This window comes from Rhipicephalus microplus, chromosome 4, assembly GCF_043290135.1.
Source record: "Rhipicephalus microplus isolate Deutch F79 chromosome 4, USDA_Rmic, whole genome shotgun sequence".
NCBI classification, from domain to species: domain Eukaryota; kingdom Metazoa; phylum Arthropoda; class Arachnida; order Ixodida; family Ixodidae; genus Rhipicephalus; species Rhipicephalus microplus.
The window spans coordinates 33,268,603-33,321,106 of record NC_134703.1 but is presented as its reverse complement, the minus strand read 5'-3'; the positions used below and the strand labels follow the sequence as shown (position 1 = coordinate 33,321,106).

Genomic DNA, 52,504 nt, shown 5'->3' with positions numbered 1-52,504 from the left:
GCGTTGGCTTGGCTATGGCCTGGCTACGTTAGCAAAATGAAAATGGAATGGTCATAAGTGAAGCGAAATTAGAGTGATATTCCAGGTCACTCTGGCGAAACTGCAGTCGCTACAATGTTCTGGAGAGTTTTAAAAGTAGCACTATAACTAGTGAAAATCTCTCGTCAACAAAGACGTGGCTTCCGCGACACTCAAGGGTTTTCTTTGGCGACAGCACGTCGTGGAGGCGACAACAAAAACTTAGCATTAATTGAAAGTGCAATAGAAGTCATTTGCGAGCTTACAAATTATAAAATTACTAGATGATCACACGATTAACACATGCTATTAGATCTGCCTTTTCAAATTCATGAAGCTCTCAAACTTTGAATCCAAATCTCAAGGCCGTGTTTTTTTGTGCCGTCGTTTTCAATGCAAACTCGTTTCGAGAGCCGACCAGGTTTTGTCGCAGTTGCGAGTAGTGGCGCTGACATAGCAATGAGATTAAAGCCCCTTGAGATCGATTCGATTCACTTGTACCATAAAGTTTCATACAATAGTACCTAAAAAATGTCTACGCATTGGAACCGGTTCACAGCGGCGCTGCACTTTGGCAGTTCAACATAGTGGCAGCGGCATCACCGTATTTGTCTGAAAAAAAGTGTAGATGTCATGCAAGGCTAGTTCACAAATTTTCTGCACCTTCTTGCTCGTGAGGTAGGTGTTCTGTGGTAGTCACGTCGCTGCTGCACTTGCTGAAGTGTCACCTGCATGAAGACAACACCCAAACGGAACCACCACGAACTAGTTGTGGAAGTACAGAGTGAATCGAATAGACCTTGTGCAACAAGCGTTCAGCAGGCAGCGCGCAACACCCAAAAAGAATGACAATGTACCGACAAAGTGCAGGGCTTATTTCTGTTCGCTTAATTTACACCATTAAACTAACACTGATCGATGGATAACCACACATGCGGACAGTTTATGAGGCGCAAACATTTTGGCAAAACACACCACGCTAGCAGAAGCGGGTACGGCGCCCACGCATAAATGCTGCGTCGTCTGCTCAGCTGCCCGCATGGTTGCACCAAGCCGGCACAGTAAGCGTAAGGGTGCACAAAAATTATGAACCAGTCCAACACCTCTTCTGCACCTTTTCACACGAATGACAAGGTTCAAATGTCGTCAATGCTGCACTGATATAACGAATGGCAAAGTGCAGCACTTCGTGAACTGGTTCACGTGGTGCAGGTGAACCGAACGAACCTTGTATTGAGATGCAAATCGAAGGGTGGCGCTTGCCTCAACAGCGCGATTTTACTGAAGGGAGGAAGGATGCATGTTTTACTGCTTTGTTGGCGCTCGTGCGTTCATCACGCACGTATTCTGAGAGCAAACGCGCGAGCTCTTTGTGATCGGGCAGCTGTTGTTCGGGGTATGCATTGGCAGTGCCAAGTTCCGTACCACGACACTTCTTCATGGCAGCTTCTCGGTATGTTTAGAAGCTTTGAAACCAAGTTTCAGTTGAGCCGCAGCAAAACCAATCAAGTCTGTTCGGACTTTGGGCACTTCTTGGCACCCTTGTGGAGTGTGATGAGACAGGCGTCGGTCGTCCCGTTCACAATGACACCACTGCTGCGAATAATACTTGCGGTTACACGACAAAACCACGATCCTTGTTATTATGAGGCATGTCGCTGTATTTACCCCCAGAAATTTAGACTGTCGGGTGTTTACCGTTCAGTGGCATCGCACAGTACACAGTCCTCTTTCTAGTGCATCCGTCGATCAAACCCGTCAGCGGCCGAGCACCATAGCGGCTGCAACGTTTCGAATGTGAAACAACCGTTCTTAAAACGAATGTAAACTTCCCGTCCTTGTATACATAACTTTATTTATTTGTTTATTTATCATACTCAAAGTATCAGAACAGGAAATTGCAAGAGAAGTAATTACAGAAAGGTCAGTTACAGAACAGATGATGTCAGAGGTTAATTACAGAACAGATGATGTCAGATAGAAAGGTACTCCTTTTTACTTCTCAGTAAAGGCACCCGACAGTGGAGCAGAGGGCGCGACGAAGCTCTTTGGGCCACCTCAGGATTGTTGGTACCGACAATCTTAGGCATACTAAGGCATACTTTCTTAGGCATGCTAAGAAAATGGAACACTCGCTGAACCCAGTGACATGCTGAAGCGTCATTGGCCTTTTAAGGCCAAACCTCATAAGCGCGAAAATGCACGCGACAGCGACAAGCGACGCGACGTAGATCGGCTTCGCGCGATCAGTCGCTAGCGCAGGCAAACCTCATTCACGCGACGGCTTCGGCGAGCGAATTCCACTGTTGCTGGCATGGGGCCGTCTATTTGCACCAAGAAAACCGCGTAGCGAGTGGTATGCAATTTAAAAATAAGATGTATTGTTGTGTAATGAAACGGAAAGTGTTTATTATTGCCTTGCAGCACTTTTTTATATGCACATGCATAATAAACATTGCGTTATTTCTTGTTGCGCATACGTGACTCGGGCAGGGTCACGTGCACCTATGTAGTCTTTGTCTTTTCCGGTATTTCGCTATTAGCTGCTTGAGCCCAGCACTTCCGGGCGATGAGCGACGGTTTCCAAATCTGGAGAACCGAGCGATCGCGCGAAAACGAGCACGCGACACGTCGCGCGAACGCCCTGTTTTGTCGCTCATAGCATCGCTCGTCGCTGTCGCGTGCATTTTCGCGCTTATGAGGTTTGGCCCTTAAAGACGATAGTCTTTCTTGGGGACCTTCGACGCAAAAATTTTGTTCTGTCTGTCTGTACATTTCCCTGTTTGTCCACTCTTAACGGCCCCGGGTACTTGAAACGACGATAGTTACAGCGCGAGAACAAAACGACGACACAGAGACAAGAAGGACACGAGTCGTGTCCTTCTTGTCTCTGTGTCGTCGTTTTGTTCTCGCGCTAAACTATCGTCATGTCATACGAACTAGCCCAAGCTGCCACACTTCTAAGTTACTTGAAACGGTCGACCCCATCCGCAGCGCCCACCAATGTTGCTCAAGATTCAACGTTCATACTTGTGCAATTGCCAATTGAAAAGCAACTATTGCTCATGTCCGGGGCACCAAAACAACACGTATATAATCTGCATGTGTGTTTTTTTTTACTAGAAAGGGCACGTATAAGTAATTTTAAGGACCGTTGCGCTTATCACGCTGCGCTGACCATGCAACGCTTGCACGTAAGGACGAGTGTTTCCAACGCTTTGCTAAGACGAGACAGTGGTGGCACCTACCCGTCGCCTTGCGTTCTACACCTTATCACCTCTGAGACGGGCACGCACACCCGTCTCAGAGCTGAAGAAAACTGCCGGATGGCGCTCATGTCTCACGTGTGACGTGATTGATGCGCTCGTTCGTCTCCGCTGCACGCTCGAGGCACTCTAATGCAGCGCCTCCAGAATACCATTCAGCAATTTTCTTGCGCAGAACATCAAATAAATGTTTTGTTCACTCTCTCAACACGCAAGACTATCGTCTTTCGACGACATTTGCAGATTAACATGCAGATAGGGGGCCGATTTCTGGCACGTTTTCAAAGAACGCTTCCTGGGCGCTTACATAATCAGCCGTGACGCCCTTGCTCACAACTAAAGGAGAAAATGATATGCGCGTGCATGTTCGGTTTTGTTGCGTCTACTCGCTAGGCTACGAATTGGAAGACTCGGTTTTGCTGCGCCTACTCGCTAGGCTGTGTGTTCTGGCGCTACCATCTAGGGAACCTTCATGTGCGCGCCTTAGGGCGGTGACAACTTCGATCATGGTTGCTTACAAATGGCTAAAACGGTCGCCATACTCGACGAGCCGCCACATTGGTTCTGAGCGGTCGCTCATTTACATTGAAGGCAGCATGGGTTTCAACAAAATGGGGGTAGTTTTTTTTTTTTAAATGCGAAGCATTTCTTAGCGAACTTATGCGACTTTGAGAGTATCTATCTATCTAGCCGCTTGCGACTTTCAGCTCTCCTGGCCGTTTCGATAATGCTATGAATACCAAACTTCATATGGCAAAACATGACCGTATGAGGAACATATTTGACTAGCCATAACATGAAAATCATGACATGTATGTCATAAATGTCATGATCTACAATCCATGATTCTGTAGCTCTTGCGGTGGTTTCGTTCACATGGCATGTTGCAAAACTGGTATGTTATGACATGACCGCATGGCAAACGCACAGTCAAGGCGCCAATGCATTTCGACGTGACACGGTGCGAGTGCTCGCCGGCGTTCATTTCGTGGCGTCACGCCGGCGCGATTGCCACGCCAGGCGCCGGTCCTGCCGTATACTCGCAGGCGCGCGCCGCGCTGCGTTGCTTTGACGCATGCGCGTTTCAGCACGTCCGGCGTCCCTCCGTCACGAGAAGAGGGAGACGCAGTGTTGTCTGGGTAACGCATTGGCGCGAAATGCAGCATGTCGCATTTCGCGCCGTTTGCCGTCGGGCCGCGCCAACGGACGCTGGTCGCGCCTGGCGTCAGACTATAGAGTGCTCGCGTTTTGCTAACCTAGCGTCGCTGTGCCCAGCGTAAGCGCGCGTCAATGCTACATTGGAGTATATTGTACCCTTCATAATGCGCTCGCGGCCGTGTTGCTAGCTCCACATATACCAGATTCGGTGTTACGTGACGTCAATTGATGATGAAATATATGACTGGTGCAAACATGATAATCCTGACACGCGTGTCATGTAAAAACATGACAACACACTATGCTCATTGCGTGCCCGCGGCCATTGCGCTAGCCCCACATATACTAAATTTGGCATCACGTGACGTGAACAGACGACGAAGGTAAAGGACACATCCAAACATGATAATCATGACACGGAAGTCATTTACGGCATCATTTACCTCCGCATCGTAACTTTGTGCTGATTTTAAAGTGGTATATCAACCTTTATCATTCGTGCTTTGCATATCAGCACTGTACGTGGGATCTGCCCTTTTTTTATATAGCAAGTTCTGAAGGCTGAAGGGTTGTTTTCTGAAGTTAGCCGCGGTTTTGTAGAACAGGAAAGACATGTTCGTGACTCGGGTTTGTATAAAATACTGTTAAAACAGTTCGTTTCTCTCACTTGGTAGATCCAACGCATTGGCGGAAGACATTTAGGGAGGATATATTTGCGAGGCGGAGAACCTCTATGTCAGCCATTTCACGAAATGTGCGGCGATATACTCAACCCACTCGCAAGACAACGGGTACTCACCGCACAAACACGGGGAGAAGTAGTCGGCTCCAAGCAGTCTCACTTCACTTGTGTAATCCAGCGTTTCCGTTGGCTAGAGCAAGTCGGGAAGCGGGAAAGTCTTCAGATGATTTTGCATCGCGACACGCAGCACCTTGGCTTTTGCACTTCAAAGCTCTTGTAGGTGCGCTGAGCGCGAGGATGGTGTCGTAGCGGAAGCTGCGTCTACGGTGTAGTCGAACGCTGCTCATACCGAAGCTTGCACACCCATGCCAACATGCAGCTGGTGCAGTGCGACGGAGCAGGAATGCCTGGCCGCAACAACCAACATGGCGCTTGTTGCCATGGAAACCGGGACTGGCAACATTGTGTTTTAGCGGGCGGTAGCAAGTGGTGGGTCAAAGGCTGACACCACCTTAAAACAAGGAGACGCGCGCACATGAAGGCTCCGTACTACCATCAGATCTCGTAAACTGCATTGCCAGGTGCCCATAATGCAGGTTCATCACAGCCCGTACATGAGTCGTTGCATGAATACATGAAAGTATTTCATTTCAGAAAAAAACTATGGTGAAAATTCAGTACAGTGAATGAGGTCGATGATAGCGTCAGTGGTATTGCAACACATGTGGGGTCTCGAATTGGATGGGTTATCGAATTGGCGAGCGAGCGCCACGCCACGCTCTTGGAGTGAACGGACACAGCAGACGCGGTCGGTACAAACCAAACAACAATATACATTTATTTAAATAGTTTAGAACGACGATATTGTCAGCCGAATAATTATAACATAAATCGTGATCAACACGCTAGGACATCCTTCACAATAGTAAACATGCATTCCAAAACATGACAAACACAATAACACACCTAAGGCGGCGTCGCAAACGCTTCATTTACCACGAGAACCCCCGACGCGCAGCCCGCGGTGCCACGCACCGGGGACCCACGCTAGAGACAACCGTTCGCGGCAACCGCCACGCGCTGAAAAGACCAGCTCGCGCACGACAGTCAGATTTTTCTCGAACGCCCTTGCGTCTGAACAGGCGGACAGTATTGTGGCGAAAGCACTTCAATGAACACCGGAAAGCAGCGAAGGAGGGTATTCAAGTTGCGTGGTTTCCAGCTCATCTACATGGTTCAGTTAACCCGCTCGGACGTAACCCTAACGAGCAGGCTCACTTGCTATAGCACACGATTTCACGTGCCGTGCTGTCGCGAATAACCATGCTCGTAACGAGGTCGACATTTATAAAAGATCCGTTGTGTACTTTTCATGCAATTGTTTAGCACTTCCATCTGGCCAGAAAAAAATTCCAGCCCCCCACCCCGATTTGACCAAGCCTCATGAGAGCACATTCAGACTAAATCAAACCCGTACGCATCCTACTCCTCGATCCCTTAACCGGATAGACCACGACCATTCGCAGTCGTGCCCCAAATGTGACCACCACTCATGTTCTTTTGATCACATGCTCTGGCTGTGCCCAGCCTAATGCCTCTCCGCCCATCACGAAGGAGCAATGGGATGCATCTCTGAAGAGCAGCAGTATTCATACACAACTCCAGGCCACCCCGAAGGCCCACGACATCGCGAAGGAACTTCGACTTCCGGTCCCATCGTGGGCGCAGCTACCGACTTGATATGGCGGGAGGTCTATGGCTCCCCTAAATATATGTCCCTCAGGACCGAATAAAGTTCTTGTCATGTCCTTCGGGATTACAAATGATTTTTACTTGGATGACACAATAGAAGAAGGCACTGTTCCACTTTAATATCAAAATTTTCGAATACTTGCACACAGACCCAGTAAATACGTTGCTTCAAATAATGTACGGTACCTGCTGCATTCTGTTTCAAGAAATCAAATGAAAATGACAAGTCTTTTTTTCTTCTGGATTTCTTGACGGTGTTTGATTTGGTAGGCTTTTCGGCAGCCCGCGTATTACGTGCTAAGGTAGGGCTGGAATAGGATTCATCATTACTGGATCCTAAGATGATTTGAGCATATGCTGGCGAAAATAAATTCCCGTTCTAACGCTAAACGAAATGAAGGTACATAAGCGCAGTTTTTGCCTTGTCTTTTATTTTACTTTTTTTCATGCCCTGCATGACGTGCTGTTTGTATGTTTTTACAGCTCAGATATATAACTAAAACTCGTGTTTCACTCAACCCAAGTCAAATGAGCTGGCGCCGTTATTGTATAATGAGGAAGTATTTCATATGAGGAGCTTGTATTATTTCTATTCTATAACTACCCTTATACTAAAGTTTCGTAACATTTTATGGGACGACTCAATTCTTCACCAATCCCCCACAGTGGGTGTACGCCACTGTTGCAGGTGCACCAGAAGAAGAACGAGAGCTCGTACCACGCGCTGCTGCGTGACGCGTGTTGGAAGCATTCGCTGGCAAGGACGAGATGGCTGGCACTCCAGCGTCGTCGGAAGACTGCGAATCGGACGCTGGCTCCCCGGAGAGTCCAAGCCCGAATACGTCGCGCGAATTGTCACATCTGAAGAAGCTCATTGACCGTAAGTGTCTGCTCTGTCTGCCCAGCCTCTGCTTAACCAACCTGCACGTTTTGGTTAAAGAAGTTCGAACACTACTGTCGAGAACACTGCTGCGTTGAATATATTAAATAGCGCTGCTACCTTAAAGGGGTAGTGACACGACATTTAACGACCAAGTCCTGCTCCAGGCCCACATATCGCAGTATGCCACGTATAAAGCTTTGCAGCTGGTTGTGGACCCACGTCAGCGCTACGATGCGACTCTTCTGCTGTTAATGTCGCGCACAAATTTTTATCGCTAATGGAGCTATAACATAGCGCGAATTTTTCGTCAGACTTTCCGGGGGAGCAATACCTGGTTGCATATCCGTCACAGTTTGCTTGCAGTCGCTTTTGGCAAGTGCACCGTGGGCATAAGCCCTTTAATGATTCTTTTTTCTTGTCACCGAAGGGGACGATTCACTGAACGCAAAGATGGACAGCGACTTCTTGATGGCGTTCCTTCGTTTCTGCCACTCGAAGCACAAGCGCGCATTCGAGGTGCTGAAGCGTTACTACGACTCCAAGAGGAAGGAGACCGACCTGTTCCGCAACCTGTTGCCCTCGGAGTTGGGCCACGTCTTCTCCCGGAACCTGGTCGGCCTGCTGCCAGAGAAGGACAAGAAGGGTCGCTTCGTCCTCATTCTCAGGGCGGGCGCCTGGAACCCCAATCAGGTACGCGTGAGATAAACGGCTTGAGTGGGCGTGTACAGAGAGCTCGAAGGAACATCAGTGCCGGCTGAGGCATTATTTGAGCTGTTATTAAGCCGAAAGCCTCGAGCGAAACGTCATGCAGCCGAACGAGGCGTCCAAAAGCCCACGATATAGGGTTCTATAATGACGTCGTAGTGTGATGTCATAATGACATCGCTAATGTTAAAAATCTCTAATGTCATCACTTGGTTATTTGATGTCGTCATCTGATGTAATCACTGTCACTTGGTCTTAAGGAAGCGCAACATCAAGCGAGGTGAATAAAGCCTTGGGGGGGGGGGGGGTAAGCGTATTTTCACAGTGCCTGCTTGTACGACTTTCCCCGATCGCATACATTAATGAAATATCAAGTTTACAGTAGCCTTTGTCAAATGTTTTGTTATTCAAATAGATGACGGCGAGGCAACCGAAAGCGTGATGCCCTAAGAGCCATCATGAATATGTACTATTCTGCTGTTCTGCAAAGTTACAACACTTCTCCGCTTTCACAGTGCAGCGAGGCAGTGTCTGAATTCTAACCATCTCGTCCAGAACTCCAAAAAGTATCCCAAAGAAAGCAATATCAGCGGGGCGTCAGCAGAAATTTTCTTTCAGGGAAAAGGGCACCCCCTAGAAATCAGGACATTTTTCGCTGTGTTTGCCATGACGAAAAAAAAAAGGGGGGGGGCATGGATCTGGTGTGGACACCCCCCCCCCGGCTACGCCACTAAACAGCAGTTACCAAGATACAGCATTTCGCCGTACCTTGCCTGCCATTTCAATAGATGATTTTATGAAAAAGCACAGCGTTCACAAGCTGCAATACGGCATGGCGGAGTGCAGGTGTCTTTCATCGACGCGGTGCGTGCCATTCTGCTGTGCTTCGAGTATATCATGACGAAAAAGGCGGCGCAGGAGAACGGCCTCAGCATGCTCTGCGACTTCGACGGCTGGGGATACAGCAGCATCCTAGCAGTCCCCAGTTCGAAGATCGGTGGCATCATGGGAGTCTTTGTGAGTCTTTCCATTCACTATTATTGGGATAACTATTATAAGGACATTCCATATACAAAGTTAAGGTCGAAAAAAATCAAACGGCACATCGTATGTTCCATGTTCTAGCGAAAGGAGGTGCTGTCGCGGGCGCCCAATATTGCCAAGGATCAGCACACGGCTCTTATATACATTTAGGCCACGTTCACACTGAGCATTCCGGCCGCCGAAAGTGCTCCGAATCCGGTTCGGCGGCGGCGAGATCCGCCGAAAGGGCCCTCTCCGCGCCGATCGCTATCAGACCGATTTTTGCGGCGTCTGCCGCCGAATCGGTCACCGCGGACCAATAGGAGCGCAGGTCAAGGAATTTTGAAAAATGGCGGCCAAGCCCTACTCACTTGTTATGCCGCAGTGCACGTAACTGAATGTTGAAACCAACGGGAGTTTAACCTTCTCTGCGCCTACTTCGCCTCCGTATTTTGTGAAAGAGGTGACCGAGCTTGCATACCTGCTATGTTTTCGCAGCTCAGTTTGCGTTTAAGCGATAAATAGTGAAGGTAGTTTCGCTCATCGCAGTGGCAGCAATTGCTTAGGCCAGCATTTTGTTGATTCACGCCGGGTCGGAAGCTAAAGGCTATACCTGCTAGGCATATACTTCATATATATTACATTCATTGCTTCGCCATTGCAGCGAAACAGCTTTTATGCAACCTAATCAGATGCTAACTGATGCTCTGCGCGTCTGAAATGTCCAATTTCGCGCACTATTTAAAGAAGAAAGCTTTATAAATTTGAATCAGTGGCCTTTGATGTACACAGCAAAGGTTATAAAATCCCGCGAAAGGAAAATCTAGGAGGCAGATTGTGAGCTCATATTAGCTTCTTCATAAACCTCCATGTCATCCTTGACTGTAATATTGAAACGAAATCCTTTTATATTGTCAATAATTTTATCTTCATAGATAGACATCATTACTGTACAAGTGAACGATGAGAAGTAGCGAAAATTTTAGATATATCAGAGACGAAAAAAAAATCACAAGATGCTGGTTTTATATAAGTGGTGCATACACGACTACCGTGTTACGAAAAATCGCTTTACGTTTCGATTGACTGCGGGTCTAGTACTTCTCGAGTTATCAATAGACTAATTCTTGAATGCGTGAACTGAAGCTTTTGACATGAAGTATAAAATTATCAGTGCGTAATATTTTCATATATACATATAGAAGCGCAAAACTAGCAAGTAGATTTGCAGGAAGAAATAGGAAGGGCAGTTTCTTACTTTTCATGTTTGTATTTTCCCCTATAATGTCTTTTTCTTTAGTAAATACAAACTCACCCAATAATAACTAATTATGAAACGAAATCACGATAAAAAGCAAGCGCACTCAAATGATTACATGGCATCATATTGATTGTTTTGTTTACGATCATTTACGCAAGTCTGATTTAATAAATCAAACAGACGAAGGATATAGCTTATTTTTTTATTCGAGACTGCCTTTCTGAAAACACATTACCATTAGGCATTGTCCCCGTTTGGTTACAGCTGTGGCAAACTTTAACGGTACTAGGCGCTCTTTAAGCTCCCATGAAAGTCAGTCGGTTTCTATAGATTTGGCTCTTTCAAAAATCCACACATTTACAGTTAGTCCTTACAAGACGCGAGAAATTTATGTATGAGCATTTTTTGCAGCCCGGCTACCCGATCAAGAAGAAACGCGTTGACATCGTGAAGCAACCTTACAGCTTCAACGTATTCTTCAAGATGTTCACGCCGTTCTTAGACGCAGCGTCAATCGCAAAGGCAAGTGAACTAGCCCGCAGCACCTGTGTCACACAAGGCTATTAGCCAGAGTCATACTTCTTATGGCTACGAAACTGCCGCGGCTTCGTATTATAGCGACCACCGCCAGATGCGCTGCAGCTGCGCATGAGAGGGCATGCGAACACTGCTCACCGTGGTTGTGTGCAACGTTACTAGATTATTTTAACGTTGGTTGTGTGAACCTCGGTGTTCCAGCTTTTAAATGCGAATGCATTTCTCAATCAGGCTATGTCAGGCATCCGGCGTTGTCCGCGGTGGTGTCCGCGCGCCAGCAGGTGTACTCTCCGCTCTCACTCCTCCCATAGCAACAGCAGCGGACGCACGCGCTTATTCTCGCCCATAGCAACCGGAGCATGTGGTGCGAGAGAGTGTAGTAGAGGGTAGGTGCAGTGCTTCGCCACTCTTTCTCTCGCCGTTTGCTTTCTCTCCTCCCTGCGCCCCACTTTCCCGTCCGCTCACGCCTCACTCTCGACTGTTCGCTGGCTGGCGCCTCTCAAGAACTTCCGGAAATGTGTGCTCGAGACGCCGCTGTGAAACGCCTACGCACAGCGGAGAATGCTGTTTGTTTTGTTCACTTCATAGTATTTTTTTTAACCATGCACACTAGCTACTAGAGCTGAAAACGCATACCGCGTTTCTCGTGACAGAAAAACTCCACGTGCGGCGAACGACACTACTGTACGGTGTTAAAAAAAAAACCTAATTCTTCTATAACGCTGGGTGGGTTCTCACGTGTGAAACGCCGTTATGAACGTGATGCAACGCATTCGCATTTCCTCACGAGTCTCTTTGTGGAGGTGGGGCCATTTTTTTAAAACTTCCGTAACAGTTGCTTCACTTTCACGTAGACACTTTTAACCACAAGTGTAAACGAGTGCCTAAATGCGTCGTAGGGCCTGAAACTAGCCGCCAAGTGAAAGGAGTGACCGCTAAAAACGCGTACTTCACGGTGGTTTCAGCTTAAAAGGCATAACAATTCTAGATTTCAAGCGTCATAATCACCACACGATTGAAAGGTCCCCAAGCTCCATTTCGGATCATCTAAAGCCTTAAACCAGATGAAAGCGCGCGCTCATACTTTTGTCTTTGTTTTTTAAATGAGAAGCATTCTTTAACGAACTTCGGCGACTTTGAGCGTATCTATCTATCTATCTATCTATCTATCTATCTATCTATCTATCTATCTATCTATCTATCTATCTATCTATCTATCTATCTATCTATCTATCTATCTATCTATCTATCTATCTATCTATCTATCTATGTATCTATCTATCTATCTATCTATCTATCTATCTATCTATCTATCTATCTATCTATCTATCTATCTATCTATCTATGTAGCCACCTATACGAGGCCGTTTCGATAATAGTATCGATAGCAAACTTGGTATGGCATAACATGACTGTATGAAGAACATATTTGACTAGTCATAACATGAAAATCACGACATGTATGTCATGAATGTCATGATTTACCAATCATGGTCCTGCTGCTCTTGCGGTGGTTTCGTTCACATGGCAAGTTGCAAAACTGGTATGGTATGATATGATTGCATGGCGAACACAAGCAACAGACCCTAACTTGAAAATCATGACATGCGTGTCATGCGACAACATGACTACATGCCACGATCATGATGCGCTCGTGGCCGTTTCGCTAGCGTCACATGTACCAAATTGCGCATTACAGTACGTGAATGGATGACGAAGGTATGTGCCTGGTGCAAGCATAATAATCATGAGATGCGTGTCATGTAACAACATGACTACATGCCACGCTCATAATGTGCTGGTGGCCGTTTCGCTAGCTTCACTTATACCAAATTTGGTATTACGGGACGTGAATGGATGACGAAGGTACGATACTAATGCAAACATAATAAACATGCGATGCGTGTCATGTAACATGTCTACATGCTACGCTAATGATGCCCTAACGGCCGTTTCGCTAGCTTCACATATGCCAAACTCGGTATTACGTGACGCGAACGAACGACATAGGTAAATAACACATCCAAACATGATAATCACGACATGCGTGCTATGTAACAACATGACTACATGCCACACTGATGATGCGCTCGCGGCCGCTTCGCTAGCTCCGCATTTACTAAATTTGGTATCACGTGACGTGAATAGATGGCGAAGGTAAACGACAGATCCAAACATGATAATCATGACACGGAAGTCAAGTACGGCATCATTTACCTCCACCTCGTAACATTGTGCTGATTTTAAAGTGACTTATCAAAATTTCTCATTCGTGCTTCGCATATCATCGATTCCCACTGTACATAGGATCTGCCTTTTTTCTTCACCCGACCGCAATGTGGCTGGCGTAGTCCGATGGTTTAAAATTAAACGCTGTACACTCGCAACAACACCCCAGTGGTGCCACTTGTAGAAAGAGGCAAACGTGTGCGCCTTTTCACTCTCCTTCACCCGCCAGAAGTCGCCATTTGCACAGAGGCAATTGTTCAATGAGAACGGCTGTTCAATTTTCTGTTCTCCTAAATCACTCACGTTCGTCGGGTCAACTCTGCCGATGTCAGGTTTTCTTAGCGCTCTCGCATTCAAAATACCCAGTGTCTGTTTTTGTAGTTCTTGAGCAGATATAAACCCCAACCGTATACCGCGGCCCACAGTATCAGGATGTATGCCATATATACGTGTATGGAGGAAACGGTTTCACGACGTTTTCGATAGGATTTTTACGTTATTCATGTCATGATCAGTCATATTTGTGAAACCATCTTACCACGCCATAACACTTTTGGTCAACATCAAGTTAAGGAGGCCATCATGTGAGCCCCTAGACGTACGGGCGACTATATAGACAGATGCGTAGATAAAAGCTCAAAGTGTCTTTGGTTCGCTAAAAAGTACTTGACATTGAAAGATACCCACAAAATACAACAAACATAAATATCTTCAGATTTCTAGAAAAAGTGACGCTTTCTTACTAGCTCCTATCGTCAGTTAGAGTCAGGATACGCTTTGCGGTAAAGCAATACGACAACCACGTGACCACTTTGACAGTCTTTTAAGTTGTGCAAAGTCTATAAAAACAATGTATTTATAACGTGGTGCAGGTGCACTTACACGGCACAAACACCAAGGCGCTGCACAAGCGGTTCCCGGCCAAGATCCTTCCTAAAGAGTTCGGCGGAACCCGGGGACCCTTCGACGCCTCCGTGTGCTACGAGTGGCTCAAGGCCAAGGAGGCCGCGTTCGCCGAAGACTTCGAGTACGGCTACGTCGACGACTAGCCGTACTCGCCCACGACGCCGATCACTGTGGCGCATATGCACTGCGCTTTTATTTTAATTCAATGCGTAATAGACAACAATACATTTATCCTACCGTTACACCATGCGTGATATGTACCTGATCATCGAGTATAGTCTTATTTGGGCAGTTGTATTGGTATTGACCGATAGAAATATTTGTGCCAACTACGCGCGCACAGACGCCTACACGCGAACTGACTAGACCGGAAAGACACTGGTCCCAGGCTCGATACCCGGACTGGAACGAATTTTTCAATGTTGGAAGACGAAAAAAGTGCTTAACAGCACAAACGACACGAGGAGATAGAAGAGACCATGCAGCACCAACCAGCCCAATCAAGCATTTTGTCAACAGTGGAAGTTTTTGTATTTATTTCCATGTTGCTTGGTGCTACAATGGGCGCTCCCACTGAAGTCATTTTCAACCAACTCGCATCGCTGCGTACTATATGAAGCCCCACAAAAATTTCTAATTGAGTGCTACACTTAAGGGTCACGTGACTGGGACAGAAAAGTCATGTGTGATGTAATTTAGTGCTGTGGAATAAAGAACGTCATGTGTGCCGTCATTTTAGTGCTTTGGAGTAAAGACGGTGGTTCTTCCATGACAACGTGCAAATATGCGAATAAAGTGATACGTGTAACCGTATTCCAAGAATTACATAAGTCCTGCATGGTGGTGGTTCCCAGTCGTTTCAAGCACGGCTTTATGTTTTTGGCAGAATTGCAGTTCCATTTTTTTTTTCACGTTTCGACAATGGCACACGCATTGCGACGTTATGAGGCAGGGTAATTTTACGTATTAAAATTGTGTTATGAAATGCCAGCCGGTCTGAGAACTGGCTAACCTCCCTGTCCTTCCTCTTTCAATCCTCCTCCTCCTGTGTTATGAAACAAACACGCGCTTGAGCGTGTGTTCTATAAACAGCCTTTAATATTTTTGTTTTAAATGTGAACGCATTTCTCAGTCGGGCTATGTCAGGCATCCGTCGGGATCCATCCGCGCGACAGCTTCGCCCTTGCCAAGCCCGACGGAAGAGCGGAGCTGGAAAGCCTCATTTCTCACTTCGGATTCCATTTTTCTTTGCTCCTCCCATTCTTCGTTCTTTTTGTTTTTTTCTCTTTACTTCAATATTGTTTTTTTTCATTTCCTTCTATTTCTCGCATGCTTCCTCTCAATTTTCTTAAGTGGTTTGTGTTGTTTCCCTCGCCATCGTAGTACTTGGTATCACCACCAAGAAACTCGAAAAACAGAGGAAAAAGGCCACTTTGGCACGAGAAAGCACTAAATTGCTACAGTTGGCTACATGTAGTTTAACCTGCGTTAATATCATCATCGTAAAGGCGCTCAAAGAGCAGGAGGAAGAGGACTTCTCTTTGAAGAGAGTGGGCACTCAGTATGCCACAGCTGGCTAAATGTCATTTTGCTTGCGTCACGTGGAGCGATCACTACATTATATCAAGGGCTACGTCCCTGCACCGTTACGATCACAGCACACAAAAGCACTCCCCCCGCCCTTCCCCTTGACCGCCCTTAAAATTCAAGTAGGTCAGTTTAGGTTAGGTAAGCTTCCAGCGAGCACATCGTTCCACTTGCGTTAAATTTCTCAAGACAGCTACATCGAAACGGGCTTTATTTTGATGTTTCTGATCTATTGGTTTGTGCAATATGGGCTCGCTTACAGCGAGACGAGCTAAGATATTGGGCGTTTACGTCTTCTTCCCCTTTTCCACGGTTGCCACTTTAGCATTCGCGGTCGTTGTCCTCTTCTCTTTCTCCACTTCGGCATTCGCTTTAGTGGATGATGTCTTCCCTTTATGCTCGCTTTCCACTTTCGCATTCGTGGTCGCAGGCTTCTTTTCGGGTGGTTTGGCACCTGTCAGTAAATGGGTCGAGAAGAGAAAGAGGGAAGAGGCAGGGTCAGCGCAATATGTTTTGTTCTACACGGTGCACTGCTGATTGCGATTGAGCCCCCTAATTCAGCAGTTTGCTCAAATGAGCCAGTTACGATTAAGACATTCGATCCCAAAAAGGCCCAATTACGATCGAATGCGATCGTGTGACTGTTTGATCTAACTTGCAAACACACTGCCGGAGGTCATTAATGACAATTGATGACATGGTCGTGCAGACATTATGGCGCACTCTTGACGCTTCCCACTGTTATCGGAACCTTGCTCTAGAAATTAAAGTGTTTCTTTTTATTTTTACATATGCTTAGAAATGAACATTTTACAGAATAACTTATTGATATAGTCAAGTAATTGAAGAAATAAACCGAGGTGAGCGCAGTCGCCAACGAACTTCCGTGGTTACTACTCGAATCTTTAGACGATCCCGGGGTATCAGCCACTGACACCATACTTGATCTCTGGTGTAAACCAAAAAAAAATAATACGCGAAATTTCTTTCTGGAGTTGTCTAAACGATGCGTAAGCGTAGAGTTCTATTGTAGCTTGCAGCATTTGCTATTCAACGTTGTCTGTCGGCGGCATCGGCAAGGCGTCTTTCATGATCTTTCTAGCGCTGGTCGGCGTCATGAGCGGTTTTATGCAAGGCAAACAAACTTTGCCTCACTTCGTGTCCTCCGGTGTTCTTTGCATAACAGAATAAAAAAAATTAAAAAAATTCGTTTCTCGAACAATAAATCTTTGAGCGAGAGTAAAACGATGCAGAACCAAGATAAGTGCACACGCCACAAGCGTTTCATGAAGCACTTAATCATTCTCTTCCTGGTCCTGCGTCGTTTACTTATGCTCGAAGTATTACTTCGTGACGCGATACCAACTATCCCACCCAGTCATCCAGTCTCATAACAGCATTCACTGTAAAATGCTTAGATTGTGAAGGTCGATAAACACCTTTCATGGACGAGGCATGTTGCGTCACTGTAGATGTCGAGTCGTCTGCAGAGTCTTCGAAGCCGGACAAAAAAAGCGCGCTTCTCAGTGGACGAAGTGATGAACTCGGTGCTGCAAGGTCAAAGGGTTATAAGTCGTTCGTGTTACTGCGAGATCAATGATAACTCCGCAAGCAGAGCACTGAGGCCAGAATCGAAGTATCGCGTGAACTTTTACCAACAAATATTCATCGATTTACGAACAAATACTTACCAACTAGGCAAAACCCACATTTACACCTTGAAAGGAGTGGTAGGAAAAGCACTTACCTCAAGCTACATTAATAATCAAGGGTCCCAGACTCTCCTAATTTAGAGGTCCATAGTCATAAAATTGGTAGTCGCACTATTTCTTTTTTTCTTTTTCGAGTGAGCTCTTCTTTGTCGGGACTATTTTAGGAAGGCTGCAGCGGAGCGTGAGGGAGGAGGGGGTAATAGTGCAGTAAAACGTTACCGTTACCGGTGCCATTTGACGGAAAGCTCTCTCTGTATGATATATATATATATATATATATATATATATATATATATATATATATATATATATATATATATATATATATATATATATATATATATATATATATATATATATATATATATATATATATATATATATATAAGGATCATTTTTGAAGGGGATCGCTCGTAGGGGCTCTAGAAACATGTCGATACTGATCTCCAGGAAGGCTAAACTGTGAACACCGATCATGAAATAGAGATCTTTTTTTTCACTCCATGGTTATCTCTACGAGAGAAAAAAAGCTTGAAACCAGTCACGTTTCCGTAGCTTACACGAACTGCAACAGGCGTGAAGATAATCCGAGTGCTATTTAGCAAAGTCGCAAAACTTTATTCCTTTGAAGCACAAAATAACTGCTAAAGTTATAAATACAATGTTTATATACCTAAAAACAAGTGACGTATACTAGGGAGGAGGGGTGGCATCTGTATTCGGGGTAGTGTCCTAAATATCACGCATCAGCATTGAAAATGATGGGAACGTAATTACGCGAAGCACATCTACGTGTATCGTTCTCCGTGCACTGTAGTAGCCCCTGTGATATTTTTCGTGGATGAGGTTCAGTTAACTAGTCCTAAATATGTTTCTAATTCGACAAATAGAATTTGAAACAGAATTAGAAATAATTTACTAAAATTCATTGACGACAAAAATGTCACAGTCTACACTGGGAACAAAATGCTAGGTGTGCTTCGCGTAACGACTGTCGTCTCTTTTTCAAAATCATGCAAGCTGCGTGATATTTGGGACAACCTGTATATACACATGAAAAATTCGTTATGTTTGCATGTGTATATAAACACACAAATATACAAACGCACGCGCAAACATATATTGTATAAAGCATAGTTAAGCAGATCGCTTAGATCACGCTTACCCACCGCACATCAGTATCGTCTACGAGTGCTAACGCCAGCCAATATCACTCACATCACACCTCTTTCTACTCTGATTATGTATTCACCGTTTCCTTTTTTTTCTTTTTTGCAAGTGACTTAGCGTTTAAATTTGCAATGATATAAAAAAAAAGTAACCATTTCGCCGCAAAGACGAAGGAATGAATGCGATGCAACAAAGTGCGACGTTATGCAAAGTAGGGCTACCAGCAAGATTTCTTATGATTTAGCGTAACTCAGCAAGGTGTTGGCGGAAGGAAACGCGGCCGCTGCTGCAACGTTCTTGCTGTATCACGCTTCAACGCAAACTTATCGCTAAGAACACAGGACCTATAGAGGCATGATCTGTCTGTTGATCCCTGTCAAGGCGCCCCGCCGCGGTGGTATAGTAGCAAGAAACTCGGCTGCCGACCCGCACGTCGCGGGATCGAATCTCGGCATCGGCGGCTGCATTTCCGATGGAGGCGGAAATGTTGTAGGCCCGTGTGCTCAGATTTGGGTGCACGTTAAAGAACCCCAGGTGGCCTAAATCTCCGGAGCCCTCCACTATAAGGCGTCTCTCATAATCATGTGGTGGTTTTGGGACGTTAAACCCCACTTATCAATCAATCAATCAATCAATCAATCAACCAATCAATCAATCCCTGTTAAGGCACAGGGCGCGCGATCGCGCCTGGCCGCACGAAATGTGCAGTCAGCCCCCAGTTCCTCCTCATGCCGACCCAATGAACATTCTGCGCGACGGCAGACGTCTGGTGTGTTTCTCCTCCGCCTATGACGTCATTGTCAGTATACTCCCGCGCGTTCACTCACATAGAACAAAGGACACGCGCGGCAACGTATGCGCCCTTCAACTTTACACGGAACCTCACAGAGACGCCAACAGCGACAGCACAAATGCGCCACGAGTCCCCATATAACTTGTATCACATTTTCTGTCACATTAAAGGGCACGTGCATTCGCCATTTTTATTCCGATGAGATTTACAGATGTACCTGCTGGCTTGGGCACCACCATCTGGCGGAATGGAGACACCTTCCCCGTGGGCAGCTTGGGGTCGTCTACGCCAATCCGACGCACTACAGAGGTGGGAATTATGCGCGCCAGGTCGCGACTCCCACTGTCAGCCGACACTGCGGGCAAGGCAGGCGGCGCTTCGAGCGTGTCGAAGCTCATCACCAGACAGCGAGCCTCGCGGCTCTGCTGCAGGATGTGCTCCCTGCAAGTCAGTGGCTACTCACAGCATCCCAAGAACACGGACATCGTGACACGAAAAAGAAAGATGACACAATGCTGAACTATAACTAATACAATTGATAATTGATTTGAAGCAACAGATTACAAGTAGCTAATGGGAGGCTTATAAAGCAAACAGCAATGAAAACAATCACATGGCATCCGTTTTACATTCGTCTAAGGCGACTGGTAGGCGAGAAACTGTTTTTGCCAATTGGCTGATAGTTTAAATGAATTGTTTTCTGACGCGCCCAGTTATTTGACGTGCCTAGTTTCAAGAACTTTCTTTTAGCTATTGTGGCCAAAATATGAAAGAACACTTTGAAATTCATAAGAAGTGTGGAAATGTGGGTGCGAAATTAAAAAAAATTAAACTGACCTTATCTTTCACCAACCTATCGTGAGAAGTACAATGCACCCTTTTTAAATTGAATATTGCTTCACTTTGGCGTCTCAATGAGTTCCCGTATAGATTACAAAAAAAAACGGGACGCCATAAAGCCATTTATATTGAAGAATCGAGCGCATTTGGCCGCAGATAACATGCAACTGTGAAAACTGAGCATCGTGCATGACCAATTGCTGGTGTTAAGAATGTTCGGGGACGTATTGTCTTGCGTAGGCGTTATTTCGTGCTCTAAAAAAGTGAAAAGCGACCCCTACAAACGGATCACTTTTTCCTTACCTGACTTCTTTGATTCTCCTGGGGAACGACAAATAAACAAAATACTCTTTTTACAAAACGTGACCAAACAAACTTTTCGACGTTGCTCGGTAAACTGAAGTGCTCAAACCATTGCTCGAAACCACAGAAGGCCCCGTTTACCAAGCCCGAAAAACAATACTGGCGTTTCTGACGTTGGCACATCTAAGCTTGTCTGAATTTCATGAAGCTACGAATGTATGGCAAGCACAGTTGAAATGAAAGTGTGAACTGAAGCGGGCATTCTCCCTATAATCATTTCCAATGCGATGATTGATTATTTTTTTGGGGGGGGGGGGCAATAGGTGAACAATACCTTCACACTACTTGCGTATACATAGCGCTGTTTATTGTTATCTTTTGGGCCACAAAAGAATGACGGGCTGGGCAAGGTTGTTTCTCCTCACAATTAGTTTTTGTGGGGAAAAGCCCGCTTTAGTGGTGAGAAGCGAGTCTACCAAACCTACAAATATGACTAGACATGCCGCGTGGCTTGCCCTGTCATAAGGCTCGTAGTACGCGCCATGCAAAAAACCACCACACTCCTTAAAAGCAGCTTTAAGCGATCGCCTGCGGTACACGCTTCCTACGCACGACTAGACCACAATACATCAGTCAGGCTTAAAACCAGGCAATGGCTTAAACTGTAAGCAGTTGTTCTCCAGCGTATGTTGTCGACGGCACACAGCCGTTGCTGCAAACTACGCGCAATCCATAAAATTGACCGTGTTTTTACGAACACATTTATTACCCCGTGGCATATGTATGCTTCGCAGTTCGAAGCATAACATGACATGCGCTCGTTTTTATTATTTTTTACGGGGCAGTTGTAGGTACCAATAGCCTCACCGCGTCAAAGGTAGACGCCAATGTTCCTAACAATATTTTTACGTGAATTAGTTATGACTAAAGATGTCCTAGCTTCTGCGGTAATACAGAAACGCCTCCTCCACTTCTATCAATGCCAGCCGGATGCATTCGATCCAGCCGTTCACCACCCTCTCCTCTGGCCATTTCCTGCTCTCGCCCGTCGCACAGCTTTCGCGCTTGCTTCGCAGGCATGAGGGAGAGAACCTCTCAAACAGTGTCTCGTGACATAAATTTTGTGTTCAGTTTTGTACACTGTGGGGCGGCGTAATGCATTCCTCGTGTTCACAATATTGGTGGTCACACTGGCTCTGTAAAACGTGCGGTGTTCTGAGATAGCGTGTCGCCGTTCGCGGCGCTATATGCGGGCAGCCAATGGGGAAGCGTCACTGTAACGCTACAGCACGCGCTTTGCTGTGATGCGGTGACGGCATTGCTTCGAGCCACAAAGAAGGAGCACGAAGGAACAAATCTGTCAGGCATATGATATTTAGGTACGTGTCACTCGGAAGCACGTGTGACGCAAGCAGCGCTACCCCTCATGCAGCGCCGCATCACGATTACTCCCTGAACTAAGGCGGACTGACTGACGGCTCCCGTTAAAAAGCGCGCGTTTGCACTGGCATTAACATAAATAAATGATGTGTTGAATACAGAAAATCACTAAGTACTCACTTGAGATGCTTTTCCTGCTTTATCCTAGTGGAAATAGATGAAAAAAACTATGAAAAAATGAACACGGAGGCATAAATGTTGCGAGGGTACGAGTCTTACAATAAAATACTTGTGGGCGATATCCTGAGTGCCGGTGCATAGAACTACTGAAACGTCCCACCAGAACCGAACAAGCTGTTTGGGTCATGTCGCCATATTTCATATTTGTCGGCTCACCTATGACGTTGCACACCTTTTTGGACGACCACGAAATCCACTAGGCCATGGCTCAGCGTCTTCTACAGCGTGCCCTTTTCGCGTTACCCGTAGCCTTCACAACTTAAGTCAAGACATGTTAACGCAAACTTTTTGTACTCTGCATATGGCCGACGCCACTATGCGGAAGCCTTCCATGATGTGTATTGCTGTTGGTTGAATGGTAGTTCTTCAGCAACGTGGCGAGACTTGCTGTGAGGACGACCATGAAACGGGTAGAACCTTGCTTTAGAAATTGAAGTATTCCTTTTTTCTCTACATATGCTTAGAAACAGACATTTTACAGAATAACTTATTGATATAATCAAGTAATTGTAGAGATAAGCTGAAGTTGAAACACTTATCAATCTATTTGCTTTGTTTCTCATGGAAAATCGCATACGACACTGCAAGCGTTACTCTGGCTAAAACCCAGTACGGTAGCACCAGAGGAAAGAAGCACAGGAAGAGACAAATTTAAGCCGACTCTTGTGACAGATTCTTCCAGCAATATTTTTATTTCATTTGTAAACCTTCTGTGTGTTATAAAGAAATGATCTAGAGATTCACTATTGAAACAAAGACATAAAAGTGAATGCGCCAGACCAAACACGTGTAGATAAAGTTCATTGGGGGGGGACTCGGCGTTGCAGTCTAGTAATCAATATCTCTGCTGTTCTAGCAGAGCACAACCGATAATATCAAAGATGATTAAGATGGGCAAACTGAGTTGCTGGCAAAGAAAATTTGTTGTGTGGACAAGAAGTGCTACACCACATCAGGACATGGCCTTCTTTACCATCTTTATCGCATCTGTATCACGCTTCCGCAAAGACAAAGGGAACGTGGAATTGACGAGCTAGCCCCGTTTTTCTTTTTTTTTTCTTTTTTGTGCGAGTTCAAGTTTATTATGACTTTTCACTCAGGGCCACCTTCGCATAAGAGGTATAAGTCTTTCACAATAAATAAATGAATAAATAAATAAATAAATAAGCAAATGTAGAAAATAAGGCAGCTTTCAACAGACCTGGCTTCCTGCTCGCCTCGACCCCTACAAGAGGAAGAAAAACGTCGAAGTAAGATACAAGGCTGAAAAAGCATATGTAACCATCAAGCACATGCGCGCCAGCAGCCTACATCCTCCCGCCTTCATAGCCCAAACTGACACTGGTCCCCCAACAAAAGCTACCCCAGTGATCCCGGCGAATCGCGGGTTTGGACTCCTAAAGACAAAATCTTGCCGTCGCCCATGATCAAATATAAAGAATTATGAATGTAATGGTTCCAAGCACACTTCAGAGAGTTTGCCGAAGAAATGTTGCTCCCGAAAATGTCTAGAAATTTAACCATCTTTAATAATGAGCTTAACCTCGAGTGGACGACTCCCAATTACACAAAAAAGGGGGTGGGGGTGGGATTAAGATAAAAATGAACAGCGATGGCTGACAAAGCAAAAATATTTAGATATTGGGGACCCAGAACACTAACGCTGTTTCAAGAAGCTTTCAATGACGAAACAAGGATCTTGCCGCATATCTTCTAGTGTCTAAAATACTACCCCCCCCCCCAGCTTATTTTAAAATACCAGACAGGATCACTGAAAGCGAGCGAGCCAACCTTCGTAAGCTGCACCTATCCTATATTTGCGCTCAAAGCAGCCTCGCAAAGCAGTATACATTCATTAAACGTGAATCATGTCAAACTACACAGTAAATTTCCCCATCACTATTGAATCAATCTTTCCCTTAAATAGGGAATCAATTTATAAATGAAGACAAGCTACTGGGAACACATTTTCAAATATTCGTACGTCAAGCCCACTTCAGCAGAAGTACGCGTTTAGTTCAAATTCGTTCTCAACGCGACGTGCCGTTCTCCCATATAGAGACTGCCGCTATACAAGACAGGCGCGCAGCACGCACTCATCGTCGGGTGTTTGGCCATTCACCAGGTAGCGGTGCATGCGCAGGAAGTACCGGGAGATCATCAGCGTCACCGGAATCGCGGCTAGCATGCTCAGCAGGCAGCACACCAGCGACAGCCATAGGCCGTTCTGCGAACGCTCACAGCACGCAAGCAAGCACGTACAAGATTACTGAGCTTTCTACGAAGCATTTCGTTGTACGAGAGAGCAAAAGCAGGCCACCAGGTGGCGACTAGCTTCTGCGCACTGTCAAAGTCATGTGTTTCTGCCTACACGAGAGAGTCTATTTGCACCTCGAAGACTAAGGGTCACGTGATGCGAGAAGCCACCATACCTGCGACGTCACGCCACTGTTTTAATTTGAACGTCGGTGATCGCCATTGATAGATAGACGCACATCCAATTTGACGGAACAGTGTCATCCCACTGTATAGTTCGGTATTTCCGCCACTGTTCTAGCTCAGATACCTCAAAGGAAGAAAATAAAATGAAACAAAATAAAAGTCATCCGACCAAGAGTGATCTACACGCTCACAGTGCAGCCGCCATTATCGCCATCTCACCGAACAAAAGCCAAAATCTGGCAATACAGGAAGATCGCAGCTGTGCTGCCACTCCCTAAATGTGCACCGGTCAATGGTGATGACGAAGGCGCGCACAAATACTATGCATTGCTAATGCCTGCCGCTGTTCGCATTTCATTTGATGCCGATAGAACACGGCGAGGGTCCACCCCTGCAATAGCACAAAATATCAGTCTCCATCTCTTTCCATTGCGAAGTACGTCGCGGGGTTTAATTCAAAGCCAACCCGCCGTGGTGCACGGTCTAGTGGATATATAAGGCACTAGCCCTAGCCACTAGACCGTTCACCGCGGCCGCATTTTAGATGGAGGTGAAAATGCCTGAGGCCGGTGTGCTTATATTTAAGTATAACACGGTAAAAAAAACACCAGGTGGTCGAAATTTCCGAGCCTTCCCCTACAGCGTCTCTCATAATCATATAAGGTGGTTTTGGGACGTTAAACCCCAACAATTATTATTATCATATTAATTCAAAGCTGTACTGTCAGAAACGAAACATTGACCGCTTCCTTCTGAAGCGAGTGATACAATGTGATACAGGTCAGTTACTACTGCAGTGAGGTATCCGAGTGAAAAAGAAGGGAACGACCTCTCCGTTATTTCCTATTAAGCTCGGTCGAATATAACGAGGTGACTTCATCTTATTAACTCATTTATTAAGTACGAGCAGCAAATCATGTTCACTTGCAGTACTAACAATATATACGTGCACATGAACGAACGTCAGTGGTGAGACGGCTAATAAGAAATATTCCGCGTCGTAATATATAGACACATTTCTAGCCGTAAATTGCCCCATATGTAAGTACGTGTTTCATGCAGAGATATCCAATACCATATTGACGTATGTAGTAGTGCGAAATGTCTTTCCTAAATTACCACAAAATCAAGTACTATAAATGTCTTGCTTTATTAAAATTATATGCCGATAGTAACACATTCCCAATCATTCTCTCGTGTGAGGATTTCTTGCTCTTAGAAGCGCGCATTTTTAACTGCGTAACGGAGATATTCGCACCAATCCTCTACTTCACCTATAGTGAATTCACAAATGGGCGAACAGTTTTTCAGTATGTTTCCAGCCGCAATATGCTGCATAATGTTTGCCGTGTTTTACGTTACTAATCTCGCTTCGTTGACAATTGAGCTCCAAGCAAACAATTCCTGCGTGCGTGCCTTCGTAATCACTAATCACATATACAACCACACTTCGCATAATGGCACACGGGGCTGCCCGGGCTCTCACCATATTGTCGGACACTATTCGGCACGCAACAAGAAACCCGATGGAGGCCACTCTCCGAGCGACCTCGCAGTCTCCCACGTGTGTATTAAGCTGCGAGAGAAAACATAAGTGGAGAAACGATAAGCTACTGAGCATTAGGCCACAAAAACACCACGGTTCATCATCTCTGCAAGTAAGGATGGCTAATTTTTCTGTCATAAGAATCGGTAGCACACGAAAGCAAGACGCATCTGCACAGAAGTAGTGGATTGTTTATTGCGCACTGATACATCGGAGCTTGCACTACGTCTGTCTGGCAACTATAGCGCCGTTTCACGCAAATGCGTTGATAGGAGTGCGCATGGTTCTCCTTCAAAGGGGAGGGGCGACGATTGCAGCGCCCCTCCCTATTAGGTCAATGTATGCGGCTGGCCTTGAGCCAAGACATGCATTCAGCCCCTCGACGACGTTGCCTTCCTGCGGCGCTTCATTCTTACAGCAGTTTTATTAATCGGTGCTATCACACTCGAAGCAGCTGACGGTGTAGAAACACAATGGGTGCGCAAGGAAGCTTAAGTCAGCGAGCCGCCACACGCTAACGCGACGCGAATGGCAAAAAAAAACGTATCTACGTAAAGGGTGCCATCCCAAAGCCAGCGCGCACAGCATCGGGCTTCAAGGCACTTTAACTGCGTCGTGACTAAGCCTCTCTCTATCGGCGCTCATCAGTCACATGACGCACCACTTCAATTCACCGCCCGCAGACGGCAACACCACCTCACCAGTTAAGAGTTCCGTGCGAGAGAAAGAACGAGGCGCATTTGTGGAGCCTCGTACACGTGCGCCTGCGGCGAAATAACTAGAACGGCCGGCACCTATCGTCGCGGACAGAGAAGTTGTGGTTAGGATCTATGCATGTGCCTTAATCAGTTCTTCTAATGATTATTTAATGAGTAACTTGAAAACGCACCATTTAAGACTTGATTGCAGTAAGTGTTGCACGTATCAACGCAACTGTACAGGCACTTCTCTGTCACTAGCTGTTCCAGCTGTCCCCGAACAGTGGTGCCACAGCAGACACGTAGAAGACTACAGGCCGGAGACGCCGTTGCGGCTACACGCTACAGGCTGTGCGCTTTTTTAAATACAAAAGTGTTTTATGGCGGGGTCCACTACGGCTCCGCTGACGTATTTCCGTCATGGATACGACATGATAAAATACACACTAACACAATGGAAATAAAAAAAACGAGAAGGAAACGTTCCGCAGTGGGGCGTCGAACTAGAAGCATCTCACTGCAACACGCTACACAAGCCACTATGCTACGGAGCGTACGTTGTCAGGCAGGCTAACGGCAGTCTATTTATGTACTGTACACCATACACCATTGGCGGTCCTCATATTCCTCAACTTTCCCGCGTTTTCGTAATCAGTAGCAAGATGGCGCAATGGTCTCGCGTTGCGCCATGTCGCGTTGCACCAAACGATTGGCGGGGAGACGGCTTCAATGCTGTGTCGTGCCAGTGGAAGTGCGGACGAAACAATTGCGCATCTCGTGATTGAGTGCGGACAGATAGGACTCCCGCGCACGGAGTCATTGCGTTCCGCGCTGGGCTTTGCGGAGGAAGATGGAGAGACTGATCTGCAGGCAGCGAGTGTGTCGATGCGGCGCCTTGAACGCTGGAGGGCAGTGGTTGTGGCCCAGCGGTCGAGAACACAAGGTGGCACAGTGTAATGACTAGATAGAGGCAGTGCAGTGTCAAAGCGAGGTTGTGTTAGCAAACACAAACTGAGCTCGGCCTTGTGCTTGTGCTTTCTTCTAATGTCCCCACCTCTTTCTGTTTTTTCGGTTTTCTTCCCTCTTGCTGGGCACGTCCATCAGGTTTTTTTGGGGGGTTTTCTGTTTCTATTTTTCACTCTGTTTTCGAATTTTATTTTCATTTTTCACATCTGTGTGCTAGGCTGTCTTTACATATTGTAAGTACACCCGCCCGTTAAAAAAGGAACAGCCGCAAATAATCAACATCATCAGAATCATCATCATCATCATCATGGGCGCTTCTCGCATTTCTTGGAGCGCACGCCTCCACGGGGCATGGTCTCTCGAACTGCGCGCGGGCTTATCAGATCAGACTCGCGATTTAGGAGAGCGTGAAAGTCACTTCGCTCGCTACCGTGGCCGCGTTAACGAAAGGAGCACGCTGCTCCCATACGGTGAAGTAAGAATTGTAACAGTTGTTCGCGCTCGTCCTGTGTATATATACTTGTGCGTTCGTTTCATGAGTCTTTCCTTGTTTGAGCAGCGTGCTTGAAGTGCCGAGCTGAGACATTTGTTTGCCCGCGCTCGTTCTGTGTATGCTCATCTCGCGCTTGCTTGCTACATGAGGTGCGCACTTTAAGTTTTGAGCTGCTTGCCGTTCTTGCCATGAAATTTAAATTTGTTGCTGTTTAGCATTCATTCCTTCATCCCTTGTGAAGAAACAAAGTAAAATAAACGCTCATCTATTTCGGGTGAAGACACGTTTCACTTTTGTGTTATACCGATTCCTAAAAAGAGGAATCAGCAATGTTTTTTTTAATGCGATGAGCGCTTCGGAGGCTCAACTTGTCGTCCGTCCATATTATCTGGCATGATCACGCTCATAATAAAGAGCTCAACACTGACCATAACATTATGTAGTGATGCTCAAAATTGGGTTAGAATGGACGAACAAGGTATAAAGCAATGTAATTAACAGAAATAGCCATGCAAGAACTTGAAATCGCTAAAACGTTCGGGAAACACGGGGCTGACATAAGCGAGGCGCAAGAGAAGGCGCACCGACTCATTGAGCGAGCGAATGCTCCTCCCCCACGCCACACTACGTCTCTACGCGACATCTGGTGAAAAAAACAACCTGACAGAACTCGCTGCAGACGGCGCGTATCTCGACTGCCGTAACAAGCAGAAAGTCGATGAAGACCAGCAATAAGTATACGAACATGTCACACGCCAAGCTTGTGAATCTAACAAAATTCTGTTTGTGCCGGGGAAATCATAAATGCTCACCTTGACGTCATCGACGGTTCGGTAAACGGAGCACTGGGAACTCTATGAACGGGAATCGCTGGGCGTCCGTGTGACGCATTTCTTCAGCCTTCGCAGTATAGCATAGCTTGACATACTCACTCATATACTCTATTGAACGTGGCGAGTGTGAGTATGAATGAGTATACTGATGAGAGTGAGTAGAAGTCAGTATGAACGTGAGCGAGTACCCATCAGTGTGAGTGCACGTAAGTGTGAGTGCACGTGTGAACGTGAGTGAGTGCCTACGAGTGTGGGTAGGCTTGAGTATGAACGTGAGTGGCTGCTTGCGAGTGTATAGTATAATGCAGGCGCCATACGCTTTATTTTCTCGTTTTTTTATGCAGTGGCAGTGGATCTATGACAGAATTACCACTCTTCTCGTGATCATTCGAAGCGCCTGAGCACTTACCGTTTCGATCGCTTGACTCTTTAGCTCATCCGCTTTCCATAGAGAGTCGTTTAGAAAGAGAATGACTTCCTGCAAGTAAACATGTGAAATGCGCCTGCATGTAGTTGAAACTGGTGCGTCATGCACTATAAAAACCAATAAAGTAAATAGAACGTCTTTTTGCCCCACGGTCATAATCAAAATCTTGCTTGGTTCCGCTTCCTTTTTTGAGAACTCGGCGCCGGTCACAATGCGAACAACAATGTTATGACACGCTTATAACGCGCTTGTCGTTCATGACCTGAAACTGCCGGGCAAGTGGCGATAATGCAGGGAAAGAAACGAAAGATATATAACGATTATCGTGGTGGAACAAAAAGGCACCCTATTGTTACTCGATTAGTTCTTAGAGCGTAACCACTAACTAAAGAGTGAGTTGAAATGGCAAAAAGCAGAATACGACCAGTAGCTTCTCTAGCGCACAGGAAAACTGTGCATTGCAAGTCTACAAAGGCGGATAAGCGAACTACATTGCCGCGTAAGGTAATGCGTCAACAGCCTATACTGATTAAATGCTTGACAAATAACGAAATCCCATTAAGATGTCAATGTTTATTGCTGTCGACGAAAGCTGCTGTGACGTAAAACAACATTTACTCGCGAATCCGTCGTTGTGATACGCCAGCCTTGACTCAAGTTAATGAGAAGACATAATATTATAAAAACTGCGCAAAACGGAGACGCAAACACACAGGGTAAGGACTTGATCACGCAATTCTGGCAGCTTTCCTGCCTTATTTCTTGTTACTGGTAGTCTGCGTTGAATTCCAGATGTTTATCAACGGTATAAAATTAAATCTCGCGTGCGCCTTGCTACCTTCATTACGGGAGCTTCTGTAAGAGTCTGTCTCACCTGGGCGATGGCGACGTCTATATTAGTCGTTGGGTCCTTCGACGCCAGAAGTCTGTCCGTGGAGGTACTTAAAGTTTTCACAGATTCCTATACGCAAAAATGAATGTCGTAGACAATGAAAACACCAATGAAAGTTCGCATTATTGCCATGAGAAATAAAACCTAATAATTCACTAAATTACAGTATAGATGATTTACCTTTATACTTATTACATTATGGTACACATTTTATTACACAATATACAACCAGTTGTCATCCAGCTGAGACGTGATTCTGAACATATTTTCGAGATATACGCTTAAAAATATTTGCAAGGAAGTGCAAATATTGTGCCTCAGCTATTTTTGAGCAAGAATGCAGAAATTCGAATTTGGTTACTCAGGTAAACTGCAGTAGCAAATGGGCATATTTATCGCAAGTAAGACAATTATCTCAAAACCGCTGTTAGCATGCATCGCTCATTGATTTCATAGATTGAATTATATGCGCCAAACTTATTTCGTTAAACAGTTTATAGACGAAATTTTCTTAGTCATTCATGTATTTGAATTTACAGAGTAAATAACGTGACACTCTTCAAGCATAATCCAGCTTAGTGACAAAACATCTGCTATACGCCCCAAAGTCCCGACACCATTAAAATCCGTTAACGATTAAATGAAGGATTCAGAATTCCAGATGACGTGCCAACGACCACGCTAGCGGCTGCTCATTAGTATAAAACTGTGCCACACGCATGCAACCGCTGTGGCATATTTCGCATGGCACAAGTATATGCACTTGCAAACCTTCCGGATACGCTATCACTTTTCAAACACTTTCGCCTATATTCTAGCGTGTACGAACGACAGCGCTATCAAAACGGAATTAAATATTTGAAGTTAACACAGTCATAATTTATCGCAACGTACGTTTCAACGGCTTTCAAGAACTTTCTGATGGCACGCCTATACTTCTAAGCGCAGCGTGCTTTCACAATAAATTACTCGCTAACACGGGAAGTCTTTCCACACTATATCACACCTAAACCGCTCTGAGTTCATAGAGGAGAGAATGACTTCTTTCCGACTTCACTTCAGTTCCTATAACAGCTGGCGCTACCTACTCTTCGAAACTTACACCCGTATACTATATATAGAACGCGCCTTCACTCAACGCTTCACCTTCACTTGAGAAAGCCGATGAGAGCGCCATCTATAAAAACGGCGAGTCACTGCATATCAGGGATAATCTGCTGCGATTCTTGAGTAGTGCAGCGTCATTTTCAGTTGAGCAGTGGCGCGCTGCTCAATTTTGTCGAGTGAAGGGTGAAAGTCGAGTCGGGGAGCGTTTGTGAATGCGGGGGTTTTTCCTTCATTAAAGATGTGGATACGTGCACGACAAAGCTAATTAATGGAGCCTATCTGGAAATAGAGGAGGTGGCGATCTGGATTTTGCATGCACACGCTCGCTTGCTCGCTCAGCCGAAAACGCACAACACGAAGCGAATTCACTTGATCGCACATGATAGTCATGCGAGGCAAGGCAGAACGGGCGTGTGACTACACGGAAAAACACGGTTGGGTGACATTTATAACTGATATCATAAGTGTATGGTAAATTTGAAAGCATATATTCCTCATGACGTCCCCTGAACAGGCTGCTTGCGTAACGACATGTGCCTAAAAGATGGCAAACGCCAGGAAGGAATGACACTCTTGTTTTTTATGTTTTCAGAGGTGGTTTAAGTACCCTTGGACCTCGAATGAATATTGTGCGATGAAAACTTGAGCAACCAGTTACAGCTCCGAAAAATATAAAATCTCTGTATAGCAAGTCGATTCGGCGAAAGCCCTCCCAACGGGTACAGGTTAATGAAAAGAACTGTCATGCACTCGTACTCATGTATGGAACATGTGGATCGCAATGTTTTACCGTGAAATGACACACTATTAACACTTCGAATATTACAGAATAAACTTCTTGTTTTTTTTTCTATGTATACCTCACGATTACTTTTTTGGTCAATTTCGTGCACTTGCGAATCATCGGGAGTGCGTACAGGGGAAAGGAGCAACCACCTTGCGGAATTAATTAAAAAAAAAAGGCGTAAGGTCTGCTCCATAGCTTTACTCAGACGTAATTTCCTTGTCACTGCTTAATGCGCAGAGCTATGGCAACACAGGTTTTTCGTTATCACAACAGCCTATACGGCACCTTATTTTGCGTTTCAAGAACTGTTTTACATTAGAGGTAGGATCCTTTGCTCCCTTCCGGGAGTAATGGTTCCCGCATTTACTCCCTAAAAGCCGGAGACGAATGGCAGGCCGTCGTGAGAAGCAAGTCGTCTGCTCTTCTTTCTATTTTTGCATTCATTACGAAGCTTGTGTTATTTCGTAATCGACCACAAGCGGGGGGGGGGGGGATCTACGCACAACACGCGATTTATCACTACGCGACCCTGATGGTCAACCCTGCGCGCGCGCGTATAAGAATGTGCCAGCGTTAGTATCACCTCTGAATTCACTGTGAGCTTGAAAGTAGCGATTTTAAAGCTGGACAAAAAAGTCACTTATTCGAGGCTGTCGTGTTCGGGCGCTGTTGTATATAAGGAACGGGTAGATGCTACTTCTAACGACTCCCATTCCTCCCCCACCGTCACTACTACACCCACAACTACCACAACCACTCCTCCAACTTCATTCACACACTTCATTCATCCAGTTTAATCGGTCATTTAGAATAACTGGCGAAGGGAAGGCTTCTTGTAAGCCATGATGTTCGCCGTTTCATTAGTCTTGGTTGCGTGCAGACGGATGAAAATTTTTAAACAAAAGGTACACTTACGAAAAACTTGTTGAATTCTTTCGTTGCGGAGCTCACCGTCAACTGCAAAGAAACGTATGCGCCATTCCACTGCCGGTAAGTCGGAGTGAGATCTTCTTTCGCAAGAAAACGAATTCAAATTGCACCTCATCAGTCGACACAAATATATATAAAGTGCTTGGGTTTACCTGTAGATTCGTTTTGAGCCCTTACGTGGTATTTAGCGCACGCTAATTACCTGCGCGCCCCAGTACTCCGCCCTCCATCTTTCGGCGTCTGACCCGAAGGTTACGGGTTCGATCCCGTCTGTGGCGGTTGCATTTCGGTGTATAGGCAGAATGGTAGAGGTCCGTGTATTGTGCGATGTAAGTGCACGTTAAAGAGCACCAGATGGTCATTGTGCGATGTAGGTGCACGTTAAAAAGCACCAGATGGTCATTGTGCATTGTAAGTGCACGTTAAAGAGCACCAGATGGTCATTGTGCGATGTAAGTGCACGTTAAAGAGCACCAGATGGTCATTGTGCATTGTAAGTGCACGTTAAAGAGCACCAGATGGTCATTGTGCGATGTAAGTGCACGTTAAAGAACACCAGGTGGTCAAAGTTTTCGGAGCCCTCCACTACGGCGTCTCTCATAATCATATGGTGGTTTTGTGACTTGAAACCCCAGACATTACTGTTATCAACCCACCGCATTCATTGTAGCTTAGCTGATTTGTCAGAACACACTGTTCGGCTACAGTGCGGTAGAAGTCACCATGATTAGAAAGATAAGCGTCTCCTATGCGCATATACGCCGCACATTGAGATTGTATATACTCTCGGAGGGTGTGACGAAAAATAAACTTGCCAATAGCGCCAGTCCTTTATCTACTTTCTTTTTCTGTGTGCTCGTCTATTTTTTAGCGCTTATTCTTTCAGTGGTTTGGCAATAAATGCAAAGTACCACCCGAGAAGAGGAAGCGGCAAGAGCTTCCTCAGCCACTTTGCGCCGATTACTGTTTTATATTCATTATATGCCTCACTTTAAAAAAAATGGCGCGATTCGAACACTGCTCATAAATTATACTTTAATTTTGCAATAAGTTTTCAGCGGCGAGTATAGCTTTCAGTTTGTTGCACCGCTGCCTTTGCCGTGGGCCTTGCCCCTAACCTCGTGTCTTCAACACTGCCTGCCCAATTTGATGTATACTTCCAAAGAAGCCTGTAACAACCAGAGTCAAAAGATATAAGCAACTTAAAGGTACAGGCACCTGGTAAATCATAACTGAACCAGGCTATAGGCTGCACCAAAACTGGGTCCGCTGAGTGTCACAGGAACAGTTGAGAGCAGCCGCAAGCATGTTTCGAAGTCTATAACATTAAAATGCATGTTATAATCCACATAAGACAAGAATATTCCGAAAGCGTATAGGTCACCACAATATTAATTAGCGATAACTCAACGTAACCACTCAAAACCACAAAATATGCCTTCACAAAACACTCTCATTCACTGCACGTTTTCTTTAATGAATACTAAGCTTTCGGCGACAAAAGCACGGACCCCGAAACTACACTGGTTACATCTTCAGAATTTGTTCTTTACCTGTGGTGTCGTGCAAGCGGTTCAATTCAGAACACTATTCAGCCAAATTTAAGTTTTGCCAAAATAGGATGGACCTATAGATATTATTTGGGCCTGCTTACGGGTAACCAAAATTAACGCTATTTCTCCCTCTCCGTCCACAGACCCTCGGCACTCCTGCCTTTCACCTGTGAGAAACAGTCGTGCCAGGTAGTTGTCGCTCACACAGCACGCACTTTTCCTCGGCTGATGTAAATACTAAGCATACATAGAGTTAAAGGTTCGTAGTTACTGGTTAAACATTACGTCAGCAACCTCAGAATCTGACGAAATCCCTGACAAAACTAGTGATACAAACGTGTGTTTGTATGACAAGGTAAGCGATATAAATTCTCGAAAAGTGCTTGATGTCAAAAAATAAACAAGCTGCGCATGGTTGAAGGGAGCGTTTAGCGAATTTCCTCTCTGCCATGGCAGCGAGCGATGGCTGCGGGCGGAGCTGAACTTTTAATTCGGTTGTAATCAACTATACAAAGCTTTTAGTTTAAAAGCAATCGAAAGGGCTTAATAGACCAATTCGCTTGCTTGAAGGAGATGGACTTGAAGGCGTGTATGTATGGAGCACTTTTTGTAGTTGAGCACGTATTTACTTTGGGGAGCAGATTTGCAGCGTGCTTCCTGTCGACGTGCATCCTAATTGACGTATAACTGGTTTTTGCGAAAAACTGCGGCTGTGGCAGAACCGGAAATACGGGACGTTCACTGCGGCGAACGTTTCTGCGCGTAATACCTCGTTCATGAGATTATCCTTGTTCAGGTTGCTCATTATGGTTTTGGCGTCCTTGCTCACAGCCTCTATCGTGGAACTCTTGACGTATTCTGTCGAGCTATGCGTTCCATCTTTGTCGAAAAGCTCTTGCCGCAAACGTTGAGCGTTCTGAAAGAGACATACAAAAAAGAAAGAGAATTTTCGAATATTTATTGTCACTAGCTGGAAGAGAAAAGTAAGCGATTTAGAGATAAGGTAGCGGCACATGCCGAGAAGTAGCCGGAGGCCGCAACATAAAGCATTAACAAACATAATCCCTGAAGCCCAGCGCATAATATCGGCTCGCACACTCTTGCTTGTCCTACGTTAGTATTCCGCGTTTGCCTGTTACAGTGCAATTATTATTAAATCTCAGGATACCTAACTAACAGTAACGCAATTGATGTGTAGATCCACGTTTTCAGTTGCAGTATAAAGTTAATCACAGCAAATGCCGGCACGTTAATCAACAGCTGTATTTTTTACCTGGATAGTATTCCATTATTTTTGTTCTGCGGCAGGGAACAATGCGTGGGCTCCGTGGCGTTGAAATGATGGCTAATGAATTCCCAAGAGCAATATAAAAAAGTAATCTTTAAAGCGTTCCACTGAGGTGTTCAACTCAAGTGATCGTTAGAGTGAATTCAGATCTAATAGCCCCTGTCGCCGAGTGATTGTTTTAAGAAATATATCATGTCATTAAAGCTTGATTGATTAACAACATGACATTTCGCACAAGGGCTACGGCATGCCGTATTGAAGCCAAGTATGGTTAACATTTAAATGGAGTTAATTTTCAGCCGTCCAGAACTCACTATACAAAACTATAGCTACCGTTTTCGCTTTCGCTTGATACTGAAAGGCTGCCACCACGTCAAAAGCTCGAATACTCGACCAGGACTCGAAAATGAGAATTGTTTTATTTGTAGCAGCTTCGCATAGTTAGGCACTTTCATGGGCCACGGCTGCACTGAAAACAAACACCGAAGCTGTGAAAAACTTCGCGGAAGCTCGAGCTTCGTCTTCAAGAGTTGAACGCAGTGGACGCTTGAGCCTTCAAGAGTGGAATGCGATAGCACTTATTGGGGCCTTCAAGAGTAGAATGCGATAGCACTTATAGGGGTCCGTGCCCGTCGCGTTCTCAACCGCTAGCTTGGCTTCGATTCTGGGTGCACATCTCAACCGTGTCCTCGAGAAAAGAACAAAACCGCACGTAAATGGCCGTTTCAAACAATCGTAGAATGCCTATACTGCATTTATACAGTATATACAGTGCCCACAATGTCACAATTGTCCCTATTGCGAATTAGCGAAGGGCCCACAACGCGTCCGTAAGGCAACACGCGAACCCGCGCAGCTGCCAACTTCGTTGATGCTTTTGTAGCTTATGACAATTAAAAATGTGTTGCAAATGGGTTGTGCGGAATTCATCAAGGTGTTTTAGCTCTTTGTGGTGCAGGTTGGCCTTTAACACACCCACTCGTTGCACCATTCGCATGTTTCGACGCCTCGTGCAATTCTATACACTTCTGCCATCGTGAAATTACACGCGAGACTCCTTCCACGGCATGGCATTCATACTCTGTTGCAAAGCACTTTCAAACAATAGCGTGGTTTTGCGTATAGAACACCTGCTTGCCACGCACATGGCCTGGTTCGATTCTCAAGCGAACAAGAAATCCTTGCGATTTATTTGATTTTCACCTTTCTCGAATTTTTTTTTGTCACCGACATGATTTTTTCGCTCTCAACCAACGACACTGACACCAGAAAGATCTGCAAAACGAGTTGTTTGGCAATATCGCGTTAAAACGTGATTCCACGAAACATGATTCAAAGCTAATCAAACGTTTGAGAGTAACCCGCAATGTCACTTTCACATAGCTTAGACATAATATTTTTTTTCTTCTTCTTGCTTCCTTAGTGGAACGCGCTCAGCTAAATCCAACTTAGACTGTTCGATCAAATTTTGCCGTAGGAATAAAGATCAACATATCAGAGCAGTGCTTACGAGTTCTTCCAGCGGAGAAAGAGTTAGGTGCGAAATGCTTGCGTAGGCTCTTCTGTCAGTACATTTCCTGAAATTAAAGAAAAAAATCGTCGATACGCTGGGGTATCTTGTCACTTTGGACTTTGTATGCGACACGATGCTAACGGCGACGGCAAAAACTTCGAGACTGTCCATATAACTGCTATCGCAATAAAAGGGGTGTGAAGGACCGTCAGTAAATTACAGGGGCTGATAGGATCGAGAATTTTTGAAGTTTGCGACAGCCATCAATCCTTCAATCCTTTTGACACGACATCTTATAACATCCGATTGGCTTGTTCTGAGCAAAGCATACGGTGAGATAGGAGAAACCTATACTTTTGAATTAATAGTAACAAACTGCAACACAAAGAGCGTTTTTAGGACGTTCACACTAAAGTAAACGTCACCTTGTCATTTAAAAGATCGCGGTTGGCATCCCTTCTTTTGAAGCTGTTTATCGTTGTCCGAAACATGGTGAGCCAGTGACCTATGAAATAATGGAGCCTGATAATATACAACAGCTGAGTGACCTTTGTATCAGCGTGCCGTCTATTTCCCCACTCAAACGCGAGATTCAGTGCCTCGCTGTTATGCAATAGGGTGAGTACGTGTGGCGTCATGCACGAGTTTGTGGCCGTGCCGGGTTGACATGTCGCGTATATTTTTTTTTTTTTGCGGTTTCGCTAATCAAGCTGAGTTGAAGGCAGCACCTATCCATTGCCCTGGCTCCAATGGCACTGTGCATTCATGTCGTTATGGGGGGTGACCGATTCGTCCAAGCTACCACTTTATCAAAAAGTGCCGACATGGATAGAAGCAAATAAAACGCGCCGCCACACGCATTTGACAGCCCAACTGGGTGTATAATGTTGATAATTATGATATACGGGATTTTACGCACAAAACAAGGATATGATTGTGAAGGATGCCGTAGTGGAGGGCTCCGGAAATTTCGAACATCCGGTGTTCATTAACGAGCACTGACATCGTAAAGTGCGCGAACCTTTATCATTTAGCATCCATAGAAATGCGACCGCCATGTCCGGGACCGAACCCGCGACCTTCAGCGCAGCAGCCGAGCACCTTAACCGCTACACTACCGCAGCCGACTGGATTGGATTGGATAAACTTTTATTTGGTCCTCCAAAACACAGATCACTGTGTTGCGGGCAGCTCCCACGTGGGGACTGAGATGCTAAGCTCCTCAGCCGCCTCGCGGGCTTGGTGGACAGCCCAGAGCTGATCTGCCAAGGACGAGCTGCGGATTGCCGCCTCCCATCTGGCAGAAGTGATGTTCGCTATATGAGCGAATTTGGTGCACTGCCAGAGCATGTGTTCTAATGAAGCTATTTCCCCACAATGTGGACAAAGATTACTTGGGTATAGGTCAGGATACATAATGTGTAACATTTTCAAAGTAGGGTACATACGCGTTTGCAAAAGCCTTAATGTAAGTGCTTGGGGCCGGGTTAGGTTTTTGTGAGGTGGAGGGAAAATTCTTCTAGACTGTTCCTCTTGGCACTAAATATAGCGCAATAAAGTTACCCAAACTATAGATCTTTTTTACTCAAGGCGTTCTGGGCACCGCCATTGTCCTGTCTGGGCTGTTGTTATAGCGCGCATGGCGTTGGGTTTCGTACTCTCGTGCAACAGTCCATAAAGGAGAGGAAATCCTCCTCTCCGTAAAAAAAAAGTCCACAGGCGGTTACAAACTAAGAATCAAAATCAAAATACATATGCAAATAAAAGTACAAGCGCGACCCCGCATAACTACGGCTCGCAAGCCATATTCGCCTGTACCAGATAGTGATGCGTGGTTTCCGTTGCAACCATGAATACTTTTTCGCGGCTTTCACTGATTGATTGATTGGTTTGTGGGGTTTAACGTCCCAAAACCACCATATGATTATGAGAGACGCCGTAGTGGAGGGCTCCGGAAATTTCGACCACCTGGGGTTCTCTAACGTGTATCCAAATCTGAGCACACGGGCCTACAACATCTCCGCCTTCATCGGAAATACAGCCGCCGCAGCCGGGATTCGAACCCGCGACCTGCGGGTCAGCAGCCGAGTACCTTAGCCACTAGACCACCGCGGCGGGGCGCTGCTTTCACTAATACTACACATAAGGATAAATAAAATTTCTACGTCCTTACTTAAAACATTACGTTTGACAGAGTGATGTCGAAATTTGAGCGCAAATTGCACAAAAAGTCGGCGTTTTTTGACGGAAAAACCAGCGGCCCCACCATGCTGCTTTAAGAACAAACCACCAATCTAAAATGCTCCATCGGCACCGAGTGTCACAGAAGTGATCGAATGGAATTTGATGGCAACGGGACGGCTTTTAAGCTCTCCCATAGTAAAGTACCAAGTGCTCTAAATCGTTACCACTTTTTCTATTCTAACTCCCCGCTCCGTTAACTTGTATTCGCAATGTTGCCGATTCTTTGTCTCTGGCGCAACCGCGGTGGGCCGCCGCAAAGTTTCATGTTGGTCTGTGACGGACGAGTGAAACGTCCTTCGGCCGGCCAGCTATAGATAGTCTGATGCATCGATGCATCGGCAGAAATGACATGCCAACATCTAAATACGCGAAATGTACATGTTCATGTCTTATTTGTGCCTCTTGTTTACCTTGCAATATGCATATGTGCATCTGTCTTTTCGTGACACATTTGTATGTGGCTGTGTGTGTGTGTGAAACATGGAATGTACATGTTCTTTCCACGTCATCTCATGATCATGTTCACGTGAATGAGGTCTGTTGTTTCATTATCGTTAATGCATGTCTAAGAAGAAAATGTTCTGCTGAAATGTTATTTACGTCTGTGACAATAATTTTTTCTTAACACGCCCTTGAGTCAGCTGCTTTTGTAAAAATAGTCAATTGCTCTCCCATAGTTGAGTACAAAGTACTCGAAGCCGTTAAACACTCTTTGAAAACACACTTTTTTCACGGTGGGAGAGGTACGATTGTTGGAGGAATTTACATTTATTAGTTCGGGAACGAGTTTACAACCTCATAAATGGTGTTAAACGTGTTTTTTTCTTTTTTTTTGCCAAGCCATTAGTCAGTTTAGTTGTTTGAATGCTCTCAGACTGGTTCTATAGTAGATGACATGCTATAGATGAAATAAATCTCACACGATCAGTGCGAGATTATCTCATCACTATCTTTACGCACACTAGCCTACAGTGAATGCAATTAGTGAAAACAAAGCTTGTGAAATTGGGAGCATACACAACGCACTCGCGCTTTACAAGCAGACTCACTTTTTGTTCGCTTACTTACCCGAGTATGTTGCTCGGAGTGAAGTGCTGAAACAATTTCCCCTTTGGCATATTAAATAAGTACTGCGCTGCCTGAAAATAGAACGAAAACGGGTTGCATGGTTAAGTGCAGGAGCACCGGTCATGAAAGTCACCCTAAAATACACTTCTCACCGGAATTACATCAATTGCTGCAAAACCAAACATCATGTGCTGCAATGTCTGAGATGTATTGAAGGAAGATGCCTCACAAACTTCTAAAATGTCTGAGGAACCTTCATCAAATTTATTGCAGGCAAAATACATTTGATTAAGAATGAAAGATTGTCCAGTATAGAAAAGTTCATTGTAAAGATACTTTACAGAGAGTAAACATGGGAAAACAAAGGGATACATAAATAACAAAGGTGTGTTTGTATGAAATTTATTCAACGCAATAAATCCACTTAGAAGTCAGCACTCAAAGTTATTTCCTGATATTCATATACTCAGTAACGTGGCTTTTGTACGAATCACTACCAAGTCTAAAAGAGTTAATTGCAAGGCTATAGTTGCTGGTATTTCTTCTGGTCGTCAGTTTTATTTTGCGCTATGTCTCAGCCAGTTATGGCCTTACCAAGTCATCTGCGCTTCAACGCTTCAAAGACAAGACTACCCTAAAGCGAAGCATGATCTGTGTACGCCATGTTAACATGTACATGTAAAAAAAACATGACATCTATAGCGTCGAACAAAAAGTGCTTGTTCCGAACAAGCTCTTGTGACGTCAACAGCGAAATAGCACAGGAGAGTAGTTTCTCGGGGAAGTTGGCAGACGAAAGACAGAAGAAGCAGTGAAAACTACAGTTTGAGTTCGTAGGTTTCGCTTTGCATGTAGTGCGTACGCTACTTTCGAAAATTCTTTCAGTTTTCTTTCAAGCCTGAGTTGCTGCGTGCTGTTGTCGAGCGTGAAAGGCAAGACTGACCCCGTCCAGACTGGTTCCGTCTTGTACGTCGTATGGCTCGCAGACGTAAGCCTCGAGCATGGCCGCCAGGGGAAAGCAGAACGTCAGCAGCACCGGAATGAAGGCGCACGTGGCCCACATGAGGCCGGCATTGCTGCACGCATGACAAAGGGAGCACGCTACTGTTCGCTGGATTTTTATTGCAGACAAATGTGAATCGGCGACACTTGTCTATCGTTAGATTGTTTGAGCGGGACGGCTCAGTTGCTTTCCCATAGTTGAGTACGAAGTACTTGAAATCGTTAAACATTTTTTCTAAACACCAATATGCTATGTTTATTTGTTAACACGACACACCTAAAACATCTTATCACAGCCCCCATATTCTAAACATGACGGCATAGGTGAACCCGGACATTATGACGTTGAATTCTCGCTATAGCGTGAGCTGTATATTATTAGCTTGTTTAATTCTACTTAGTCCGTTAAAATTTCGCATGGCCTTGTTCATAACGAATACTTCTATGTTTCTAACGGGTATGAACCCAAGCACACACATGCAAGGATATCTTAATTGTTCCAATTAGACTTATTAATTAATTGAATGAATAATTGATTAATTGGTTGAATGTTTGATTGATCGATTGATTGACTGACTGATTGATTAATACGTGAGGTTTAGCGGCCCAATACTACCATACGATTATGAGAGATGCCATAGTGAAGGGCTCCGGAAATATCGACCACCTGGGGTTCTCTAACTTGCACCCAAATATGAGAACACGAACATACAGCATTTTCGCCTCCTTGGAAAATGCAGCCGCCGAAGCCCGGATTCGATCCTTCGGCGTGCGGGTCAACAGCCGAGTACCTTAGCCACTAGACCACCGATTGTTCCATTTAGCGCCTTTAAAGTTATTAAAAGTGGAGGTATACAAGAGTTACTGGTCGCTACAACAATATCGCAGTAACTCAGGCTGCTTAGTCAAATCGATTAATTGAGAAAATCAACCATGGGGTGACCTAAATGTTTCGATTTCAGGCGAACCGAAGGGACTTTTCTTACTACCCGGGTTCCGGGACTTCGATCATTCTGAGACACAGACATAAACATTTTTATTTTAGGCAGACTGAATAACTGGATCCTACAGCTCGCTCGGCCAGTGATCACCTTTCCAAGTTCAGAAATAACCGCCATTAAGGCCACGATATATAGTCCCACACTGGTTCGCCAAACGAGCGTATACAAGTGAGCCATCGTTCGATCTTCACTCACGAGATGAGCACGATGCCACCCATGTTACAAGCGCTGTTTCGCTGCGTTGGCTTCACGTAGGTGCGGTAGTTGGCGACGCCCAGGACAAAGCCGAAGATGAGGCCCGCCACAATGGTCGCCACCGACACGACGGAGACCATCAGGAAAGCCGCCCTGAAACAGTAGACGCTCTGCTGCAAAGTCATGACGCCAATACATCGAGACGCTTCGCGAAGGAATTCGTGTCATGTAGACGTGTACGTCGGCAAATTTAATTTTAGAAACACCTGCATCGGGTGCAGTACACGGGACAGCTGTCCTGCTGCACCGGCCATGCACTGAACCCAGATCCGTAACCAGGATTTTCTTTTTTTGGCGGGGTGTTAGTGTGTGGAAGGGTTAACTTTGGCAACTGGTGGTCGATGTGAAGGCGTGTGAATGCTTGACTATCACCCGAAAAGTTCAAGCATAAAAAAACTCCGGGAGGTGCTAGAACCGTCCCTATTCTACCGCTTCACCCCCTAACGGCCCTGACTGAACCAGTTGAAAGATGAAGTTTACCGGTAAGTCTGTCTTAATCAGAGTTTCTAACAAAAAAATTTAGAAAAAATCAGATTACTTAAAAGTTTAAAGCTTCCGTTCCTTTCTATTTTTTTTCAAACCATATTAAGAATTGAAATCACAGCGACGAGGGCTTGGTAACGGTGTACACGTGTTTGAATCGCACCATTGGCACCTCTCCCAACAAATACGCTTTCGCCTTTTTTATTTGTCTCGTTTCGTGAAGCAGAAATCAAGAATCTGTTAGTGTTTTTATTTTATCTGCACGAGCCCGCGTCCCATATCTGCAATTGAAGTTCGCAAAACGTAAAAGACACGTACGCGCACCTGTAAATTCTCAGGGACTGCGCGTTCACGATACTTTTGTCGTGGTTCAGCATGTGAGCAGTCCTGGCGCTATGTAATGTCTGAAAAGAGACGCACGCAGCGAATAAAAAACAGCGCATGCCTCATCACAGCCATGGCAATGACACCATCATTAGTAAGTAAGTATATGATTAGCGTTTCTTGATGCACTATCATCGTCATCATCAGCCTGACTACGTCCACTGCAGGACAAAGGCCTCTCCCATGTTCCGCCAGTTAGTCCGGTCCTGTGCTTGTTGCTGCCAATTTATACACGCAAACTCATTAATCTCATCTGCCCACCTAACCTTATGTCTCCCCCTAACCCGCTTGCCTTCTGTGGGAATCCAGTCAGTTACCCTTAACGACCAGCGGTTATCCTGTATACGCGCAACATGCCCGGCCCATGTCCATTTCCTCTTCTTGATTTCAGCTATGACATCCTTAACCCCCGTTTGTTCCCTAATCCACTCTGCTCTCTTCTTGTCTCTTAAGGTTACACCAACCATTTTTCTTTCCATTGCTCACTGCATCGTCCTCAATTTAAGCTGAACCCTCTTTGTAAGTCTCCAGGTTTCTGCTCCGTAGCTAAGTACCGGCAAGATACAGCTGTTATATACCTTCCTCTTGAGGGATAGTGGCAATCTGCCTGTCATAACTGGAGAGTGCTTGCCAAATGTGCTCCACCCCATTCTTATTCTTCTAGTTACTTCAATCTTCAATGCACTATACCGTGTTCCAAATAATTGTCCCCGTTTAAAAGAGCTGATTGATTGATCTGTGGGGTTTAACGTCCCAAAACCACCATTTGATTATGAGAGACGCTGTAGTGGAGCGCTCCGGAAATTTTGACCACCTGGGGTTCTTTACCGTTTAAAAGAGCTAAGTGAACGCTGACCTCTTGGAACTCCAGCTCGTATTTATCGTAGGATGTTTTGACGCCCTCAGCCGTTTCCATGAGGCTTCGCTGTACATCTGCGTTGAGGCAGAGAGAGAAAGAGAGAAAGGCCGCATATTATCGTCACGTACACGCACTTTGCGCATCTCAAAGCAGCCTGTTCGATGCGCCGTGCATATACCTCCGTGAGAAAATGCATTCAGCGGTGCGTCTCGTAACAATGCAGACATAAAATCATCACAGCGCTTTCATGGTAATACTCTATATAGGCATCGCTATAAGAACATGTCAATATACGGATGTTAGGAAGATCCCGTTTTTAAAAACATCCATCATAAGAACATGTAGCGTCACTAAATTTGTTGATAATATATTGTTGATAATATATGGTATGTTTATCATGCTGCTACGTTATATTGTCTGAAATAATTTTATTGCATTCAGCACCGTACTTAACTAACCAGTCGCGTTTCTTCCGTTCCTCTTACTTGTATATGTGCGCTTGTTTTCCCAATAGCATTACACCAACATAATATCAGACGACTTACGAATCTCGCTATAAATACTAAACCCATTCATTATTTATTGCGGTCAGCACAAGCTCGTCTTTGTGCGTGTTTATGCGTGCGTGTGCGTGTGAAGTGTCTCATCCAACTTCCTAACTAACGCAAGCGGCCTACGCGTCGTCTATAGACCACCCGTCAAGGTGGTCTAGCGGCTAAGGCACTCAGCTGCTGACCCACAGGTCACGGAATCAATCCCCGGCCACATTTTCGATGCTGGTGACAATGGTTAAGTCTCGTGTGCCTATATTCAGGATAGAAGCCCAGGTGGTCGAAATTTCCGGAGTCCTCCACTATACGGCGTCTCCATTATCATATGGTGATTTTGGAACGTTAAACGCCAACAATTAATATTATTAGATAAGGACCCTACGCCTGGCCTGCGCGTACGTTCGTTAATTCGCCGGTAGACGACATAAAAAAAGCAATCACATCATCCGTACTTGGAGAGAGGAAATGACATTGCAATTAATAAGTTGAGATGACGAGACGAAATGATGAAAGTACCATATAACAATTGAAATGGAAAACTGAGTAAATTGGCATGCATTCAATTTTTGGCTCAGATTAACATGCTTTATTTTTCGTGAATTGAGCCAGGAAAGGCACAAAACTAAAGGTGTAGCGATATTTGGGAAAACAACTAGGTACCAGTCTAACAAAATTATAAAACAACAAGTACATAGTAATACCAAATCAAAATTCATTATCGGCATACAAAAATTGTTCGAACGTGGAATGAAAAGATAAAAAAAGCTCTATGTTCACAGTTCACTTGCAATGTAAAACAATACGTAGTGACTAGAACTAGAAAAGGTTCCACTGCACGTGAGAAAAAAACGCAAACAATAATGAGTGTACATGCTAAACACACTTCGTTTGACACAACTATTATTCCAATAAGAAATAAAGTTCAAAGAAACTGTTTTCAAAAATATTCACGACAGGTCATTGCAGCGCTCACAAGGATGAGGACAAAATTCAGTCTTGTTCGCTCATTACCTTTTGCTTTCGTGAGTGCTACACAACCTGAAATATGAACTTTTGGGAATCGGGTAAGTGCCAGTTGTCTATAAAGGTGGCTGATTCGAAATAAGCTGCGTTACGGAAGACAATAACGACGCTGTCTCACCAATTCGTCGAGTGGCCTTGTCCTGAACAAGCAGCTCCTTGGCGGCTCTCTCGGCAGCGTCCATCTGAGAAATTCGTGAGCGATTATATTTTTTTTATAAGCGTTCAGCGCCATATTAGTCCGTTAGAGTTCTCTTCTAAGCTATGATAACTCAATCAAGACACATCATATTGTCACGTGGTCCTGACGTCGAAGGCTGCAGTAGTCGGTGGCTGTGAGAGGAAACTTTTCATTTCGGTGAACCTGCACTCAAAGGAACTATCGAGTAATGAGGGCTTCTTGTCCCGCAGTGTTAATCGTCACCTATCGTGCGTTCCTTTCCATGCACTATCGCAGCGCGCCCGGCATTTTCACGTCACGAACGACATGCGCGTTATCAACGTGTCATAGATTCCTTGATAGGAAAGTGGTCAGTGCCGTGTATAGACCCATTCCATGTTTGTAAACAAAGGTAGGCCGATGTCGACATTCTGGGTAAAATTATAGCGACGTCCGCACGTAACTTCCGCCATAAGCGCTGAGGGCTGCGATGTGCGCCAACAGACAAAACTAAGTTGCGAGACGCGACTCACATCCAACCGCAACACAGTTCGTCGACATACCGCTTTTTTTTTTCTAGTTGCTTGACTGAGAACATCACATGCACCATTGAAAAGCCAGCAGAAACTGCGGTAGGCAGAGCGTCTTTCGCCTACCAAGACAGCGCCATCGAATTTTCGTTACGTAATTAAGTCCGGTGGAATTTGTCTATACTCTAAAAAACGAAATTAGCTGGGCGAAGCGTCCGTCCACACACGGACGAACGCATGGACGGACAGACAGAAGCACAGACAGACAGATGGAAGCACGTACGGACGGAAGCATGGATGAACAGAAGCACGAACGGACGGACGCGTGAACGAATGGATACACGGACAGGCAGACGAACGCTCCGTTCCACTCATCATCATTCACTCCAAGGATATGCTGTGAAAACCACTAACGCCATCTACTTATATTATTACCAAAGAATATGAACACAACGCCATCTAGTGAGCAACTCAAACTAGAGGTGGCTACATACTACTACTATGCTACAGAGGAGGAGAGAGTGACCCACAGCCTAAGGAGCTTCGCCCCTAAAACAGGTTTGATCCCTCCGTCACAGGAATGGGTAAAACACGAAAGTTAGAACGTGTCCTTAAAGTAGTTTATTGTTATTGTCTATTGCAATGTCTATTGGTTTTTGACAACTATAAATGCATCTTCTCCCTCCAGATGACTGAGATCCATAAATAATGATTTAACAAACCCTTGTGGTCCTGGGTGGATGCAGAACCAGAGAAACCGATGCGACAGACAGAACAACGCGACTGATTGGACACCGAACTTGAGTTAGGTCGCCTGCTCGCGGCACGTTGAATTTGTTGAACGCCACGGCCCGACCACAGGGGAGCGCAACGCGCGCTGTTCAACGAGACGGTGCCAAAACGACAAACAGGCGCCGAGTTCCGTGCCCCGTCCATCGTCCTATTATCGCTCCTTGTCTGTAACGCTAATTGTTGCTGTATTAACGATGCACCGACCAGTCCGGCTGAGCGCACTGATGGGGGCACAAAAAGAAAAGAACGGTTCTTTGGCAGGCAGGCCATTCACGCATTTGGTGTCCCACTGCAAATAGTACGAAGATGGTATTCGCAAGCCTCTTTTCAAGCAAACAATTATCTGATGCACAGGCATATCGGCTCTACGCTGAGGCAGATCACAGAGGCCTTCCTTATCGGGTGGGAGGGGCCATGTTACATTAGTCACCAGTCCATCAATCTGCAGGAGAGAGAGATAAACTTTCGTGAAAGACACGTGAGATAATCGAGCTTGTACGTTTAATCTTTTTAACTCGACTTTTTTGTTTTATCTGGTATACCTGCGTTATAAATATGCCTTTTTCTCAATGAAAAAATAATTAATTTGACAGCTCATCGTCCCCTTCCCTCTTTTTTTTTCTAGTGTGCCGTCCAACTCGCTAACTTTTTATTTTACTGAATTTAGTTAGGCGCACTCCTCAGAATCACTGCTTTAGTAGTGGTGATCTCTTCTTGTGTTGCAGACGCTTAGGGTAGTGTACAGTGCTGCGGCGAGATGACTGCGCGGTAAGTACATGTCGTCCCTCTTGACAAGCCAGAGTGATGTGCGTAATGTCGTCAAAGTTGACACACGGTGTCTACTGACCAGGGGCGTAATCAGAAATCTTTTTCGGGTTAGGGGCACCACCTTAATTTCAGAGGGGGGGGGGGGGGCTTTTTTGAAATGGGCATTTATCACTCTGCATGCTACGGGGGGCGGGGAGGCGTAGAAGTTCGATGTGCCAACCCCTCGCTACGCCACTGCTACTCACCTTTGCCTTCATGCCTTCCACGGCTTGTCTGAGGGAGTGCTGGACTTTCTTTGGAAGCTCTTTCGAACCTCCTTGTGCACTCTAAAGATACACAGATAGAGAGAAAACAAGAAACGACTGAGCATTATCAGTTGATGTTGAACTGGTTGAGCATGGTTCATCGCACCAAAGAAGCTCTGTTAGATTGCGAAGGAAAGCGATGAAAGAAACAACGTGTACGTTACATCTCTCTATTCGAGCGAAAAGAATATACTTTCATTATTAAACTATATACAACTGAAGTAAAAACTAATTACAAAGAGTAATTTCGAACACGGTGGTTATGCCGAATTTTCGGGCGAGTGCTCATGCTTGCGCCTTTATGCCCTCTGCAAAACTAATTTCCCAAAATTGTGATAGGACGCAATTACCCGCAACGTCTGGTCCACTAATATCAACAACGCTCTATGCTCTTTGCTCTTCAAAAAAAGACAGCATATAATTATCAAGCACTTGACTATTGAACAAAAAACACTTTTTTTATCTAATTCCCTTTAACTGGTGCTCTGCAGTCACCTGATAGAAATAAAGAAGCTGCTTTAAGGCTAAGTACGTTAATAAAAACGGCGTGACCTTACCAGCGCAGTCACCATCTTGTCATAATCTGGAAATAAGTTACGCTAGATAAAGCCTTGCAAAAAGTAGCGATGTATTTTCTGGAATCAGAGATAAATGAGATATAAGCTATAAATAAACCAACGATCAGTATTAAAGAGGGTAAACGAGGTGGTAATGTAAGCGTGGCCACTGCGTCGAGCGAGAAAGTTCGTGTTGCGTATCGACGCCATCTGAGCGGTGGGACAACAGCCCGTACCGAGAGAACTGGTCTATATCCCTTTCAGGATAGGACGCGCGCGACCACGAACGAATGCGCGATAACCGTGGAGCCACGCAGCCCCCTCCACATCAACATCACCTAGACTAATGTGAATAGTCTAGGTGGTGTTGTCCACATCCACGACTACCCCCCCCCCCCCCCGCTTCCGTCAATCTGAGACCCGCATGGGGTTTTCACGCGACGGAAGACGGGTAGTGCGTTCCCTTTTCGCCACGATCGTTAGCTGCCTTCCCATGCTTTCACTCGTGCATAGAACACAAGACGCGCGGCGAAATCGGCATACGGAACCTCGCAGCGACAGCGAGAATGTGCCTGGAGGGTCAATTCAATAATTATGCCCACGTAAAAAACATTACGAAAGCTGAAATGTTTATGCTTTGTTCTGAGGATTTCTATACTTACGCTGTTAAGAAATTCTCGCGATTCAGAGCCGGCGCGTATCAGTGCGGAGCAATATTGTTGCCCGTGCCTGGTTAAATAGACGTTAGCAAACCAAGTCTAATGCACACCCGATAAATCTGAGCCAGTTTCCAGTCTCACTTACAGTAGAAGGCGTTGTCCACTGGAGTGAACAAGGGGTAGGACGTTGTGTTCTCTTTGTTCTTGTACCGAGCTATGACCTTGGCAGCCATGATGTCTGCGTTGAGGGGAACAGCGTGTTACAGTTCCAAATATCTGAGAGGTAAGCGAGCCGGCGAGTATTCATTCTAAAACACAGGGCCAGGGAACCGTTGTGAAGCGCGGGCAGTCGTTTATTTATTTTTATTATTTTTTCAATCAAGAGCAGAAGTTGGTGAATGGCTGTATAGGGCCCATCCGGCTGGCACTGGCATTGATAAAACAGAGGCGCTGTCCACACACTGACATAACAGAAAGAGGGCGCTGCGACTCTGAAGGGGGGGGGGGGGGGCGCTAAGTCGGCCACATGCATTAACAGAATATGGATGGGGGTGCAACGACGGAAAGTTCACTTCAATCCGGCAATTCATGTGGCACCTAGTGGCAATATAGGGAAGCTGCGTATTGAGGTCCAAACGGTATAAGCGCCAGTCGTATACGTTAGGATCACGGTAGGATGGTGCCGCCCGTGAAAAAAAAAAAATGAGCGGCTAGCAGAATTCTTCTTTCCAGGTGAGGCACCAGTGTTACCTTGTTAACTCGGACCTATTAAATGACCATTGTATCCAGCGACTACATGTCACTGCGGCGTCCTAAGTATGTAAACGAATTTCGCAGAGACGCGGTGCGCCATGTGCATTACACACACAAAGCGGCCACTTCACGAACGCCGCTCGCACTTACGGAACCACTGGTGCCCACTAAAATAAAATGCTCCGCTCCAACAACCTGCTCCCATTCTACAAAGCAGCGCGAACTACAATCACACTGCAGGAAACTCAATATTTGTGTTAGTGACAGCTGGCGCGGTGACCTCCGTGAATCCGCTATGTTGCAACTCCACAGCGTCCTCTCATGTTCATTTGAGTTGCGTGGAGGCGCGTGCATGAAGCACCCTACCTACGCCATGCCTGTGTCGTGGCGTACTCCGGAAAGACGCATAATTAGCGAATGGCGTAACAGGAACTTACCACTCTCTCCGACGTCGCTGGCGATAGCGTTCAGCACAGGATAAGAAATGTTGTAGATTCCCGTATACGCCTGCGCAAACGTTAGCTTACTGAGCGGACACTTGCGAAAAAAATATGAAAAAAAAAACATGCGGGATAAGGTTGTACACGCGTATGCTACGCCTTAATGAATGTTATAAGTGCTGAATTAGATTACCAAAGGGAGTCGAATGGTAAATATGTAGAAATTAAGTTTTTTTTTCAGAATTCTTTTCTGGGCCAAGTGCTTACGCTTTCAATGACGTCACATCCATGACGCGTGATGTGTTTGGGCTTCGGCAAACACTTTTGGTTAGAAAAAGAACACCTATTTTGAAAGTACGCATATTTCAGTCATGCCCACAATGTTTCAAGGTCAGGCTATAATAGTAACATAACTAGCGCATTCATTTCAATTAGTGCTGATCGGTGTTATCTTACGAACACGATATTGAGAAATTGGCTCTCAGGGCATCATAGATATAACGTTCAATAAAGTCTAAAATTTTGAGAATGATATTTAACGTTGATATTTGAAATGAGCGTGGCATATTTAGAAAGAGTACTTGATATTTTACAATATTACCAATTAATTCGAAATGTAAAAGAAAGAAAAAGCAAACAGCCGTCTCATAAGTTGCCCTCGTACAGACTGTGTTGGTAAACTTGGAATTGACTGTGAACCGTCTCTGTTTTCTTCCCAGCCGATGTACTTATCTTTGCCCTCCAACCACCGAA

General features: G+C 45.3%; 2 protein-coding genes across 3 annotated transcripts; one reads left to right on the top strand and one right to left on the bottom strand.

Annotated features, from left to right (window-relative positions):
* Nucleotides 1–7,644: 7,644 nt before the first annotated feature.
* LOC142814333 (alpha-tocopherol transfer protein-like) lies at nucleotides 7,645–14,630 on the top strand. The gene is made up of 5 exons (XM_075893013.1): nucleotides 7,645–7,756; nucleotides 8,187–8,449; nucleotides 9,311–9,481; nucleotides 11,160–11,270; nucleotides 14,363–14,630. The coding sequence occupies exons 1-5, from the start codon at nucleotides 7,645–7,647 to the stop codon at nucleotides 14,561–14,563; spliced, it is 858 nt and encodes a 285-aa protein (XP_075749128.1). The 3' UTR covers nucleotides 14,564–14,630.
* A 1,569-nt stretch (nucleotides 14,631–16,199) lies between these two features.
* On the bottom strand, nucleotides 16,200–51,804 carry LOC119171490 (uncharacterized). 2 transcript variants are annotated; one of them, XM_075892488.1, is made up of 20 exons: nucleotides 51,749–51,804; nucleotides 49,283–49,363; nucleotides 46,909–46,972; nucleotides 45,214–45,290; nucleotides 44,292–44,377; nucleotides 43,431–43,583; nucleotides 42,176–42,308; nucleotides 41,233–41,303; nucleotides 37,918–37,984; nucleotides 35,889–36,035; nucleotides 33,552–33,593; nucleotides 30,725–30,811; nucleotides 29,833–29,901; nucleotides 26,374–26,463; nucleotides 24,542–24,672; nucleotides 23,647–23,670; nucleotides 22,386–22,409; nucleotides 19,900–20,123; nucleotides 17,447–17,557; nucleotides 16,200–16,461 (listed from the first exon to the last, which is right to left on the bottom strand). In XM_075892488.1, the coding sequence occupies exons 2-20, from the start codon at nucleotides 49,292–49,294 to the stop codon at nucleotides 16,295–16,297; spliced, it is 1,779 nt and encodes a 592-aa protein (XP_075748603.1). In that variant the 5' UTR covers nucleotides 49,295–49,363; nucleotides 51,749–51,804; the 3' UTR covers nucleotides 16,200–16,294. The 2 variants fall into 2 exon arrangements, with proteins under 2 accessions (XP_075748603.1, XP_075748605.1); XM_075892490.1 differs by lacking the exon at nucleotides 51,749–51,804 and adding an exon at nucleotides 50,704–50,794 and having other exon boundaries at nucleotides 44,298–44,377.
* Nucleotides 51,805–52,504: the final 700 nt, after the last annotated feature.

What these genes read in the sequence shown, in the direction of transcription:
- LOC142814333 (XM_075893013.1), top strand. Translation starts at nt 7,645, where the DNA reads ATGGCTGGCACTCCAGCGTCGTCGGAAGACTGCGAATCGGACGCTGGC. An exon ending in GCGCCTGGAACCCCAATCAG is followed by an intron (nt 8,450 to 9,310) that starts GTACGCGTGAGA and finishes GGCGGAGTGCAG; the next exon opens with GTGTCTTTCATCGACGCGGT. An exon ending in ACGCAGCGTCAATCGCAAAG is followed by an intron (nt 11,271 to 14,362) that starts GCAAGTGAACTA and finishes AGTCTATAAAAA; the next exon opens with CAATGTATTTATAACGTGGT.
- LOC119171490 (XM_075892488.1), bottom strand. An exon ending in CTGAGAATTTACAGGTGCGC is followed by an intron (nt 43,584 to 44,291) that starts GTACGTGTCTTT and finishes CTACTGTTTCAG; the next exon opens with GGCGGCTTTCCTGATGGTCT. An exon ending in GAATAGTGTCCGACAATATG is followed by an intron (nt 24,673 to 26,373) that starts GTGAGAGCCCGG and finishes GAGCGTTCGCAG; the next exon opens with AACGGCCTATGGCTGTCGCT.